At 40.0% G+C, this 72089-nt stretch overlaps 1 protein-coding gene across 1 annotated transcript; it reads left to right on the top strand.

Annotated features, from left to right (window-relative positions):
- Positions 1-22385: 22385 nt before the first annotated feature.
- Positions 22386-57154, top strand: LOC5564185. The gene is made up of 7 exons (XM_001648473.2): positions 22386-23157; positions 34236-34881; positions 43625-44868; positions 55432-55592; positions 55918-56423; positions 56705-56801; positions 56863-57154. Exons 1-7 carry the CDS (start codon positions 22405-22407, stop codon positions 57053-57055), a joined length of 3600 nt encoding a protein of 1199 aa, XP_001648523.2. The 5' UTR covers positions 22386-22404; the 3' UTR covers positions 57056-57154.
- The last annotated feature ends 14935 nt before the right edge of the window (positions 57155-72089 follow it).

Genomic DNA, 72089 nt, shown 5'->3' with positions numbered 1-72089 from the left:
CTTTCTGGCGTTACGTCCCTACTGGGACAGAGCCTGCTTCTCAGCTTAGTGTTCTTATAAGCACTTCCACAGTTATTAACTGAGAGCTTACTATGCCAATGACCATTTTTGCATGCGTATATCGTGTGGCAGGTACGAATATACTCTATGCCCTGGAAAGTCGAGAAAATTTCCAACCCGAAAAGATCCTCGACCGGTGGGATTCGAACCCACGACCCTCAGCTTGGTCTTGCTGAATAGCTGCGCGTTTACCGCTACGGCTATATGGGCCCTTATTATGTGCCTTGTTAAAATGCCTTTTCATAGATGCTCAGAATTTTGCGTATGAGCTTTCAAAATTTATTTCATATATCTATTCAAAATAATACAGGTCGGACTCGATTATGCGGAGTATCGATTTTTTTTCACTTCGCATAATTGAATCCTTCAGATAATCGAATCACTAAGAAAAAAAAAAATGAAATCTTTGATAAAAGAACTTAAATATTATCTTTTTTCGTTATTTTATTTATATGATGCGGTAACGTAGCCAGAAATTTTTTCTAGAAACAGTAGGGGTCTCTACAAGAAAAAAACAAATTTTGATCAGCATACACAAAAACCACTTTTTAAATACGTTCTAAGCTGCAAAATCATTCATATTGTATATTTCAATACCAAATTATCTCAGATGAATGCATAAAAATTGAAAAACAAGAACTTCAAAAAACGAATTCCGCATAATCTAGTCTAAAATTTCGGATAATCGAGTCCGACCTGTATTAAGGCTTCAGAGCTGCAATAAAAAAAACATTAAATCAAGTTATAATTCCAAAACTTAATCAAAATTCTCGAAATATAAACATTGCGTCATATTTCGCCTTTTTCAAAGATTCAAAGGCATCGCAGTTGAAAACAACCACCAACAAGTGAGAAGTATACTGACATATCTCTGGTTTGTGTGCGATTGTCTCCTTATGGCTCAATTAGACTGCAAACTTTGGAAGAGTTTAAACAATTCCACTCCCAATCCCAATCCCAGTCTTCAATTTCCAAATGAACTTCACTGGTCTTCTAAAATATTTATAAGGAGGTGACCACACAGGCCTGCAGGCAGTCCTAACAGAGGTTTTGACAAATATATGCCTACCCTCTTCTCACAGGTCTCCATGATAGTCTTCAAAACGATCACTGAGTTTTCACAGTCATCTCAATAGCTATCTTGGAGTTTCCGAATATGTTTAAGACAGCGTTGCAGAAGTGTTTGACAATGTGGGTCCCCGAATAACTGTGTACAGCTGTATAAAGTTAGTTTCAGAAACGAGTACTGATCAATGACACGAACCATTGAGGCAGATGTCAACCAGAGTCTTGCCGGGAGTTCCACAGCAATGGATAGTCGATCTAAAACTGTGGGGCTGAATCTAGAACGTTGACTTCGTCGTACTTGCGATAATAGGCAAAAATAAAGAGGAGGTTAAGATGCCTAATGTGGAATCTATCGGAGTAGGCTAGTTTCATTGCCAGAGACTGAACCGTATAGATCGGGTGTAGCGTAGAGGCATAAGTAAGGAGGAACTTGAAATCACAATACAAACCATCTGACCAGAACCAGTATAGCACCAGCAAATGGTTTGCGGGGCACCTCAACTGAACTTGGAATCTGTCCGAGCAGCTTCGAAGGAGGTTAAGTCCACTGCCAAGGAAATCTTCGTTGTCTATATGTTGAGTCAGAGCGTTGGACTCTTTGAGCACCCTACCGGCGAGTATCGGATAAAGAAGAAATGCGTAGCGACAACATCGATTTGTGACACACTTCTTCGACGGAAATATTTTCGCTGGAGTAGGCTAGCTCGACCGTAGCAAACTAGGCCGAGTAGCACTGATCTCAACTAACCATCAAATTTGCGTCATCGAGGAGCCAGTGAACCGGAGGTCGCCTATAACCGGAATCGCGTGGAAGACCTGGGCGTCGGAGGGAGCTCAGGAGAGCTCAGGAGAACTCGGAAAGCAGCAAGTTGTTGTAGAGTTACGAAGCTTAGTCAGCAAGCACAGAAGCGACCAGCAGAAGCTGTGCATGGCTGCAGCGTGATGCTGGCCCCAAGCGTAAAACGTGTAGTTGCAGAGCTACGAAGTAATAATTAGCAAGCATTTGGGCAGGGCTTGTAATAACGCATTATGCACAAAATACTGTGAAAAATCCTGGCGCGTTTGAGTCGTAGTGAACAGCATTTATAACGACTTGTTAGCTTCAACCAGCAATAGTGCTAGGCTGAGTATGACGAAATGCATGGGTACAGCCCTCTTCATATGTAGATGCTTGTTGTATGGAGTGTTTTAATAGTGCTTAAGCATGCTTCTCGTAATTGCCCCATCGTGCCAGCTTGATACAATCCAAGCCATTGAAGTTCTTTTTGTACCCTATTATAAAAATGTGGACATGCCAAAATTATAACAGAAGTCTTCATAAAGTCTACACAGAGTATTCCTCTGAGATATCCACAAAAGTTAAAACAAATATGTTTTCGGGAGTTGCCACGGAATGTGACTAAACTAGGATCTCCACAGAGATATGGAAAAGGTCTCCAAAGGAATCTTTATTGATGACTGAGTAATATCCCAAGTAACCACTTGAACATGGCTAATAAGTCTTTTAGCAGCATAATTTTAGCACTATATGCCTGATTAGGCGATATATAGGAATCCATGTGCATATTGGTTACCTATGGCAGTCAAGTCTACAGGACTCAAAATTTTCTAATATCTCAATATTGAGTTATGGAACTATAGAATAGGTAGGTTTTCATGGCTACCTCGACGGTCTATCGAATCGCAATTTTGTATTCTACAGCTCTTTATCTCCCTAGCTTAATACTTGCTTATGGGATATACGAAGCAATATGATGTCAGAAACCACAAGTGTCTCAAATTCGGACAACATCGAGGCACAGGAGCAGTAGGGAATGTTTTTAGTGGTTGAGCACACCTAACGTGAGTCCCACACCATGCCAACACACAACAGGCCAGGCTTTCTGTACCCTACTATGAATAAAAAAAAATTAAGAATAAATAAAAGCCCTGAAGGTGCCATGGGGTATCCAAAAAGCGACGACCCGATTACCAGTACCAGCAGCCAAAAAAACTCGTCGAGGCTGTTAAGGTCTAGCCCGCTGAAACTGACCCCCTTTAAAGACAAATTCAGTGGAGAGATGCGTCAGAGATGCATGGATTTCGGATACTGGGCAATAAACTGCAAAGGCCCGGACAGTTCCGAAGACTGCAGGAAATGTGGTGAAAAATGTCACGTTGGCAGGGACTGTCTGAAGACACTTTGGAGCATGCTGTATCAAGCGGAGTATGGTAATGCCCATACGACGGGTGGCTTCAAATGCCCCAAATATCAGAAGGCGAAGACAGGGCAGTAACGGTGATGAAGATAACGCAGGTGAACCTCGATCATTGCGACGCCACACAACAACTGTCGACAACAGAAACAAAGAGCGACGTTGCGATCATTGTAGAACCGTATCGGGTTCCTCCCGAGAACGGCAATCGGGTAGCAGACAGAGCAGAGACGACGGCAATCCAAGTAATGGGCCGGTTCCCCATCCAAAAAGTAATCAAACGCTCATACGAGGATTTCGTGATCGTCAAAATAAACGGAATATTCGTGTGTAATTGTTACGCCCCCCGAAGTGGACACTGGAGCAGTACACCCAGATGTTGGATGTGCTAACCGACAATCTGATCGGTTAAACGCCGATAATCATCGAAGGATACGTCATTGCTGGGGCCGTGGAGTGAGGTAGCAGACTAACCAACGCGAGAGGATACGGTTTGCTGGAAGCTTTAGTGAAGCTCGACTTTTTGTAGCCCGTCGCTGATCACCAATATGAACTGGAGAATTAGCAAAGAATACACCCACAGCGATCCAATACTGCGTTGGACAGAGAAGTTGTGCAGTACGGCAGAGAAGGCAGAAAAGTTGTGCCCCGACAAACTGAAGTTGATAATGGAAGGTCTCTTTCCTACGCACGCTCACACCCTACGCTGGCGTAGATGAAGAAAATGCCGGTATCCAAGTTTCTAACGCCGAGCTGATAACGGTTGCGAAAGGATAGAAGCTGAACAAAGCTACCGGTCCAGAAAGTATCCCACACGTAGATCTAAGGGCAGCAATCTTGACGTTCCCAGATATAGCAAGGACAGCGTTGCAGAAGTGTCTAGCGGGAAGCTGCTTCCCAGACAGATGGAAGGTGAAGAAGGCGGCCGACGTGAAATATTTCCATCCTGGACAATTGCCCGCTATCGCCTTGACCTGTTGCCAGGTCAAACTTTGGCCAACTTCTTTTATTTATTTGTAGAGGCTGCGTAGCTTTGAGCCTTTGGGTCTGCCTCTGCTGCGATGTCCTACTGGGTTTCAGTCTAAAGCTTGCTTGCAGATTTCATTTCCGTCCCTTCGTGGACGTTCCCGATTTTTTTTTTCTTTCCCGGCTTCTGGTGGCATCGGCGATGGAGCTCAACAAAAGCGATCCTGTTGGGCCAACAAGCGCAGCCGTTGAGTGTTCTCTGCTGATACACACCATGACTCACTGGCGTATAGCAACACAGATTTCACAATGTAGTTGGTTATTTGGATCTTCGTGCGTTGACCAATCTTAGTGTTTTTCCAGATATTTATTAAACTAGCAAAAGCAGCCCGCGCCTACTTGATCCGTGCACCTATGTCAATCTTGGTGCCACCGTCTGACTCTATCTGATCACCAAGTAATTTAAAGATTTGGACATTCTCCACTATTTGCACAGCAACCGTGAAGTTCGAAGCACTAGGTGTGTTCACATCCAGCAATTCGGTCGTTGATTTTTTAACCTGCTGCTAAGGAGCATTCGGCAAGATCATCTTGCTTACTCTGCTTGTCCGAGCGACGTTGTGTCAATAGAGCAACATCAACAGCCAATTCATAGTTATTTAGAAGTTCCATGGTAATGATCTGCCACAAAAACCTTCGGTTTGGATAAAGAACTATAGATAATTTCCGTCAGATCTAATCCCCAGTTTTTGTATTTTTCTTCGAAAGACAATCATTTTCAATGAATATTAACGCTTTTAGATTATGTTTATATGCATTCCTGATTTTCTTACAAATTTTTAAAAACACGGAAACTCACCACATTTTGAAAAGTAATTCAAGATGCGGCACAGTTTGTTTACCCCATTGGGTAATTTTGGATCCCACTCTTGCAGTGGGATACTTATTTACATTTGGTAACGCCAATTGGGCATTTCACGACGAAATTCTCTCTCTTTCGCTCTTCAACAAAACTTGAAAACAATGGTGCCAATATCTGTCAATTTTGACAGGTACTGGCACCTTTGTATTCAAATTTCCTAAAAAAGGGAAAGAGAGCGATTTTCTGATGACGTCACCGTGCAATGGGTAATGCATGTCCACGCTCAGACTGACTGAGATCCCGGTCAGCGCGCCCCGGACAGGAGCGCCAACGAAACTAACCTCAAATAACTTAGTTTGCAGATCTCAACTTAGAATTCTCACCGGCCGGATCTCAATTTCTCTAAATGCGGTGGAATAGTATGAAAACAAGCAGTTGTAGAGAATTAAGAATTGGTTTGTCCTCCCTTTTCACTTAATTATAGCACTGTTAATCGTTTTCCAGCGGGAAAATGTAATAATTCCCTCAAAAGATTCAAAATTCAAAAAACCTCCGAAAAACAAAACACTAATCCACCCAATAGTTACGGTACCGCTAGTTTCATTAGGAATGACTGTAGGTCATTTTTCTACTCATGCTGACAAATACCTGACCAAACTTTTGGCTGATGATTCGGAAGATTTGCGCCTTGAGGCAGCAGCAACCGCGCAAGGAAATTTTCATTTTGCGCGGATGTTGCTGTTCTGTTTGAGCAGCACACTTATTGTGTTGCTCGACAGCAACCGCAATGTAGAAGTCAGAAGAACCATGTAGCGTTTGATGGGTGCGGGAGAAGACGAATATAATCTGGCGACATCATAACCGAAGCTTTGGAGGCCGTGAAGGAAGTTTCCGCGTAGATTTCTGTGAGCCGAAAATATAAACAAAAATCATCTGGCATGCCAGCTGATCAAAAACTCACCCCAACGTGCTGCCAAAATCATAGGGTAAAAAGGGGTCTGCGTTTTCTTGGGGTGAAATAAATTGTAGGGGACCGAGGGGAGGACTAACGTGCCGCCAGTTTTTCATTGTTTTTTTCAATAGTTAGAGGCTTCAAAACACACTGGTTCCTTAGGAAAGCTTGTTCAGTAAAATGACAGGAAGCCTAAGGGCCAATAAAAAATGACGTAATGGTCTATTGCTCCAACCAAGATCTCATCGATTACGATGAGGAACAATAGCGGCAATGATATGCATCCTTGTCACATTTCAGCTACGACCCGTATAGGGATGTGCAAAACTCTACACGTGCCTCGTACTGTACTTCATTGAGGCCGATAGTTTTCTCAAGAACACCCTTGCGCCTAAGGACACCCAACATATTTTGCTCCAGGATGATGCGGAGAGTGACAATACGGTCCTCATATGAATTTCGGCACGGAATCCTGTCTGCTGCCGCCGTCGCGAAGAGTCTTTTCCTGTGTCCGGTTCGGGATTACTTTGCACAGAGCTTTGAGAACTATACAGGGGTTTCAATCAGTTCAAACACCCTTTAAAAATGTAAGAACATGAAGATACAAGATATTCTTTTCTAAGTCAATTTCTATTAAAGCAATGCTAACTGCGAACCTTTAAGGCATATTATCCGGGGGCATCGCACGCGGCACACATTTGGTCCATTGGTATCTCGTCCCAGATTGGAAATGAGCTTCTTAAATTGATTCTTGATGTTCGCTCTGCTTGTCCAGCATGTATGACCATAAATTAAAGTCCAGGGGAATAAGGTCCGGGGAGCAAATTCTCTCAACACAACCCTTGGACGATATTTGCCGTGTGGGCCGCTGCACCATCCTATTAAAAAGCGTAATAGTCCTTCCCGTAGAGGTCCCGAAATGCCGCGGCCACAACCTTCTCCAGAACCTCAGTCTTACAATACGCTGCTTTGATTTTCACGTTTTTCTCGAAAAACTCCAGTGGGAGCCTCCACGCCTAGATACGGCCCTCAAACAATCACCGACGAGGTGCTTTGAAACCGCGCGATATTTGTTAGGGACGGGAGGATGCTGGCGAACGTCGGCACCCACAGCCGATCATTTTGGATGTTGCTATACAAAGAGTTTCTCATCAGAAAACACGAACTCCTGACTTGCGTGCTGCAAAAGTATCAGTTTGGCTCTGTCCAGCCACTTTTTTCGTTGAAGCCTCCGTTGCTTCGTGAACCTTGCGTTTCTTGTACAACTTGTATCCCAGGCCCTACGACATGATGGTGTGAGCAGTCCCGATCGACACATCCACGTCAGTAGTGGTCTTCCGGATCGAGCGGTTCATTTTTCGGCGAACCCGCTTCCTCACCACCTTGATGGCTGCTTGCGTCCTCGCCAAACGCGGCTGCCCTGTACCGACGGATGGTGGTATAAATGAAATTCCGCTTTACCCCGTGGAATTTCAACCGCCGGAATATGCCACTGGTTCGCTCACCTCTCGCAAACAACTTTAAAACGACGTTCTCTTTCATCGTGCGCGGTAAACAAACAACAAATGACAGCAAGTCGACTTCATGCGCGTCGGTTAGCCTTTATATGAGGCTAAAGCTGACACCAATACCAATACACAGCTTGCACATGGTGCGCACCTACACTACGATGAAAAGTTGTATTCGGACTTATTGAACACCCTGTACACAATAACATGATACCTTGCCAATTATTTGAAACCGTTAGGTCTAGGCTTACCAGAAGAATATTTCAGAAAAGAGGACATTTTGCTTTACTCCTTTTGAAAAAGGAGGACATTTCAAAAAATTTCCATGCTTGAACAAAAATTGAGCTTGTGAAAAAAATTAGAAAAAAAAAACATTGGAAAACATTGATTATTTAATCACTTACCCGTGAAACAACATAAACTCATCAAAAAGAGTTTAAAAAAACGTATTTCTGAACGAAACACTTAAGTGGCGAACTTGTCTTTGGTAAAAAGTTACACAATAAACAAACAAACCTCATATTTCTACTTTCTTCGGTACATAACTTAATTAAAGGGCAATCTTATAATAAAGTTTTGTTTTGTGCTTGAAAATTTAACGATTTTTGATCGATGAGTGATTTAGTTAATGAGATCATTGTTTGATTTGGAAAAGGATCGCTTATATTGTTAAGAGCTTATTTTCGCTCCAGTCCGGTAGCTTTATTTATTACATTATAGTGTTTTGGAAAATATGCAAATATGTTGTGCCTCTAAGAAAAAGCTTTCCATAGGAAATAACTCAAAATAATGTTTCCCTCTTCCGAATTTTTGGTATCGAGTGCTAGTTTAGTTGACAACTTTGCTTAATGTATCCCAATAATTAGTTAATTGTAATATATTCGTGAGTTATGCAAAAATAACACTTATTAACAAACATCTGTCAACATTAATATTCGATTAATTTGAAAAAGGAGGACATTTTCAGCCCAAAGGAGGACGGGAGAGCACCTCATCAAAAAGGAGGACATGTCCTCCCAAAGGATACCATCTGGTAAGCCTAGTCAGGTCAGTCAGGCTTTGAAAAGACCTTCACTAAGATGTTTTGCATCCAGTCGGCCGGAAAGGAAGCGGTTTTCTAGTTATTGCAGAATAATTGATACAACAGTTGTGCAGATATCACGGGGTCAGCCTTGAGTATCTCGGCTGATATGCAATCGACTCCTGGGGCTCTATTTGACTTCACGCTTCGGATGACTGATTCTATCTCAAGCTCTGATGGAGCTTCGGTGTTGGTTGGTGGCATAGTTGACACTTTGAAATGCTCAAACCAGCGTTTCAGTTGGTCAGCTGGGTCGGTAATCAGCTGTTCAGACGTATCTGTTACGGGCAACGTCACGTTCATTAATGTCCGACTAAGGCGCCGTGAAATATCGTAGAGGAGGCGAATGTCGCCAGTTGCTGTAGCTTACTCGACTTCATAGAACCTGCGCACGCTCGTTTGTCCCTTCTGCATCAGCGTTTCACTTCCTATTTCGATAGCCTCTTCAATATCGAATTCACTGTATTGCAGCCGTCTCCACAAGAAAATGTAAGGGCTTTAGAAGTATCAACAGATGTCTCTATAGATAGTTTTCTCTGGAATTTTCGCAGAGTTCTATACAGCAATCTCCAGACGAAGATCTTCACATGCATACCGACCTCCTCAGGAATCTTTTAAAAGGTCTACTTAGAGAGCACCACAAGGGTCTTCACAAAAATCTCCACGATGGGAGTCTTCACTGCGGCAAACGAACAGGAGTCTTCACAGTTGTCTATGCAGAAATTTATTCTAGTCCAGAAGTCATAACATAAGGCACCACATCAATCTCTGCTAAAATCTCAATAGAAGTTTTCTTAGAGCTCAGAGAACTAACCAAAATCTGCAATTCATCTTCTTCTTGGAAAAACGTCCTCACTGGGACAGAGCTAGCTTCTTAGCTGAGTGTTCTTATGAGCACTTCCACAGTTATTAACTGAGAGCATAGTTTGTCAAAGTTGCCATTTTCGCATTCGTATATCTTGTGGCAAGTACGATGATACTCTATGCCCAGGGTAGTCAACAAAATTTCCAATATGAAAAGATCCAGGACCGGGAATCGAACCGAGACACTTTCAGCATGACTTTACTTTGTAGCCGCAGACTCTAAAAACTCGGCTAAGGAAGACCCAGTTCTAATTATATATTATAGCTATTTTAGTTTTATTATATTTAATGATGTCATTTTACGTCATATAATGCATTTTTGTTACACCTTCTGTTTTTCACGTGATAAACAAAATACATTAAAGCACCTACCTCACTGTTGTGCGCTAAGCCGAACAATGATTAAAGCATGAAAACTACCATGGGAAATTATTGTTTTCACTTTCGAGCGATTGTATTGTGGTGGATCTTACCTCCCTCCATGGACCTATTAGTGTAGCAACCAGCTGTTTGCTTGCTGCTGGAACCGTAGTAGCATTCGAATAGGTTGGCGTGCACAATGTAGGTATATGTGCTGTGTTTCTTTGAAGGTACGGACATTAAGGGCATAGTTGCTAGATTGCAGAAGATGGCCGTTTCAAGCACAAAGTAACATTTTCAACTTAATACATTTGATAGCTCCTAAGATTTCTGCAAGAGCAATGCCGAATCAACATGTAAAATCTGTACACAATGCACCATCACCTTAAAAACACCAGAGGCTTAGTCTTTTCGGTTCAATGCTATACGTTGCGTGGTTTGGTGGGTTCGTTCGTTGAGAGTGAAAGCCCTCTTGCGTTTTTGTTTCTTTATTTGCGCTTTGATATCATCTCAGAAAAGGTTTTGCACTCTTCAATTTAGCAGTAGCTAGATAAGTACAATAAAATTAAGCTAGGTTTGCGTGACTCACAGAATTGTCTTTGTTTCAAGCATTGTGAGTTTGTAAGATTTGCAATACAAAATCGTTTAATTTCCGTAGTGCAATATTATTATTTTACGTATAAGTTTAGTAATGCGGTTCAAAATTCGGAAAAATTTAAAAAAAAGGAAAATTGTTGTTTTTCATCCGGACGGTAATAACTACCTAATAGTGTTCGGTGAAATTTTCAGCTTATTCGGTGGTAATTTACAAGGGGCGGTGGTGATTTACAAGACGATGTAGGTTTATATGAAAAATACTATGGAGAAATTTTGAAATATGTTCCAATCATATGTAATGTAAGAACAAACTTATCAACTCATAGTGAAAATTATTCTCCAAAGCTCAATGAAGAAAATAATTAAAGCAACTTAATTTGATGGATGGGAGATGAGATATTCATGAATTCGTTTGCTATTATTAAGCTCCATATGGGTTTTGAGCTTTGTAAACATTCAAAACAAAACTAGCTCATAAAATAATTTGTTTTTTAGCAGTTTACATTGAAAAGGTTTGAAGAATGATTTTGCACAACTACATAATAATTTTTGCACAGTAATTTACATATTGAAATCACACTGCCCATAACTGCAAAACAGTCACATTCGACATTTTTGACAAATTGGATACCATGGAGAGTGATCAAATGATAAATACTTTCGATCAACTTAATGAAATCTGTGAGATTGTTCTAGAAAAAAAAACAAGTTGTTTTGTCACATTGGTAATTATAACCACATAATAGTCACATTGAGATTATAAATGAGCCTCTTAATGTAATAGCAATTAAACTTCTATCAGAATTATTTTCTGACAAATCACCTAGTATGCGATATGAGTTGTACAAAATATCAGCCTCAAATAAGCACTTTTGAGTTCCTGGTATCTTTCAGAAATTTTAGTTTCCTCCCATACTGCCATAAAATGCACGCTTGGTATTCCATTTACTCAATGCCTACGTTTATCGAATGATACAAATATGCAGTTATGGGCAGTACATTTCCCACCTTTTAATCACCATTGAAAAAGTTAAAAAAATTACTGAACACTATTTATATTGTAAAGGTGGAAAGGAGGATACGGAATGTTGAATATCCAAACTTTTTGTAATTTTGAACAGCCCGAATGTATAGCCATGTTAGACCCTATAAGCAGAAGCCGCCTTACTCCAAATACTGCATTATACAAATTGCATGCCTCAGGGCTGGTCGGCGAGAAATCTCATGTTTTCGTTTTGGGTGAAGAAGAATCATAAGCCACACAACGGGCCCCATTCAATTCAAACAGAGTTACAGCATAACCGCATCTCTCGGTCTGTGGAACGATATGAATGGAATCCGAACCATGAAATTGAATTACGTGTGTACATATATCGGTTGTTTGAAATACATTTTGCAAAACTGCCTCCTGACATCTACAGCAACATTCAGAGCAACGATGAGTAGGTGCTGCTGTATTCATTCATTCATTCGTTTTAATTCTTTCAAGTGTCTGTGAAGAATGAGTTTCCAGCGTCCACTAGTAACAATTAGAGGGCGACAGTTAAGACAATTGAAACAGTTAACGTGCGGCGGAAGACTTAAAGCAAATTGAGGGTTAGTGGAAGCAAACTGTGTACTAGGGTGCGACTTTTCGTTCATGGAAAGCTAGTAGAATATCACATTTGTCTAAAACTGCTACTAGCTTCGGTAGAAGATAGTTTACTTCAAATTTCATCATTTTACTTAAAAATTGAACTTACTTTGACCATAACTCAACCTATTCCAAATCTTTTAACATAATGTTGAAGTTTATTTGCTTGTTTTTAATCAATGTAAACGAAACATACAGATAGAAAATCTTTTTTATCTAGTTGTTTAACAAATTTGATGTTCTACAAGCTTTTTCATGAATTTAATTTGAAAAAGGGGACGCAACTCAAGCAAGAAGAAGGCTGAGAATGCCCAAGATCCATGTCAATAACAATTGATCGAACAATGGAACAATTGGCAACATACTGTGTTTCTCCTGCAAAGGCAAACACTCAGCCAATTTAATTCCGGGCGCAATTTGAATGTCTATTTTACTCTTTCTAATGAATCATAGTGTCTCGATGTCCTCTGCACACGCTGGCATCAGCGTTCAGCCTCACAATGGGATTCGTTCATGTCGGTGGACCAGTAGAATCAACCGCCTAACTGTGAATCAAGATAAGCACTCGATCAGCGGACGTGACACTAATTGCTTCAATTAACTGTACGTAACCTTTGGCAACTTCAAAGAACTGGCATTCTGGGAGACCGTGCGTTAGTGGGGGGGTCTGAGATGCTAAGAGCAGAAAGGGGCTGGATTTTAACAGTTTGTTTCAATAAATGGATTACAACAGCAGTCAGTACCGATCCAATGAGAACTGTAGAAATGGAATGAGGATTTTGAAATACTCAACAATACATAATTGTGTAACATTATAATAACACATTATTCAACAGATTTTTTCCTTAAGTTCCTCAAGGTTTTCTTATCTTACCTGAAAATTTCTTGAAGAAACTCTATGAAATTGCCCAAAAATGTGTCCAGAAGAATTCCACCGAAGCATGCTTCAGAAATTATTATAACATTTTTTTTCAGAAATTTTCTCTTCGTAATTATTGCATATAGGGGCCTTCCTTAGTCGAGTGGTTAGAGTCCGCGGTTACAAAGCAAAGCCATGCTGAAGGTGACTGAGTTCGATTCCCGGTCGGTCCAGGATCTTTTCGTAATGGAAATTACGACTTGACTTCCCTGGGCATAGAGTATCACCGTACCTGCCACACGATATACGAATGCGAAAATGGCAACTTTGGCAAAGAAAGCTCTCAGTTAATAACTGTGGAAGTGCTCATTAGAACAATAAGCTGAGTAGCAGGCTCTGTCCCAGTGAGGCCGTTAATGCCAAAAAGAAAAAGAAGAAGAAGAAGAATTATTGCATATAAATTCCAAGTTAAAAATATTAACTAGCCGTTCTTTAATAATTCGTTTAGAATTTTTTGGAATTACTGAGGATTTCTCCAAGAAATAGTATAAGAAATTCTATGGATATTACCAAAATTGTCTGCAAGATCACCAAGAAAGGATTCTTCCCACAAAATTTTTCAGTAAGTTCACCAACAATTGTTTCCAACTTCTCCTTTGAGGTTCTTATTAATGTTTCCCTTAAGATTCCTTCAACGAATCTTTCAAAATATCTCTGGAAATTATTCAGAAATGGAAAAAATCGCAGCAAAAAATTACCAGAATTTCTTACAAAAAAACGTTACATGCAATATTCTTAACGAATTTTTAGAAAAGTTGTCGGCAGATGCATCTGCTTTAGATTTCTCTAAAAATCGTTTTGATGTTGCTCCCCGTATTCTTTCAGAAATCTCTCAAAAATAATAAATACAAATTTCTTCAAAAATCAAACATTTCTATGGAGAATTCTTTCCAAGAAATCACCAAAGAACAGAGATCCAAGTTTTTTTCCTGTGATTTTTTTTTTCTTTGAACAGCACTAACTATTATTCTGGGAGGTTTTGGTATCTAACGTCTTATAAAATGTTTTGCATAAACTCCGAAGTTACATTATACTAACGAATTGGTGTAGAAACAAACTTGTTGAATTCCGAACAAACTTTTGGGGGTACTATTTTTAATTCTGGTGGTAGAACGATAGAAGTTCAACGCTAAACTATTGGTGTTTTGTTTTTAGAACATTTTCAAAGTTGTATTATGGTAATATTCGTAATGATTACTGAGGTTTTACAGAAATTATCCTTAAAACCAAGTTCTCCCAAACCTTATCCTTCTTCTTCTTCCTTCTGGCGCTACGTCCCCACCGGGACAGAGCCTGCTTCTCAGCTTAGTGTTCTTATGAGCACTTCCACAATTATTAACTGAGAGCTTACTATGCCAATGACCATTTTTCATGAGTATATCGTGTGGCAGGTACGAAGATACTCTATGCCCTGGGAAGTCGAAAAAATTTCCAACCCGAAAAGATCCTCGACCAGTGGGATTCGAACCCACGACCTTCAGCTTGGTCTTGCTGAATAGCTGCGCGTTTACCGCTACGGCTATCTGGGCCCTTAACCTTATCCTACTAACCCAATATCCTGGAGATGCAGAAGATTCTTCGGTCTTTAGTAACAATGGTTGTCTAACTAACATTCCTTCCCTTCCCCGATAACCGTAAGGACGTGGCCGGCGCCATTCAAAATTTTGAGCTCTCGATTTGTGCACATTGAGAATGGTAAGATTATCCCAAGCCCCAATCATAAAATCTCTGTGCCACTTGGCCTGCTTTGGTCAATCACGGAGTAACAACTACGAATTGTACGGTCATCGATGCTCATGCTCATGCTCATTTTTGCAGCATTTATTAACAAGATCTCAAAAATCTCTTCTAGTTTCAGAATCTGTGTCGTAGCCATAACTCACGTAAATATCAAAGGCTACAGAATTTTCATCGTAATCGGATATTCACTCTTTGGAACAATACATCAATGAGAGTCTGTTGTGAAGAAATGAAGCAATTTTGTGCAGCCATCTCTGAGTTAATGGCATTGTTGTTTATGGTACCAGGCTGGCTAGATAAAGATCTAGAAAACTTAAAAAAAAAACATATCGTAGTTTTCAGATATCTTCAGGAATACTGTAACGATTTGTATTTTTTTTTTTCAGATCAGCTCTTGTTTTTGGTAAATTGACATTAAACAAAATGGCCACCAAAGACATTTTATATGGAGAATGTCGTGTCCCCAAGGCACATTGGGATATTTTCAAAACTAGATCATCCATGATTAATATTGACGCAGATTACTAAACTAGAAGAGTTTTTTGAGGTCTTGTGAAAAAAATGGCGCAAAAATATCGAGAAACAAAAAGAGTTATCGCGATTTGAATATTTTTTAGCGGTAGAGGCGTTAGATGTGCAGTACATTTTCAGATTTGAAATAAAAGCATGAAACGAGCTCACCAATTGATCATTTATCCTTGACTGAGCATACTAACTGATAAAGAAATAATTCTGGAGATGCGAGAAAAAGTAACTTTTTCTTTTTCATGCAAAAAACGCTCTGATGACACAAAACGAAAAAAACGAATGCTTTGGACTTACGCGCTGCCCAGAAAAATGCGAAAACTGAAAAAGAAACAAACATTTTGGCGGTGAAAAACAAAACCACTTGATTAGCTACCGAGGTGCACTCACAGATTCAACGGATCAAACACTACTGTCAAGCTTTGTTTTTCACCCGCATTCGCACACTTCGTTTTTTTGCACTCGCACTACGCGAACCAGACACAATTGATACGGATTCCGTCGCTCACCCACAAAGGAGCATGCAACATATTAAACGGATCAAACACTACTCCCTGCTAGTACTTAGCAGTGCAATCAATTGGTGACGCCTTGACCACTGATTGTGACAATATTCGCATCTATAACAAATTTTGTATTAAATTTGCTAGAAAGTCATTTTCCAGAATATGTTTGGCTGAGTGGTATTGTAGACTTTTAAATTTTTAAGCGTTTCTGGTAAACGATTATATATTTTCAATATTCTTTTACATCTCATTTTGTTGGTTTTGACGGAAAATGTTCTTGAAAAATTCCATAAGTGATTTTCCCTTCTTTGAATCACAAGTTGCTATTCAGGACTCTTTCTTCTTATTCTTACCATTACGTCCATACTGGGACAGAGCCTGCTCCTCAGCTTTGTGTTCAATGAGCATTTCCTCAGTTATTAATCCCTCTACCGGCTTCATTTTTTAACGCTAAAACAATATTCAAATCTCGATAACTTTTTTGTTTCTCGATATTTTTGCACCATTTTTTCACAAGATCTCAAAAAACTCTTCTAGTTTAGGAATCCGTGTCGATATTAATCAATGGTGATCTAGCTTTGAAGATATTCCGATGTTCCTTGGGGGACCGACATTCTCCATATGAAATGTCTTTAACGGCCATTTTGTTTTTGATCAATTTATCAAAAAAATAAAATGTATACTATTCAATGCCAGGTAATAAGGAGCTACTCTGAAAAAATCATACAAATCGGTTCAGTATTCTTGGAAAAATCTGAAAATTACGATATGAGGTTTTAGAGTATTCATGATCTTTATTTGTCCAGCGTGGTACCAGTAACATAAATGCTTATTATTCAAAGACGGCTGCACCAAATTGCTTCATATTTTCACAACATACTCGCATTAATGTATCACTCCGAGGAGTGAATATTCGAATACGATAAAAATTGTGTAGCCTAAGAAATTAACGTGGGTTATGGTTAACGCGTCGGTCCACCAATGAATTTTAGAATATCTCCGGATCCAGACGACCAATGATCAATTTTGACACAGATTCTAAAACTAGAAGAGTTTTTTGAGAACTTGTAAAAAAATGGTGCAATAATATCGAGAAACTAAAAAGTTATCGTGGTTTCAATATTTTTTTGACGGTAAAAAATGAAGCTGCCGGTAGAGGGGTTAACTGAGAGCTATCTTTGCCAAAGTTGAATGCTGGTATTTCAGTGTGGATTATAAAAGAGACACGGACACCATCTTAAGTCATTTAGCTGCACAGATTGTAACTCAACAATAGACAACGGACAAGCATGCTCCAGTGGCACAGCCGAGAAATATTCCTGACGAAAAGTTTCATTGACTGAAGCGGGAATTGAACCCACAATCCCATGACACAATGCGCTTGAATGCCTGACGACACTAACCGCACGGCCACGAGGCCCATATTATTTGATTCCACTGTTGATTTTGGATGAATTGTACTGTATTGGATTGCAGGATTTCAGTGTGGACCTTGGGATTGTAGCATGGACCGCAGAATTCCAGTGTGAATCCTGGGTCTCCAGTGAGGATTCTGGTATTTCCTGTATCGTAGCATTGTAGTGTGGATGTATTTCAGTGTGGATCCTTTGATTCCAGTGCGGATGTTGCGATTGTAGTGTAGATCATGGGATTTAAGTGCGGATACTAGGATTGTAATGTGGATCGCTGAATTTCAGTGTAGAACCTGGTATTCTAATGTGGTTCCTAAAACTCTAGTTTGAGTCCTGGTATTTAAATGTGGATTCTTTGATTTCAATGTGGATCTTGTGATTGTAGAATTTCAGTGAAGAACCTGGAATTATAATGTGGATCGCAGTATTTCAATGTGGATTTTAGGATACCAATATGGATCCAAGAACTCCAGTGTGGATTGTGGTATTTCAGTGTGGATCCTCTGATTTCAGTGTGGCTCCAAGGATTCCAGTATGAATCCTGGTATTGCATTGTGTATTCTAGTTTTCCAGAGTGGACTCTGGGATTCCAGCGTCGATCGTATCGTTCATTAATGTTTTTTTTTAATTTGTGTGTAAGAAAAATATTCTCAACCAATGAGATCGAACCAACCATCCTGAAAAAAATTACGTAATTCATAACAATTTCATTACTTTACCTTCAATTCAAGTGTTCAAGTGTTAAATTCTGTACAATTTAAAGCTGACAGTGATTAATACGAAATAGAGCATTTTTAATCCCTTTTTAAACATTAATAAAACATGCTGCTATGTTAATTGTGCTTATTCTGCGCGGCGTGTTAGTTGAGACGAGTCGCTCTCACCGCGAGTGACGTGAGACGACTAATGTTAATGAAATGGGAGCGAGTCGACAATTGTCACCTCATTCGACTCGTGTCACCTCACACGCCGCGCAGAATAGGCACGAATATTTTCATCTTCTTTACAATTAATATGATATACAAAGATGCTTGTTTTACTTGGTTGGTAGTGAGATTTTAAGGGAGAGGAGATAAATCCATCAGTCTGTTGAAAACTGTTTTTTTTTTATCTACTCATATGTGTCCCGTGGTCTATAGAGTTTACAAAAAACATGGTACAAGTAAGCGTAGAAGGGCAGTTGATGTGGTAGTAGATGGACGGGGCAAGTGGAACATGTAAGTGATTCAGTAAATTTTTCAATAAAATATTCAATTCCAATTTTTTTTAAACTAGTGGATCATTCCCCTTTGTTTAAGCAGTACGAAACAGTCGATGGAAGTTTGTTCATTATGTCTTTGCAACGTAAATTACACGGACATCTAATATCAAAAAAGGACATATGAATTTATTTTGGAGATTCTAATTTGACTCATTCTAACTTAAGTTCATAGAGCTATTTGAAAAGCAAAGTGTATGCTAGAAAATCTGGGACAGATCCTTGTACCGATATAATTGCAAATCACTCATTTTGCTACGACCAATAAATGCAGCTAGTTGAGTGATATTGTTTTCATGATAAATTGCAAAGGTTTAAATTAAATAAAAAAAACCTCATATATACACACTAAACACACTACGGTAAATTTCACCGTAATCTCAACAGCTGAACAGTTCGGTGAAATAAAATACCGTATTTGGTCGGAATTTAACGGATTACGGTGATTTTTTACCGAATACTGTAAAAATTTACCGTAATCCGTTAATTTATTTCACCGAACTGTTCAGCTGTTGAGATTTCACAGGAATCCGTAAAATAAATTAAGTGTGTAGACATTTACCGACGTAAAAGATAGCGCACCCTGTTTTCGCTGATGTGCGCACGAATGGGAAGATATCTTTTCGAGATGTTGAAACCCTTAGAAGAAAGTCGTAAAAATCTACTGTAAATTGCAGTTACTCTACTCTGCGGGACAAGTGGGCATATGAAATTTAACTTGTTAATCTACCTCATAATACTTATCGTTGGCAATAATCGCAAATTTACCATATTTCATGTTGGAAACATATATTATTTGAAAATTGTATCTATCTAAAAGGAGTACAAAGTGGTAAATCTTTCTTGTTTTTAAGCTGCTTACGTGTTTTAATTACTGCAGTAATTGTGAAAATTGCGATATTGTTGTTATGCTTGTAAGAAAACCGATTTCACGGGGAATTATTTTTTAACCTTCCGGTCGTCGCGCGGTTGACCACCACAAGAAGCGCCGATGCTATATGATGAGCGGGGTTTTTCAACCTGTGTTGTACAAAATACAAAAGCGTGACTACTGAACTGCTGTTTAAGTTTAATTTAACAGGACATATTTTCCACTATATTCTTGTCAAATTTTCAATTTCTATGTTAAATACATCAAAATAATTTCAATACTATTAAAAACGTCTTTGGATTGTCACTTACTCCGGGTGCTTCAATAATATGTTTGAATAGGATTTTTTACGCTTGTTGGTAAGGTTTGGGATATTGGGCGTTCAAGCATATTAAATTTAATTTCGTAGGCTGTTGATGCATTCTACTTTTTATGAACCTCACAATAATTATGGTTGATTGGCATAGAAAACTCTCAAAAAATAACTACACGGGTAGAAATCAGAATCCAAAATCATGAATATGCACCCGGATATCATGATTCCAGTGTGTTTTTATCTTATGAAAATACACCATGATTTGGACTCACGATATCATGAGTCAGATTGTCGTAACGCGACACAAGTTGCAGCTGAGTGCTCGAAATCATGCATCGAATGCTCGAAAATCATGATTCGCGCATCCATCTCGGATCTATTTATATTGGGTGCCACGTACTTTATCACAGTACCAATCCATCGTGCTGAATGATAGGTGATCGATGCGAATGACTTGAAGCAAAGTGCACCACTTTGTGTTGTCGCTCTTGATGTTAGGTTTATGAAGAATCATGATTTGACTCCAGGAACCATGATTTGTCGTCCTGATATCATGGCTTAATCAATTTATGAATTTCATGACTTGTAAATCATGGTGTGGGAATCAGATTTTTATCCGTGTAAGCACTCAACGAACTCTAAGCTGGGAAGCAAGCTATGTTCCAGCAGAGGTGTAATATCAGACAGAAGAAGATGAACTTTATTGTATTCTAACCATGAAAGGAAACAGTGCTTGGTTCTATATACTTCCAAAGTACGAATAAGTGAACAGTAGAACTGCTGTTTTTAATTTTAAAATAACTCAAAAAGTAAATGACTTGTAACCGTTTGGCATTCATATTCGGCTTCAGGGGCCATGATTTAAGTTAGTAACGACATTTTCAATATTACCGAGCGTTGTTTACATAAGTGATCAATGTTACCCCATACCAGCTAAATAAAAAAATCGCCTAAAACATTTTTTTAAACATTCTTAAATCGTTCAAAAAACAACATAAAGTATATAGTCACGAGCTATAGGGGGCAGTACTTGTTTTAAAAATATAAAATTTGCAACATTTGCATTTTCAAACCAATTATTTAAGAAATATTCAAAAAAATGATCAATGTTACCCCGGATTACGGTAGTACGAAAACAAAATTTAAAAGACAATTTACACCGTCTTCAGCCAAAGGCTGCACAGACTGAACAATCACGAACATTAGGCAACGGACAACACAGAACACCCAGTAGTGCAGTGATGAATTTTTCGTTTCCACCAACTGGAGTGGGAATCGAACCCACGCTTCGTGGCACAATACGCCTAAACGGCTGACGCCGCTAACCGCACGGCCACGAAGCCCACAAATATACCGAATAATTCAATGACAAAATGATATCAAATAATGATATCAACTTGATGCTGAAAACAGAATATGTTTTAGACTTGCTTTCTTTTTGATGTTGGACTTTGCTCGGGTAGTACATTGAAATTATCTTCTCCTCACATTTTTAAGATGGAGCAATACCTTAAGATCATCGTATTTTGGTATTGCTAATCCCCTTACTTCGACATATTGGTTTGTTTTAAGATTGGAGAGCACTGTCGATATCAAATTTCTTTTGCAAAGAAATTTCTATGTCAAGATTATTAATGAAAGGTTAGAATCAATGGTGTATTTGATTGATCTAACTAGATTTGGACTATTAAATATGTTTCCAACTTATTTGCGATATAGTCTTTAGTAAGCGTAGTAGTAATCATTTATCTCCCCTTCTTCTAAAAGGTAAGTGCATTGCGGAAACCCTCATATCCCTTACACTGCGAATTGCAGTGCTTTACATATGTCTTACGGCAATTCAACTGATTTTTTGCTGTGCAGCAAGCATTGCAGCAAACTTTATTCGCCACACGAATTCCTCAGCTCACATTGGCTCACTCCTATTAGTCATCGATTACCGTATCAGCACATCAGTTGATTGATTTGCATACGAACCTACCCATAAACAGTTCGTCATCATACCCATACAAAGCATAATTCTCGCGAAGATCGCAACAACACAACGCTGGAATAGTGAACAAGTGTCTATCTTCAAACCGCGCGCCGCAACAAGTGCGTCGAAAATGTGATCACAAGAATCACCGAGCAAAAGGGAATCCGGACAAAAACATTCTTATGATGTCAAGAAATTCCAGTAACTCGAATCATCCGCCGAGAAGCGAAGTTATTCCAAGCAGCGAACAATACAGCCGTCTAAATAAATCTGCGGCGGCCCTACATCTGCTGTCCGCTACTTCCGCCAGTTCCGTTTCTCGCCGACCGTTCACAGCGGCAGCGACGACGACGTCATTGTTTGCTGCGACCGCGATCTGGCAGCAGTGAAACAGCGATAAGGGTATACGGTATTTTGAGTGATTCCGTCATATGGAATTATCCACTGGTAAACTGAACTCAATCGGCCCAAGAATTTTGACACATATCAAGCATAGTTTTTCGATCATAAAACCGTTTGTTCTTCGTACTTATTTAAAAGGGAATAACCTATATTACATTTATATGCTAGATAACAAAGCTTAACTTTGAATTTAAATAGTCAAATAAACGAGTTTTTGTTGAGTTTTGCATCAATTTCTGAAAAAGTGGACAGTAGATAAGAAGATTTCTTAATATTAAAACCTGTTTTGTTACCAGTGCTAGTGATTTAGTGCATCGTCACGCTTCATAACGAAATGAGAAAAATGCATATTGCATACCCTCACCCAGCGATGGAAGAAGGGGTCGGGCAATTATCATCGGCGTCGTTGTTGGCAGAGCGAAACAAATACAACAGCGCCCATGAGGATGAGGATGATGAAGGGGACAATGGTGCGGGCAAACGGAGGCGACGGTGGCAGCAAAGGCAGCAGCCTGGTTGTCTGTCTGATGGCATTGGCCACGGCAGTAGTGCAGTGCCACTTCTCGGGGGTGGTGATCGTGATGCAAACGATTCGTCGGCGACGAAAGTGCTTAACGAAGGCTGCCGCAGTGCTAATTTCTACGAGAATGTCTTCAACGAAGGCCTGATACATCAGCAGCAGTTATCCTTTGGGGGAAGTGGCTACGGGAAGCTCAGAAAGTGCGAAGAGAATATTTACGAAAATATTTGCGAAGACTGCGGTCGGTTGTACAGTGCGGAAAAATGTGCATTCTGTGCCGTCGAGGACGCAGAAGACGTTGATCGCACGAAGAAATCCAGCAAATACAGTGCCAAGTTCCAGGAATTTCTCGGGAATTTCCGGATCAGGCCGGTCAGGTTAGGTGGCGGGGTGACGGGATCAACGATCCAGGGCAAACGGAAACTGTGCAAAAGTGACATTGTGCACAACGTGGACGGCTTCGAGGATGTGTTTCGAACGAATAAATCATTCGACCTTGGCGAAATCTGTCGTATGCGAAATGACGCCCGCTCGCAGGTGAGCGTTGATGAGGAGACTGCAGATGAGGTAAGCGTGATTCATTATTGCTACAGGAATTCGATTGGTTGATGTGATGTACCTACACGGGTTGAGGGAAGGAAACTACTTTGCATATTCTGTGTTCGAGGATACTTGATTTGCAGTTGAACACTTAAACACTGAATAATTAATGCTGATCAAACTGACTAATAGAATTTGTTTCAATGATAATCCTGATACTGATAATGGTATTTATCTAATCTAATCATTTTATTTGGCAAAAATAAAGTCTTATTTATGATTTATGATAATGATATCATAGTAATTACCGACAATTTGCAAAATTGAACAATTTCGTAAGTTGTGCTGGTTAGTGGAATACTTGTTTTTAAAAAAAAACCAGTATTAGTGTTACACCATTTGATTCCACTAGAGTTTATATCTTTTTGCAGATAAGCGTATTTGGACTGTAAGGCCTGTCTTCAGTGTCGTGAACTCGAGTCGGGTCTAGTACACGACATCGAAGATGCCCTTACAGTTGAGGTCGAAATACGCGTAGCTGTCAAAGGATACACAATTCAGTGGGAATAAATGGTGTACCACAAAAAAATTTTTCATTAACTTAATTTTCTGAATATTTTGCATTCAATCGTAAGAAGCGAAGACGGCGCTAAACAAAGTTGAACTTTTATAGAAAAATGATACGGACTTTGTTTGAGTTAAACTGAAAATACTGAAAAAAGGAAATGCCTAATAACTTTGAAATAAACTTCAGTTTGACGATGCGTTGCGATGTTTCAGATATAATACATGAATGTTAGAAACAGTAATATGACCTCCCTATCTCAACAAACTTCTTCTAGAGTATATTTTTTTACAAGCATTGGAACATCTTTCTTCATAAATCTCTTCAAATTTCTCCAGTAAATTTCACAAAGTTCCTTATACTTCCCATATTTGCATAAAAATCCCAATTTTATATAAAATCCCATTGACCATGAGACGGTTATGCGAATATGGGCAGTACAGTTCTTCCTCCACAAATTTATAAATAATTTCTCCTTGAAATATTACGCAAAAGTCTTTCGAGTCACCATTAGGAATTAATTCAAAGTACCAGGATACCCTCATGAGATTACGCTAAAAATTACTCCCGATATTCATCGAAGTATATCTTCTCAAAATAATCAGATATTAATCCAGCAAACCCATCGAGACTCATTTCAGGAAATTCATTAGAAATTCTTCGAAGGGTCGTTCCGGGGATGACTCGTAGAATTTCTTCAATAATTCTTCAGGAAATTCCACCAGGTATTATCGTTAGAACTGTTCCATAAACTTCTTTAGGAATTTCCACAGATTTTTTTAATATTATTTCAAACACGTCTTAGGATTTCTCTTGAAATTACTCCAAGATTTCCTCCAGTAGTTTATGCATTTTTTAGCTCCTGCTTTATACTTACTTACTTACTTACATTTGCTGGCTCTACGTCCTTCAAGACATGACCTGCGCAATAATATTACGCCAACTAACTCGGTACATGGCTGCTAACCTCCAATTTCTCGATCACCCTACACTTCCAAGATCCTGCTTCACTTGGTCAAACCACCTAGCTCGTTGCGCTCCCCTTAGTCTTGTGTCAGCCGGATTTGAGGTGAACACCATTTTTGCGGGATTGTTGTCCGGTATTCTCACAACGTGTCCCGCCCATCGTACCCTTCCCGCTTTGGCGACTTACTGGGATCACCGTAGAGTTGACAGAACAGAACTAACCGATCGCGGAACTTTTTCACTTCACTCGACCGACGCGCGACATGTTTGATCCTGCCCTCGTCACTCGCTCCCGCAGAAGCAAGCGTCAAGGTCGGAAGATCAAACAGAACTCCGCCGAAGATCGTCCTAAGCACACGCTGTTCAAAAACTCCTAGCGCTTGCAGGTCCTCTTTGAGCATTGTCCACGTCTCATGCCCATAGAGGACTACCAGCGTCTTGTACATGGTACACTTAGTACGAAAGTAGTCCGTAGTAAGCACGACTTCCGGCAATGATACGTCTTAGACTTCCTCTGCTGCAGTTGTTATCCGACGTTATCAATGATCCGAGGTAGACAAATTCGTCCACCACCTCGAACTCATCCTCGTCGATCATCACGCGTTTGCTAATGCGAGCTCTATCGCGCTCGGTTCCTCTAGCTCGGTTCCTTCTAGCAGATATTTCTTCGATGTATTTACCTTCAGTTCAACCCGATCTGCTTCACGTTTTAGCCTGGTATACTGTTCAGCAACCACCTGTAACGTTCTTCCGACAATGTCCACGACGTCAGCAAAGCAGATGAACTGGCTGGATTTATTGAAGATCGTGCCCCGCATGTTGAAGCCCGCCCGTTTCATAACACCTTCTAGCGCAATATTGAACAGGAGGCAGGAAAGACCATCGCCTTGTCGAAGTCCTTTGCGTGTTTCAAACAGGTCCGATAATGTACCAGATATCTTCACACAGCACTGTACACTATCCATCGTTGCTTTGATCAGCCTAGTCAGTTTCCGGGAAAACCATTTTCGTCCATAATCTTCCATAGCCCTTCACGGCCGATGGTATCATAGGCCGCTTTAAAATCGATGAATAGGTGGTGCGTAGGGACTTGATATTCGCGACACTTGTGGAGGATCCGCCGCAATATAAATATTTGGTCTGTCGTTGATCGCCCGTCCACAAAACCGGCTTGATAACTTCCCACAAATCTGCTTGCCAGTGATGATAGACGGCGGAAGATGATCTGGGAAAGCACTTTATAGGCTGCGTTAAGAATGGTGATCGCTCGATAGTTCTCACATTCTAACTTGTCACCCTTTTTGTATATTGGGTATATTATTCCCTCCTTCCACTCCTCCGGTAGCTGTTCTGTATCCCAGATCCTGGCTATCAATCGGTGCAGACAATTGGCCAACCTGTCCGGGTCCATTTTAATAAGTTCCGCTCCAATGCCATCCTTTCCAGCTGCTTTGTTGTTCTTAAGCTGTTTGATGCTTAACTTCACCTATTGTGGGAGTTGGCACGTCTCCCTCATCCACCGTACTGATAAAGCCATTCTTCCTGCTGTTTTGATCTTCCTCCTCTGGTGTTCTTCGTAGTGCTGTTTCCACCTTTCAATCACCTCACGTTCGTCCCTCAACATACCTTCATCCTTATCCCGGCACATTTCATGACCTGCGCCACAATGTTACGCCAACTAACTCGGTCCATGGCTGCTAACCTTCAATTCCTCGATCGCCCCACACTTCCAAGCTCCTGCTCCACTTGGTCAAACCACCTAGCTCGTTGCGCTCCCTTCGTCTTGTACCGGCCGGATTTGAGTTGAACACCATTTTTGCGGGATTGTTGTCCGGCATTCTCACAACGTATCCCGCCCTGGGAGGGAGGCACCGATACTACACACGAAATTGCATACAATTGTTTTCCAAATTGCAAGAAAACTCCAGTTTGCCAACGGCAATCAAGGCAGGCTTAGTGAAAATCGCTAGTTTTCATTTGTTGTGTACCTTCGATCTTTCTGGACAAACATTGAAAAAGGGCCACAGTTTTCTATGCGTTTAATTTTCAGTTTCAATGAAAACAGTTAAAAGGAGCCTCATTCCATTACGTTACATTCAATAGGAATAAACGGTGCTCTCGTGACGTTACTTTTGAATGTGCATGAATTGATTCTAATTCGATTTTTTCTAATTTGATAAAATGCAAAAATATGCTTAGGCTAATTACGCGCTTTTATCATGTTTGTCCATTGTTTAAGATCCGGGCTCACAGTGACAGTTCGTGACAGCAAAATCTCGGCTCACTGTGACGTAGAGAAATTTTGTATTGGTTTCTCCCTCCCAGGTCCCGCCCATCGTACCTTTCCAGCTTTTACGACTTTCGTGATACTGGGTTCACCGTAGAGTTGCGCAAGCTCGTGGTTCATTCTTCTTCTCCATACGCCGTTCTCACATACTCCGCCTAAGCACACGTTGTTCAAAAACTCCTAGCGCTTGCAGGTCCTCTTCGAGCATTGTCCACGTCTCATGCTCGTAGAGGACTACCGGTCTTATCAGCGTCTTGTACATGGTACACTTAGTACGGAAGTAGTCCGTAGTAAGCACGACTTCCGGCAATAATACGTCTTAGAATTTCTCTGCTGCAGTTGTTATCCGACGTTATCAATGATCCGAGGTAGACAAATTCGTCCACCACCTCGAACTCATCCTCGTCGATCATCACGCGTTTGCTAATGCGAGCTCTATCGCGCTCGGTTCCTCTAGCCAGCAGATATTTCTTCGATGTATTTACCTTCAATTCAACCCGATCTGCTTCACGTTTTAGCCTGGTATACTGTTCAGCAACCACCTGTAACGTTCTTCCGACAATGTCCACGTCGTCAGCAAAGCAGATGAACTGGCTGGATTCATTGAAGATCGTGCCCCGCATGTTCAAGCCCGCCCGTTTCATAACACCTTCTAGCGCAATATTGAACAGGAGGCAAGAAAGACCATCGCCTTGTCGAAGACCTTTGCGTGTTTCAAACGGGTCCGATAATGCACCCGATATCTTCATACAGCACTGTACACTATCCATCGTTGCTTTGATCAGTCTAGTCAGTTTCCCGGAAAAACCATTTTCGTCCATAATCTTCCATAGCTCTTCGCGGTCGATGGTATCATACGCCGCTTTGAAATCGATGAATAGGTGGTGCGTGGGGACTTGATATTCGCGATACTTTTGGAGGATCTGCCGCAACATAAAGATTTGGTCTGTCGTCGATTGCCCGTCCACAAAACCGGCTTGATATCTTCTCACAAATCTGCTTGCCAGTGGCGATAGACGGCGGAAGATGATCTTGGAAAACACTTTATAGGCTGCGTTAAGAATGGTGATCGCTCGATAGTTCTCATATTCTAACTTGTCACCCTTTTTTTATATTGGGTATATTATTCCCTCCTTCCACTTCTCCGGTAGCTGTTCTGTATCCCAGATCCTGGCTATCAATCGGTGCAGACAAATGGCCAACCTGTCCGGGCCCATTTTAATACTTTCCAGCTGCTTTGTTGTTCTTAAGCTGTTTGATGTTAAACTTCACCTATTGTGGGAGTTGGCACGTCTCCCTCATCCACCGTGCTAATGAAGCCATTCCTCCTGCTGTCTTGATCTTCCTCCTCTGCACCGTTTAGGTGTTCCTCGTAGTGCTGTTTCCACCTTTCAATAACCTCACGTTATCCCGGCACATTTTGGCTCGCGGCACAAAACCTTTGCGGGATGCACTGAGTGTCTGATAGAACTTACGTGTTTCTTGTGAACGATACAGCTGTCCATCTCTTCGCACTCGTACTCTTCCAAGCGGCGCTTTTTACACCACTGTTTCAAGGCTTTGCGCGTAATCAGTTGCGACTTCGGGTAGCTTGAGTCGTTCCATATTGTACCGTGGCGGACGTCGGTACCGAATGTTGTTCACAACGGAGAGTTGTTGGCGCACTTTAATCGTCACTAGGTAGTGGTCCGAATCGGTGTTTGCGCTGCGATCCTCAACTTGCATATTCTGTTGTCGATTGGCCACTACTCAATCACGCGCCTCTGCATTTCGCCTATCACGATAAAAGCTGTTGCCGCAGCTCTGGTAGATGGTATAACCATCCCTATACGTATGTACCGTCGACCCTTTCCAGCAAAGCTCCTGCAGCGCTACGATGTCGAACTTGTGGACCCTCAATAATTCGGAAAGAATGCGGGTACTTCCCAAGAAATTGAGAGATTTACAGTTCCATGATCCGAGTTTCCAATCTTTAGTCCGTTTTCGATGCCTGGGTCTATGCCAATTGTTCCGGTACGAATTTACATTGTATGCTTCCTGTACTGATGATTTTTAATGCTGGGTTGTAAGGCCTGCTCCAACCTCCTGTCTCGCCGGAGGATTATCGTGCACAGCTCTGTTTAGAGTCCCACGCTGGCACTAGGACGATGATCAGCCGCTTCTAACATGGAGAACTGACGTCTCGCCGGAGGACCATCGTGCACAGCACTGTTTAGAGTCCCACGCTGGCACTAGGACGATGATCAGCCGCTCCTAACATGGAGAACAGACACTGTTTTGAGCCGCCCCTAACATGGAGAACAGACGCTCTGATAAGCTACACCATCAGAAGAGAGGAGCCCCTCTTCTCTGTCAGCATACGACCAAGGTCCCACCAGGGTTGGTTACCCGATCTTCCCTACGGTTACTCGTACCCCAGGCGGCACCACGGGGAGGTAGGGATAGGAGTTACTGGACAAGAGGCTAAGGACCACAAATGGGGTCTATTTTATACCTGCAGGCACGCGAAGTACCAATGGTACGCATTGTCCAGTCATTTACCCCCTGCTTTATACTAATTCAATCTCAGGATCCCTTCAAATATTTCTGTAATGGCTCCTTTGAGATTTTTCTAGTAACCCGTTCAAGATTTATCTCGCAAAACACAGAAATGATGCTTACGCGTATTATTCAAGAAATTTAATCAAGAATTCTACAATTCGTTCCTCAAGGATTTGTTTTCTCTCTAATTCTTGAAAAAGATTTCTGAAAAAATTCAGCTTTGTGTCCAATTGTATACCTAGAAACATTTCGCATTACTACTTAAAGAATTCTCCAGGAAATTCCTTTAAGATTTAATTCTAATATTCCCGCATAATTGTCTCCATGAATTCCTCCTCAGATTTGTCTGTAAGTTTCTATGCACATTTCTTTAAAAATTATTTTAAGTAACTTATCATTTTTGAAAAAAATCCTCTGACATTTTCCGTCGGATTAGATGCTTCAGAAACATTTTTTCAAAAATTCTTCCAGGACCTCCTCAAGGAATCCATGAATTTTGGTCAATAACCTAACAAAGAAAAAGAAGCACTAAAGCCATGAAAAGGGCAATGCAACACGCATGAGCATAAAGAGAGCCTTTTACTCATTACCACAGCGTGTAAAGAATAAAATAATGTCCTGAAGATTCAGGTTTCTGAAATCAGTTTCATTTAATAAGTGTTTACCAAGTAATTGGAATCGCGATTGCCCGAATACTGAGCAGTTACATATTAGGTGATACTAAATTCTATGATCGGATTCACAATTATCACACACAAATGAGTCAGCACGCTGCATATTTGCAATGTGATAGTTTAGTCGGTAGTGGTCAGTCAAGGCTTTGACAAAAAAAAAGAATTCTGCTTTGACAGATTGAATTACCTACCTTGATACCTAAGCTACAGCGTAGCATCACGCCATTGCCGGGCGTATTGTAGAGCTCCATCTTCGTCGGTCTTGGGCAGAATTTCTCCAGTTGCCCCGAACTTTTGGGGTCGCCAGGTCCTCTTCCACTGACTGCGTACAGCCAGCGTATTCGTGGTCTTCCAAGAAACCGCCGACCTCTACCTGGTTCCCTGCTGAATATTATTTTGGCAATCCTTTCTTCCAACATTCGTACTAAGTGACCAGCCCACTGAAATCTTCCGTATTTTACACGCTTGATAATATTCGCATCACTTGATACAACTCGTGATTCATGCGTCTACGCCACACACCATTTTCGAGATTCCCACCGAGTATTGTCCGCAGCAATCTACGTTCGAAAACACCGAGCGCTTTCCGGTCTGACTCTTTCAACGTCCACGCTTCGTGCCCCTAGAGAGCCAAGGGAAGAATGAATGTTTTATACATGGCGAATTTTGTTTCCGTTTGCAAGCTGCGGGACCTAAGCTGGTTACGTAGTCCGTAAAAGGCCCTATTCGCAGCTGCAATACGTCTTTTCATTTCGTGGGAAGCGTCGTTGTCACATGTCACAAGTGGTCCAAGGTAAACGAATTCTTCAACAACTTCAAACATATCCCCATCAAACACTACCTCAACACCTACACCACCATATCTGACTCTATCTCTACCTGCAACCATGTACTTCGTTTTGGTAGAATTAATGGTCAGACCTATCCTCGCTGTCTCCCTCTTCAGAGGCACAAAGGCCTCTTCCACTGACCTGCGATCGATTCCAATTAGGTCTATATCGTCCGCAAAGCCAAGGAGCATGTGCGATCTTGTGATAATAGTGTCATTTATCTGCACGCCAGATCTCCTAATACACCTATGAGTGCAATGTTGAACAGTAAATTCGAAAGTGCGTCTCCCGGCGTCAATCCGTCTAACGTCACAAACGAGGTTGACACCTCGTCTGCGATCCGAACACTTGATTTCAAACCATCCAGCGTAGCACGTATCAGCCTTATTAGTTTCGCCGGAAAACCATGTTCAAACATTATCTGCCAAAGCTCATTTCATTTCACTGAGTCGTTTGCCGCCTTGAAATCAATAAACAGATGGTAAGTCTACAAGTTATACTCCCGGAATTTATCTAGGATCATTCGTTAGCTAAACATCTGGTCCATTGTCGAACGGCCCCACGAAAACCTGAACCAAAAACCAGAAATTTTGTACGCCGAATTCAGCAGGGTAATTCCTCTGTAATTGGCACACTCCAGTCTGTGACCTTTCTTGTAGATTAGGCGTATGAGATCATCCATGGCCACCGGCTTGCCAATTCTTCGTCCTCCCATACCTTCAGAAGTACTCGGTGGATCGACTGTTAAAGCTGCTCACTTCCGTGATTGAAAGGCTCGACCGGAATCTCGTCCTTCCCAGCAGCCTTACAGTTTTTCAGCTCGCTGATTTAACCTCTCCTATGGTCAGTGGGTCTACAGCTTGATCGTCATCATCTATGTTCATCCTGTTCCTCGCTACATTTCCATTTTCACCGTTCAACAATTGCTGAAAGTGCTCCTTCCACCTGGCAGCCACCGCCGTTTTATCGGTCAGCAAATTCCCTTCTCGATCATTGCACAAAGCGGGCACTGGTACGGTTGCATAGAATCTCCGCATATCATTCCGGTTCATGCTTTCTTGAGCGTCAGTTACCACACTTTCTTCGTGCTGCCTTTTCTTTCCGCTTTCTGTTCTGTCGGGTACCGACCACAAGCGTCTTCGTCGTTGACCGGTGCCAATCACTTCCCGCGCCGCTGTCACAGCTTCGTGGATAGGGTCCCACAGGCTGTCGACGTCTCCAGCAACGTTGATTCTTCCCAACTGCTTGTCTAGTTGCTGACGGTACTGCGCAGCTACCCCATCAGTCGACAAGCGTTGTATATTGAAGCGCAGCGTTCTGTTTGTTGTGGAACTCGTGACGCTGGATAACCGCGCCCGAATTCTAGCTACAACGAGATAATGATCCGAGTCGATATGAGGGCCTCGGAAGGTCCTGACATCAATGACATCTGAGAAATGTCGCCCATGAACCAGCACGTGGTCTATTTGGGAGCAGGCATCTCGGTTGTCGCCAGGTGTGTTTGCGGATATTCTTTCGTGTGAAGTAGGTACTGCTGATTGCCATCCCTCTAGTAGCAGCGAAGGTTACTTGCCGCAGGCCATTATCATTGGTAACGGAATGAAGGCTTTCCGTTCCAATGACGGGTCGGAAGAAATCTTCTTTCCCGATCTGCGCATTTGCGTCGCCGATGACTATCTTGACGTCTTATTTTGGGCACTTTCCGTAGACCTTATCCAGGCTCTCATAGAACTCATCCTTCATGTCATGAAGAACTTGCCCTTCATTCTCAACACACATATTCGGTCGCTTAGCGGTTTGCACCGAATGATTCGCTTCATCTGCTTCCCAATCACTATGAAGCCAACTCCACGTTCCGCTCTGTCGCCACCATTGTAGTAGATGTCGTACTTGAATGAAGTGGGTCCACCGCTCGGAATTCACGTTCTCCGGTTTTCGGCCAGCGTATTTCCTGGATAGCTGCCACGTTCACGCTGACATTCCGCAGTTCACGAGCCAAGAGCCCAACACGCGCGGGTTCATTCAAAGTTTTCACGTTCCAAGATTCAATTTTCCAATCGTTGTCTTTTATTCGTTGCCGGGTCTGTTGCCGTGAAATCAACCCGTTTGCTCTACTTTTGACTTTCTTGGTTGGTGAAGAGTATTCGATAGGCCACCTAACCAGGGTTGTGCTACCTACATCATGCTAGAGGGGCTGCCTTCTCGGTGCTGACACGATACAGCAATGTCGGTTTATTCTTTACATGATGACCACGGTCATAGCCATCACAACCATCCACCTTTATCAGGGCTTTGGACCTGTAGCTCTGGTTCTCAATAGTTTCATGTTCTTTCGGACATGCTACTATGGTGAGCCGTCATGCGCTAGCGGTGTTATCTCTGTTATTTTTGTGAGTAATTTATCCATGTTTTTCAAAAAAAAAAAAATCGATTGGCTTCGTTTTAAACGCAAGGCTTTTAAACAAAAAAGTTTATAACATTAAGCAAAAGTCCATGAGGAGCTTATTCTTGACAAATTATACGCAGTTAAAATAATATTGGCCAACATTGAATCATTCCTTTCAAGCACTAGAATAAAAACCAATTATGTTGAAAATTACGACTGTTTCATCCATGAAAACTTTATAAGCCTACTTCATGGAGAAAATCCCTCGAAAAATCCTTTATTTTGTTAAGTGTATAATCATTTTCGGAAAAAAAAACATATCGTCAAAAAGATATGCATTTCAAATATTCGATTACGAAGGACAGCAAATCAACACCGACATAAAACTAGTGATCTAGTTAAATTGTGCGATGCGAACTAACCCAGCCTTAAATTTCATTATGAAAATAGTGATTTGAATGACCATTTTTCTGAAAAAAAAAAAAATTACTTTAGTGACTTTTTGTTGGAAATAGTGACTTTATAGTGATTAGGTTGAAAAAATGACCAAGTCACTATGACTTTTTAGTGATTAGGTTGACAAAAATGACCAAGTCACTAAAAAGTGACTTTCTACCAGCCCTGCAGTTACAGAGAACATATTGCTTACTGACCTAAGATTAATTTTCTGCCTCACCGTGTTCTGTTACACACAATCCCATTTAATTTTGTAACCCACCCTTGATCAAGCATCACATCAACCAAACCGAACAAGTGATCGAGTTTTCCATGCCATTCGTAATAACCGACATGTTATTTAATAATCCATATATTCCTACTATTTTCACGCCAAACACGACAACAACAACGAAAAAAGCGAAAAGCCGACCGCGCATTGCACAAAAGCGAAGATCGGCTTACGTTGGCCGCCCCAGCAGCTAAGCACCACATTACCCAGTCATCGACCAGTGCATTAACGGCAGCAGCAGCAGCAGACACCACTTCAGCAGCAGCGCAGGAGAAAGCCTCATTGGGGTCCGCTCCGCTGAAAGTGAGACGAAGTGTCAGTGAGAATTTGATCGATTTTTCCGACTCGCGAAAAGGTGAAACCGTTTACGAGAATTTGAGCCGTTGCTCGTGGTTGAGTGTCGTTGATCGGAGGCAACTCGTGCGGGAGCTCGCCGGTCTCGAAGGCGCCAGCGATGTGTTTCCCGTGAATGAGTGGATGATGTCACTGTTGACCGGGGCTGAAGATTATGACGACGACATTGTGACTTATCATGTGAAAAGCATTCCGTCCGCCACATTTAATGACATTGGCGTTAATTATGGGAACGGTGGGAAATACAGTGGGAAAGGTGATTGTACTGGTGATATAAGCTATAAGGTGAAAGAGTTTCGTCAAAATGTCATAAATAATCAAAAGCGAAGAAAATTGGAAGGATATCCGCGAAGGAGCTTTGATCCTGTAGTGATAAGTTTTTGCGGTTCGGAGTTCGAAAGCAGTAGTGAAACGAGTAAAGGTAAACGCGATAACCAAAAATGAAATAATGCAGCTTGGAAATGGAATGTTGCCACTGTTCTGTGCCATTGACATATTGGGTAAATAGAATGAACTTGATATGTAGAAAAAAAAACTAACGATATAGGGTGAAGAATTACTTGCACACTAGGGTGCGGCTTATTTTTCAAAAGTTCTCAAAACCAAAAATTCGTGTGCTCTACTGAATTCAAATTACATTAAAAGAGAAACCTCAAAATCTGAGCCAAAAATATTAACATTTAGAGGTGGCGCAAGCGTCTTGAAGTTGAATTTTCAGGTTATAAAAAATGACGCTCAGTGAAGTACACATAACTTTGTTATTTTTCAACCGATTTTAAAACTTTTAGCATTAATACATTCAAAATTGAATTTGTGAAAGCTTTGTTGAACACCAAATTTGTCTAAAATCAAAACAAGTTTTAATTAAAAGTAATTAATTCCAAATTTTCTCTCATTTTACTAAAAAATTTCAACTTTGTTTGACCATAACTTCATGATTACTCAACCAATTCCAAATCTTTTTACATGCTTTTGAAGCTCATTCAATTGTTTTCAAACCTTTCATACATCACATTTCACTAAAACAATGTCTTGACCAAGTTATTCAGCGAAAACTGCACAAAAACGTGATTTTTTTTACGAAAAATGCCAGTTTTTCAAATTTTTGCCAGTTAAATATTATCTCTAAAGCTGAAACTGGTTTTTCTCGTTTGTTAAACCTATGGGAAGGACTTTGCAACAATTTTTAAATAATTGTTCAACAAAATTATGTTTGCATATGTTAAAAAATATATGCACTGTTCAACTCGTAATTAAGGCAAGATGCTTTATATATTTAAGTTTTATAGAAAAAATGCAATTTCCGGCAAAAAAAAAACTTAAATAATCCAAAGAAATTTGATTTTTTCATTAAAAAACCATATTTTTGGGTAGTTTTTGTTGAATACCCAAGTCAAAATTATTTTTTAGAAAAATGTGTTCTATGAACAGTTTAAAATCAACTAAATTTGCTTCAAAAACATGTAAAAAGATTCGGAATCGATTGAGTTTTAATGAAGTTATGGTCGAACAAAAATGTTTTTTTAGTAAAATAAGAAAAAATTTGGATAAAAGTATTTTTAACTAAGAAAAGTTTTGATTTTAGACAAATTCGATGTTCTACAAAGTTTTCATAAATTTAATTTGAAAGATAATGCTGCTAAAAGTTTCAAAATCGGTTGAAAAATACCAAAGTTATGTTTACTTCACTGAACGTTATTTTTTATAAATTGAAAATTCACCTTCAAGACGCCTGCACCACCTCTAAATGTCAATATTTTTGGCTCAGATTTTGAGGTTTCTCTTTTATTGTGATTTAAATTCAGTAGAGCACACGTATTTTAGGGTTTGAGAACTTTTGAAAAATAAGCCGCACCCTATTGCACACCTCCATGGTGTACTTTGGCACGGGGGGTTCTTCTCGACTGAATTGTGTGAAACTTTGCCAAAAATAAAAAGCTCTTCAATATGACCTATATTGTGGTCAAATAAGAGATCAGTAGTTCAAAAAACGTCTGCCGAGAATAATCAAGGTGCTAAGAATGGGATTCGGCACCCTAGTGTCTGTTCATAATCAACGTGGTCATTTGAGGTGAGCCAGGGATGCTGCTCTCTAAGGTGCAACAAGTTTTTTTTTTAAGGAAATTATCGTGCTGTGTTTCTCAGTGCTACTTTTATACCTTTTTTCGGTGTTTAAAGTGGGCAAAAGTTTCTTTTCAAGATTTCTAGCTCAATTTAAAACTTATTTTACAAACGTTATTGCTATTCGAATGCTACTCAAGTAAAGGACTTTTTCTTCAAATATCAAAGAAATTTCTTAAGATTTGGAAAAGTTATAACGATTTGTATTTTTCCGACGTGAAAGTTGTAAGTCATTACATGGAATAAAACGAAAAAAAAAATTCGATTCATGATTTGAATGAAATTTTGTCTTAAAATAGGTGATTATGTTTACTATCAACCGTCCATACATTGCAAGATGGGAACTTTTAAGGAAAAAATGTTTTTTCTGATAAAAACTTTACTTTGTTCCAATTGATTTTTGGCGTGTCATTTTAAAACAAAACTAAACAAGTGAATATATAATGTTTGGTGCTGAAGAACCGGTATTCAAAAATCACATAGGGCATTATATTCATTTGATAATGCACAGAAACATGCATTTTAAATGAAAGTAAAATGAATAATTAAATTTTATTTTCCTTAAAAACCACAAATTTAAAATGTCAGCCAGACGAGTGGATATGAATAAATGGAAGGATTCCTTGGATTTTAGTAGGAACGGTTGATTGATTCTTCATTTATTCATTTGGGATTTCGATTAGAATGCTAGAGTAACGATAGGCGTCTTAGGATAGTGGAGAATATGTTTGGGATTTTGGAAGAAATCTGGGTTTTCAATATTAATCATGGAATTTGTTTTATTGTAATTACTGTTGAAACTAACAGGAATTTGAAAAGATACTGGGTTTTCAACGATATATCTAGGATAACGATAAGAGATTTTTGGCTTATATTCTTCTTCTTCTTCTTCTTGGCATTAACGTCCTCACTAGGACAGAGCCTGCTTCTCAGCTTAGTATTCAATGAGCACATCCGCCACAGTTATTAACTGAGAGCTGTCTTAGCCAAAGTTGCCATTTTCGCATTCGTATCTCGTGTGGCAGGTACGATGATACTTTATGCCCAGGTAAGTCAAGGTAGTTTCCATTCCTAAAAGATCCTGGACTGACCAGGAATCGAACCCAGACACCTTCAGCATAGTGACCAATGTAGCCGCGGACTCTAACCACTTGGCTAAGCAAGGCGTTGGAAACATTTGGTATCTAAACAGAAGATTTAGGAACTCAATACGAATTTTGGGAACTCTGTTGAACTGCAGGGGAAGTTAAGGTTTTTTTTATAGAATCTAGAAGGTAGATTGAATTTCTTGGATTTTGGCAGAGATTCTAGGATTTTTAAAAATATTCTGGTATTCGGGTAGTCGGTAGAAACTCGGGTTCGGTTTATGATAGGTGTTCTAAGGTCCCGACATAAATCAAATAGTAATGCCGATTGGAATTGTTAAAATACAATTGGACTTCAAGAATTTTTTTCATAGATTTTCATTTTTGTGATTTGTATTCTTGGAATTCAGTGGGAATCTTAGATTGGAATTATCTGATAAGTTGATATTGCATTAGAGAACCATAGTTGAAATGATACTTTTTTTGTTTCTGTTCGGAATGAACCTCTGCGACCAATTTTCTTTAATCTTTTGTGTTCTTTGTTTAGTACTTTTAGTTTCCATTCTTTACCATTTTGCATATAGCCTCTTAAGAAAAATATACTGCTATTTATACCTTTTGCAGAAAACAGTTTGTCACCATCAAACTCTCAAAAACGACCTAATTCAGGTTTGGCCACTAAGATAGTTAAATAATAATGATTTTGACCACGCATCGATACTGTAGCGTTTCAAACTATTGGTCGTTTTTTGTAACTTTGTTTTATCGCATTAGACATTTAGATTCCTTTAAACAATTAGCTTATTTTAGAATAAGCTACTTGTTTAATACGCCCCAGGCCCAGATTTGGGGGGGGATTTCCAAGGGGGCAATTGCAATTGAAAGCTGAAATATCAAAATTTTGGGATAATTGAAATGCTTATAATGTTTTTCTATGCGCAAACATGGCGAACTGCTAGTTATTCAGAAATGATCACCAAAAAACATGACATGTTTCACAGGGATGGAAAATATTCGCAATTTATTGACTTTTGAACTTTCAACTCTTGATTTGTGCACATTGAAAATGGTTTGCTAATCCCAAGCCCCATTCATTAAAACTTCCATTAAAATTAAATTCGATTGTTTTGGTCAATCACGGAGTGCAACCACGAATCGGTCATCCATTCTCATACTCATGAAAGATATTCGCAATATTCAATTGTCAAAGTCACGTGGTGTTCATTACATTGAACAGCACTGTTACTGATTGTAAAAATTATTATCTATTTTATTTCTGGGGAACATTGCTTTGCTCTCAGTTGTGATATTTTAACCGCTAAAACGATCAAAATGATAACAAGCTAAGTTATCAAAATCTGCGACATCATAGCATCAAAATTAATTTCCAGAATAATCTAAAGCTTTACACGGGTATCATATCATGTAGTTAAAATTTTGTTTACTTTATTCCAAAACTGTACGATTAATAATTCTGTACTTCAACAAACATTGATCCAAAGCGGCGAGACCACTGTACTTAAGGCCGCACGGGAAGTCATCATAATCACCATATCCATTTGAAGAAGCAAATCCCAAGAACCACTCCATATATCGGTGCAAAAAATGTATCACTATGATTCTATATATGTAGTGCACAACCCAATAAATTTTCAGCTTCATCGGTTCACTAAAACTCGAGATTTGCTTCCATAAAGTGTTGATGATAATTGTTAGAGTGAGACAAAAATAGGGAAAATAACACGGTCTCCCGTGTCACCTGAGGCGATTGAAATTGTTGCACTGTATTTATTCCTGTCATACTTCCGGAAGATACTTATTCCGCGATTGACCGAAGTCAGTGAAAATGCACAAAGAATCAACTAGAAGTTTGGCTGGGATTGGCCATAATCTTTTTCAGTGTGCACAATTCAGTGCCTCTATTTATACAGGGTCAATAACGGCGCCGGTCACGTCCTTGCAGTCAGGTGGGATTGGGGGATGGAATGTTAGTGTGTAACCGTTGCTATTTAGAGAACGTGTTTGCCTCTGCATCTCCACAAAGGTTACTGGGAGGGATGTTTGTTAAAGGGGAAGATCGTTGGGTCACAGGATTCACTTTGATAAGCGATTAGACCATGATAAAGAATTATTAGTAAGATATAAACATGCTTATATGTAAACTTAATATTTTCATTTGACATGAACAATTTCTATGTAGAAGAAAAATATGCCGACACTTGAGGTGACGAACCATTCAAAGTTTGTTGAACAAATACCTAAATGTAACACTCCCACAGCTGTCAGGACGAAAGCATGTGTTATTATATTTTACTTATTTGAAAGAAACAAAAAACTCGATTGGCTGGAACATCATAGAACACTCTTATTCTTATGCCGACATTTACAGTGGCGAACCATTCATAGTTTGTTGAACAATCATATTTACGTTTCACCGTTGTAACGATTAAATGTGCAGTCATACATATTTTATAGATTAGAAATAGTAGCATGAAACGAGCTCACCAATTGATCCGTCATCCTTGTCTGAGCAGCAACAATCCACTTTCAGCTTCACTTTGCTCGGTTATATAAAAGCATTCAGAGAAAATAGGCGCGCGACCCGAGAGGGAAAACAACTGACGACTGCTCGGGCTTTATTGACGCACTGCCCAGGAGCAAGCGTCAAGGTCGAAGGATCAAAAAAAACTAATCGAACGCGGCACTTTTTCACTTTACTCGACCGACGCGCGACATGTTTGATCCTACCCTCATCGCCCGCCCCCGCAGGAGCAAGCGTCAAGGTCGAAAGATCAAACACTACTCTGAAACTTTCCCAGGGTGACATCAGCAAAAAAAATTGAGAAATTCTTGAAGGGATTTTTGCAGAATTTATTGGAGAAATTTATTGGAATGTTTGTTTGGAAAATTCCTGTAATAATTTCTGGATAGCTTCAAGAAATTGTCCTTAGGAAATTCTTTGAAGGTCATGGAAGAAGCTGAAGACATTCTCCAAGGATTATAATGGGGAAATCTTCTCAGGCATTCGTGGAGTATTTAATGAATAAAATCTTCAAGAAAAGGTTAGAAGAATTATTGGAACCCAGTTTAGGAAAAAAAATGACTACTCTGTACAAATTGTTGTACGAATATTCAAAAAAATCCTGATAAAACCACTGAAGTAATTCAAGGACAATCTTAATAAATTATAGTAGGAAACTTATGAAGAGAGTATCTTAAGATTACCCTGTAAGAACTTTTAGAGAAATTATCGGAGAAATCGCTGTAAATACGTCAGGAACAATAAAGAAATTTATTGAATTATTCCTAAAAAAAATGTCAAGGGGAATTACTGAAGAAATTCTTGGTGTGACTATTTGACGATTTTATTGATAAACTCCAGAAATTATCTATAGCAGGATTTCTTAAGAAATAACTTGGAGGATTTTTTTTTTATTTCCGTACGGGTTTGGGCCGAAAGGTCTCAGATTTTCATGAAACTTTTTCCACAGGCAGGGCTTATCGATATATGAATAAAACAAAATTTAGAAAAATTCAGGGTCGCCTTTTTTCCCGGAAAACTCAGTTGGATTTGTTTTCGTTTTCCCCTGACACTACTTACTTTGAAAAATCATAACTCAAGAACGAAGCATCATAGAAACAAAGTTTTTTTTATGAAAATAAAAGCAAATTTTCTTAGGAATAAAAAAAAATATTACCTGGAAAAAAGCTTTCCACAAAATTTTCTACCGTTAAGAAAATTCGTAAAGAAAAGCCGGAAAAACTCTTCTTTCGTGTTTTGAAGGCCTCGAGACCAAAGGGGCTATCGCTGTTCTCATTTTTTCTTGAAAGTTCAGAAAGTTTTACGTATACTGTCAAATTTTCAGCAATGTATGTTTTTTAGTTTTTGAGATATATTTTTTTAAAAATAAAATATCAGTCATTTTTTATCGGCACACACTGTAGGTCTCAGCGCATTAGATTTGTAATGTTTAAAAAAAATCATAACTTTTGAACAGCTCAACCGATTTCCAATCTTTTTTATGGAATGAAAGATTAATGTCTCAACTATTCAGAAAAAATAGAAAACTTTGAAAAAAAAAAATATTTCACATTAAAATATATGAAAATTTCTAAAAAAAACTAGAAATTTTTATATTTTTTCACGTTTAAACATATTTTTATCAGATTTTTCAATTTTGTCTGAATAGTTGAAATTTTAAGCTTTCATTCCATACAAAAAGATTGGAAATCGGTTAAGCTGTTCAAAAGTTATAATTTTTTTAAACATTACAAATCTAATGCGCTGAGACCTACAGTGTGTGCCGATAAAAAATGACTGATATTTTATTTTAAAAAAAATATATCTCAAAAACTAAATAACATACATTGCTGAAAATTTGACAGTATACGTAAAATTTTCTGAACTTTCAAGAAAAAATAAGAACAGCGATAGCCCCTTTGGTCTCGAGGCCTTCAAAACACGAAAAAAACGAAAACTATTGAGTTTTTTCATGTAAAAAACACAATTTTTGTGAAACTTTATATTTTTCCTGAAAAGTCAAAATCTTTAGCCTTCATTCCGTCCAAAAAGATTGAAAATCGGTCGAACGGTTCAAAAGTTATAATTTTTTTTAAATATAAATTTTGCTAAATCGCGATTTTTCTGGTCACCCTATTTCGGAAATGGTCACCCGAATCAAAAAATCCAAAAATACGTGTATCCTTATTTCGGATAAGGAAAATGATCAAGTTTGGAGTCTTATATCTCGGTTTTTAGTTGTCCGATTGACCTGAAATTTTCACCGCAGCTTGAAAGTAACCTCAAATTTGCTAGGCTAGAAATTAATAGTTTTTCATTAACGAACTTTTAAGTTATCGCAAATCTCAAATCTTGATAAAAATGACAAAATTTTAAAGTAAAAATAATTTGTAAATAAAAATATTTAGAGCAATATATCCTTCTGCAAAAATGTACAATTTGATGAGACACACAAGTTTGCAGAACATCATTTTTCGGTAAAACTTATTGTTTTCAAAATATTTTCAAAAATAAATTTTGCATATTTTTGCAAATTGAGAGATGTTCAATAATTTAAAAGATTGTGTTTCAAACGCAGTGATATTTTAATTGAGTAAAATCTATGTTATATCTAGGCTGTGGTGAAAATTTCAGATCAATCGGACCACTAAAAGCTGAGATTCAGATCTCCAAACTTGACCATTTTGTATGGAAAAACGGCCAATGCGTACTTTATTCTGTCCAGTACTGTATATGCTTTACGTAAAGCTTTCGATTTTGTTCGAAATACAATTATTTAAATAACAAAAACCATTGATTTATGTTGGATTCAACATTGAAACATATTTTTTTACACATAGACTTAAAATGGTGTTCGTTATGTTTATTTGTCAACTCAAAATACATGTAGATTTGAGAACACAAATCATATAAATTATGTAGTCAGTTCTTGTTAGTTTTTGGGAAGAAAATCATGGTTTTTGAGTCAAGCAAAAACAAGAATGGGTTAGAAAGAATGGGTCACTCTCCAATATGTAGGTACAGAAATAACATGTTCAAAATTTTTCAAACATTCGGTTAACTTGATAGACTGAGATCCAATCATTTTTGTTAATTAAGGTTTGTCCTGCCACTTTAAGGGTTGAAACAAAGTTTTGTTGACATTTAACACAATCCATTTTAAAAGACAAAAGAGAGGTCTTATTGTCTAAAGTTTAGACTCTAAACAATGAATACACCTGAAACGTATATAACGTAAATATATTCAGTTATGATGGTAACGTGTCAGCTGCTTGTAGAACTACATGAGCTGAAAACCACTGAAATGTAATATCTAGTATCATAAAACGTATCAATGGCACATATCAGGAGCAACTTCGATTTCTAAGGGTGTACCTTATTTCCTTTTAAATTCTATGAATGTCTTATTTTCGTACATATTGAACGTGATCCTACAGATGATGTTCGATCCGATGGAACGTTAACTCCGTACAGTCAAGAGCTCGGGGACAAATCGGAATTCGTAGCTGGTTTGCTGAACATTTTCGAAGCGGTGCTAAATCGGGAGAAGGAAGACACAGCTCAAAACAACGCAGCTGATTCAAATGGTCATGCAAATGACGTGATAAGTCCATATTGGACACAGGTAAACGAGCTAGATAGCGACTGTAACTCGCGGTTATCGCACAACAAACAACTCGAACGCTGCTCCAAACCGAGCGCAAAGCACATAGCGGTGCAAAAACATTTACTCGCAGTTAGTTTGTGTCGTGTAGTGATAACATACGAACGTCAATTCAGAGCATTCTTACTCGTAGTCACGCTTGAAGAGGCAGTTCGTAACCGAAAGTTTGCTTTAAACAGGCGGAAGACGTATCTTAGCATAATGACCCACGAGTGCCACAGTTCAACGAGTGCCTTGCGCGAGTCCGTAGAAATTGATAGGTATTTTCAATTTCTGGAAAACAATCGCGATATGATCAATTTACTGGCGATACATCGTCGTCGAAGGCGCAAAGGTGAGCTCATTAGCCCGGAGGTTCAGAGCAACTCGTCGAACGAAATCAGCTGTAGCAGTTCCACAAGCGGGGTTGTCTCAGATTGTGGAACTTCACAGGACGAGAACATCTACCAGCAAATCTGGACCTGCAAAACCGAAGGCACCGAACCTGTTTATGAATCTCCCCAGGAAAACATCTACGAATCCATCCGGATAGAACCCGCTCAAGATGAGAACGAGTGGGAAGTGGTGGATGACTTTGCCTTCTCCAAATCCGCTCGGCGAACGTTGAGTCAGCAGCCCCCTCCAGTCCCGAACCGCAACATCCGTCATCCATTGGACAGATACAAAAACGTTTGCATTCTGTACAATCCAATCGAACCAAAGACTAATAGGATATTTTACAATTATCGTCGTGATTACATTTTCGACTACCGCAAAACCTCAGATGACTCAGATGATTCTAGTGCGTCATCGTGCATCGATGACGACGAAGAGCTCGATTTCAGTGAAAGTTGTGCGGATTCAGAGGATTACGGTGACGGGGAAGTGGTAGAAGAAGAACCCAACAATAGTGGCAAAAGAATCTCGCAGTCACGTGAAATTCCTGAGAAGCACAGCTGCTACTCGGTACCGGACTGCGTTCAGTATTGGAAGTTTATGCTTCTGAACGTCAACTACAACGATGACGAGGAGGACGTGGTGAGTGGGAAAATATTTCGAAATTGAAACGCACTGATAACACTAATCACCGCACTTCGTTTATACCTATGTACTAACATGCACGTTGCGTTTACAACACTTTGGAAAGTTCCGTAACGGTTTTGACTATCAATAAATTTATGTTTATTTTTTAACACCCTTATGTGGGACAACGCAAATCCTTGCTTACACCAATCTTTCATTACTAACGTTATTTATGGACGTTCCCTTCACGAGTACAAACGTGATCGGGGAGTGCCCTTCACTGGAAATATTTACGTTAGGTCGCCTCGCAGTTGCAGCTGAGCGTATGGTTAGTGCTATAGTTAAACGATGCAAACGTTTTTGATTTGATCAACTGTCCTGTATATGGCTTAACGTTCCCACTATAACTTGACCTGCAACTTTAGCCTGATACTAAGAGTATTTTCTGTCGTGCATGGATGAACCATGCCTGCTATTGCATGAATCTGCTAATTGTGTCACAATTTTAAGATGGAACAGGTCGTTATAAAAATGTACACGCTTCATATTGAATATTTGCTTATTTTTAATGATTTTCTGTTCTGTTCTACCTATTTGATTCTATAACAATCTTTTAGTTTCTATTCTGTTTCATTTTAATAATTTGTTCTTTCCTATTTGATTCTATTAAAATATTTTCTATCTATTTTACGTGTCTATTCGATTCTGTTCAATTCGTTTCGATTATTTTTATTCTATGTTCAATTTTTATTCTACTTCAATATCCTATTATTACCTGCTAAATTTCACTATATTCAGTTATATTACATACATTATATTCCACCGATTATGTAACATTACATTTAATTCCACGTTTTTTGTTCCAATCTACCCTAATCTGTAAATCTATTCGGATCTATTTCACATTATTCGATTTTTTCGGCTTTGCTTGATAAAATTCGATTCTACTCGTTTTAAATCGATTTCATCTTGGAACTACGGCCCACTGGGACAGAGCCAGTTTTTCAGCTTAGTGTTCTTATGAGCACTTCCACAGTTATTAACTGAGAGCTTTCTTTGCCTAAATTTCCATATTCGCATTCGTATCTCGTGTGGCAGGTACGATGATACTCTATGCCCAGGGAAGTCAAGGATATTTCCATTACGAAAAGATCCTGGACCAACCGGGAATCGAACCAAGACTCCTCCTCTATTTTATTTGCTCTTATTCAATTCTATTCAAATCTATTTGACTGTACTGCATTAATTTTAATTATTTTCGAATCTATAGAATTTCTTCTTTTCAACTCTAGTCGATTCTTTACGATTTCTTACTTTGATACCTACCTTGATGGCTACAGCGTAGCGTCACGCAATTGCCCGGCGTATTGTAGAGCTCCATCTTCGTCGGTCTTGGGCAAAACTTCTCCAGTTGCCCCGAACATTTAGGGTCGCCAGATCCTCTTCCACTGCGTAGAGCCAGCGTATTCGTGGTCTTCCCCGAAGCCGCCGACCTCTACCTGGTTCCCTGCTGAATATTATTTTCGCAATTCTTACTTCCGAAATTCGCATTAAGTGACCAGCCCACTGAAGTCTGCCGTATTTTACACGCTTGATAATATTCGCATCTTTGTACACTTGATACAACTCGTGATTCATGCGTCTGCGCCACACACCATTTTCGAGTTTCCCACCGAGTATTGTCCGCAGCACTTTACGCTCCAAAACACCGAGAGCTTTCCGGTCTGACTCTTTCAACGTCCACGCTTCGTGCCCGTAGAGAGCCACCGGAAGAATCAATGTTTTATACAGGGTGAGTATTGTTTCCGCTTGCAAGCTGTGGGACCTAAGCTGGTTACGTAGTCCGTAAAAGGCCCTATTCGCAGCCGCAACACGTCTTTTCACTTCGCGGGAAACGTCGTTGTCACATGTCACAAGTGTTCCAAGGTAAACAAATTCTTCAACAACTTCAAACATATCCCCATCAAGCACTACCTCAGCACCTACACCACCATGCCTGACTCTATCTCCACCTACAACCATGTACTTCGTTTTGATAGAATTGATGGTCAGGCTATCCTCGCTGTCTCCCTCTTCAGAGGCACAAAGGCCTCTTCCACTGACCTGTGATCCATTCCAATAAGGTCTATATTGTCCGCAAAGCCAAGGAGTATGTGCAACCTTGTGATAATAGTGCCATTTCTCTGCACGCCAGTTCCCCTAGAAGCACCCTCGAGTACAATGTTGAACAGCAAACTCGAAAATTCGTCTCCCGGCTTCAATTCGTCTAACGTTACAAACTAGGTTGACACATCGTCTGCAATCCAAACACTTGATTTTGAATCATCCAGCATAGCACGTATCAGCCTAATTAGTTTCGCCGGAAAACCATTTTCAGACATTACTTTCCAAAGCTCTTTTTTTCACTGAATCATACGCCGCCTTGAAATCAATAAACAGATGGTGAGTTTGCAAGTTATACTCCCGGAATTTATCTAGGTTCATTCGCAAGCTAAACATCTGGTCCGTTGTCGAATGGCCCTCACATAAACCAGCTTCGTATTCGCCGACGAAGGACTCCTCGAGCGGTCTCAGTCTGTTAAACAAGATACGCGACAGAATTTTGTACGCCGAATTCAGCAGGGTAATTCCTCTGTAATTGGCACACTTCAGTCTGTGCCCTTTCTTGTAGATAGGGTGGATGAGGCCATTCGTCCTCCCATACCTTCAGAAATACTCGGTGGATCGACTGGTAAAGCTGCTCGCTTCCGTGCTTGAGAAGCTCGACCGGGATCTCGTCCTTCCCAGCAGCCTTACAGTTCTTCAGCTCGCTGATAGCCGCTGTTCATCCTGTTCCTCGCTACATTTCCATTTTCACCGTTCAAAAATTTTATCGGTCAGCAAATTCCCTTCTCGATCATTGCACATGACGGGCCCAGGTACGGTATTGTGCAACGTGCACCATTGACAGTTGCATAGAATCTCCGCATATCATTTCGGTTCATGCTTTCTTGAGCGTCATCTACCACATTTTCTTCGTGCATCCTTTTCTTTCGGCGGTGGATTCGCTTTTCTTCGGCTCTCGCTGCCCTGTACCGTTCTCTGTTCTGTCGGGTACCGGCCACAAGCATACGGCTTCTTGCGACATTCTTCATCTCTGTCACCCTTTGGCACTCTTCATCGAACCAGTCGTTTCGTCTTCGTTGTTGACCAGTGCCGATCACTTCCCGCGCCGTTGTTGTCACAGCTTCATGGATAGGGTCGCACAGGCTGTCGACGTCTCCAGCAACGTTGATTCTTCCCAACTGCTCGTCTAGTTGCTGACGGTACTGCGCAGCTACCCATCAGTCGACAAGCGTTGTATATTGAAGCGCAGCGTTCTGTTTGTTGTGGAACTCGTGACGCTCGGGAGGTCCTGACATCAATGGCATCTGAGAAATGTCGCCCATCAACTAGCACATGGTCTATTTGGGAGCAGGCATCGCCACTCGGGTGTCGCCAGGTGTGTTTGCGGATTTTCTTTCGTGCGAAGTAGGTACTGCTGATTGCCATCCCTCTAGCAGCAGTGAAGGTTACTAGCCGCAGGCCATTATCATTGGTAACGGAATGAAGGCTTTCCGTTCCAATGACGGGTCGGAAGAAATCTTCTTTCCCGATCTGCGCATTTGCGTCGCCGATGACTATCTTGACGTCTTATTTTGGGCACTCTCTGTAGACCTTATCCAGGCTCTCATAGAACTCATCCTTCATGTCATCGGGCTTATCGTTCGTTGGCGCATATATGCTGATCAGGCTATTGTTGAAGAACTTGCCCTTCATTCTCAACACACAGATTCGGTCGCTTACCGGTTTCCACCAAATGATTCGCTTCATCTGCTTTCCAATCACTATGAAGTCAACTCCACGTTCTGCTCTATCGCCACCGCTGTAGTAGATGTGATACTTGAATGAAGTGTTGGCGATGGGGTCCACCGCTCGGAATTCGCGTTCTCCGGTTCTCAGCCAGCGTATTTCCTGGATAGCTGCCACGTTCACGCCGACATTCCGCAGTTCACGAGTTAGGAGCAAAACACGCGCGGGTTCATTCAAAGTTCTCACGTTCCAAGATCCAACTTTCCAATCGTTGTCCTTTATTCGTTGCCGGGTCTGTTGCCGTAAAATCAATCCGTTTGCTTTACTTTTGCCTTTCTTGGTTGGTGAAAAGTCTTCGATAGGCCACCTAACCAGGATTGCGCTACCTACATCGTGCTAGAGGTGCTGCCTCCTCGGTGGGTGCTGACACGATACAACATTGTTCGCTTGTTCTTTACATGATGACCACGGTCATAGCCATCACAACCATCCACCTATCAGGGCCTTGGACCTGTAGCTCTGGTTCTCAATAGTTTCAAGTTCTTTCAGACATGCTACTATCACAGACAAACAGACGTAACAGCTATAACAATTATCAATTCAAAACATAGTCATGTGAACATTAACGCCCAATGCTAAAAATACTTCATTTGGCCAACCACGAGCTAAGTGGTGGTAGTGAGCAAACGTCAATCTTGAATAAAAATGATGCGAGCGCCACGAGTAGCTCGTCGGCCAACTACCAAATATTAGAATTGGGCGCTATTCTGCTGTGCGATGAGAATAATTAGAGTGTTACGTCTGTTTGTCTGTGCTACTATGGTGAGCCGTCATGCGCTAGCGGTGATTTAATTCAAATTAAATTTTGTAACAGCCTTGATTCTTTATAAGGGTTTATCTGCATTGATCAATTTATATTCATTGTTTCTCTCTTCGCAATATTGTAGAAAACTGTAGGATGATGTAGAATAAAGAATCACTACATTTTGTCATGAACAAGAAATATTCTTAGCTTTATTCACGGGACTTTCAGCCCGCTGCTGGCTCATCTCCGGTAAAGAAACAGAAAAATTCTGGAAGTACCTCAAGGGTACAACAAGATACAGAGTATAAGGTTTACCACTTAAATAAAAACTACTTAAATACTACTGTAAAGTGTTAGTGTTGTGTCCGATTTCAGTTTTTGCCTGAAATTACCAACTCATTATGCGTTTTCGTAGCCACTGGTCATGTTTTTCAATGAAAGTATGGATTTGTTCGAACAGAGTTTGAGCTGCAACTAGTAATAATTTGGGGTGGGACTTACGAACGACTATAGTTTACTCGCATTGAATCAATTCTTTTAAATTCTAATCAAATGTTCGACTATTTGTTGATACACGATTATTTTTAAATTGTATTGACGCATTTCGCGCCAACTCGAACAGGTGTTGGCAGCACCCTCTCTGAATTCAATTAAACTTTCTGGATGTGTAGACCTTGACTAACTATGCCACTTTATTTACTTAGTTTTTCCGAAAATTATCTGGATTACCTTTGGAAAGCTCCAAACTGTCGCACCCGATTTTTTTTTTCGGAATAATGTGATTAAAAAATGGCAACTCTTATAAAAAAGTGTGGTATGGATAACTCGAAGGTATTTGTCTAGGTTTATAAAAATAATACAAAAAAATATCTCATTTGAGGCTTTTTCGATTTGAAAAAAATGCCCATTTTTTATTTCGATGATGTTATGTCTCAACACAGGTAATAATGTACCGTAATTTCGGGTGAAATTGATCATTTTTCACGGGTTTTCTTGTCTGTTTTCTATAATGTTAAGAATGCCAAACAACTAAATGCAGGAAAACAAGTACGAAGGTGAGCCTCATCGACTTATGTACCGAAATTTTCTAACAAATGTCATTTTAGTGTTAACAAATACCGTAATTTCGGGTGAAATTGATCATTTTTCACGGTTCTTCTAGTCTGTTTTCTATAATGTTAACAATGCCAAACAACTAAATGCAGGAAAACAAGTACGAAGGTGAGCCTCATCGACTTTATACCGAAATTTTCTAACAAATGCCATTGTAGTGTTAACAAATACCTCTATTTAAAATAAAAAATCAGAGGATCTCATTTCGGGGTGAAATTGATCACTTGTCAATGCCATTATTGTTAGTTTCCAAAACAACTCTACCTAATAAATTTGAGCCTCATGAATCCGAATATGCTTGTCAAATTCTTAACAATGCAATATTCGTATAATTAACGAGTAGTTAAATTTCAAGAATTACGCGGAAAACGCCTAAATGTATGCAATTTTTTAAGGAATTCAATGATATCTAACAGAAATTCAATTATTTCAACCATATTAGCTAATTGGTACGAGTTTTGGTGATGAAATCTGGTTTGGGGATATATCTCAAGCAGCCTCACAAACTTTCAGGTTTATACCATGTTCAAATCCTTGCTTATAGATAGAAGTTCATAGGTGTTTGTCAATACTGCACTGTGCATGATTTTGAAATTTTAAGTTATTTTCATAGTAATAAACATTCTTTAACGTAAAAAATTTCCCAACACACAATTCGACAATAGTTACGACAATCAACGTTCATTTACTGCAGCTTACATTTATATTTGTGCTCCATTATGAATAAATAAAATCGTGTGATACGATAATCAATTTCACCCTTCTGATCAATTACACCCGATTTTACGGTACCGTAAAATCGGGTGTAATTGATCAGAAGGGCCGCTTCTGCAAACTTTTTGAAAATGTTATTGTGTATTTCTTTCACTACTGGACTGCGAAGTGTGGCCGATTTGATGCAATTGCGCACTTTTATTAGCGTTACCGCACTTGTTGAAAACTTCTGCGATAGTCCAGTAAATTGATCAGTTTTACGTGCATGTGATGTTCAAAAGTTGTAAAGAAAGTGATTATACCCGGGAAAATAGGAATTCCAAAATTATATCTCGAAACGAATAAATTTTGATCTCATATCTCAATCTGATATTGAAAAGATGTTCGAATCTTTAGAAGAACTCAACGTGGTGGTTCAACATCTGATAATATGTTCATTAGATCAAAATTAATTCTTTGATATGAAACAAAACACAAAATGGCAGGACTGAACATTGAGACGTCGGAGCTACCTCTAAAAGCAACAAGTATTCTCAGACAGTGAAAAACATGATGCTTTTATTTCCTTCATCCTCCAGGTGTGAGATATAGCTGAATGGTCAGCGTCTCAGTGTAAGAATCTAAAGGTCGAGAGTTTTTGATACCGATTGTCGACATTTTGTTCTTTTTTTATTCTTGGTCATCTATCCGATCATATTTTGATATTGATTTGTAGGTCAATCAACAAACTTTCCAGATATTGTATTGATCTTATAATATCTTAACAAGATATGGTTCAATACGTCTCCATACTAATTTTCGATGTTATTTTTGATCTTTCATCTCGTAACTCCAACAAACCAATAACTGATCATGATCGGCAGTAATTAGTTTAGAACAAAAATATATGATCTTGTTCAGCTTTCTCCACCTGCTCGGATTGGCATGCGAAATCAACAATCTACACGAATCTGCCTCGTTAGGGAAGCTTGAAATCTGTTTTGCCCAACGTGCATTATTTGTCTAATTATCTAGGGTCATTCGGGTTTGAAAAACCTTAAACAATAACATTTCCGGTATAATTTGACACAATTCTCATGCCGCTTCTGTGCGCGAAAAACAATTGTATCGGTCTAATAGCTCTTGGGGAAGTTTGAACACCCCTAGGAACATTTTCTACCGTACAAAACTATGGAATATGAACATGAGATACGTGAATGAATTTTGGAAATCGGTTGAACCGTTGCTGATATATGGCTGACAGACATTTAAGGCAAAACTGATATTTGATCCCAGGGCTCAGTGATAAACAAAGTGGGATCTAAAATTTTGAATTACGTTCAATAGCTTCAAAGATGTCTATTTGAAAAGGGAAGAAAATTCATGGATTTTATTCAAATCTCAAATCCTTAACCACGGGAGATGCTCCCATAAGCATATCAAGTGAAAGAAATTTATTTGAAATGTGTGACCCAAATTTGTTTGAAATCTGTGATAGTCGGTTACATGCTTTTGCGGTTTAATAGTCACTTTCTATGGAATGACTCACAAAATAAAATATTAGCTCTTTAACCAAAAGCATTTTCTAAGATCTTATATTTTCATAATATTGTAGTATAATAGTTGAACGATTCACAGAAAACCGATTACGATTTTATCAATAAATAAAAAATATATAGCATAAACACAATGTCCACTTTATTAAATGAACAGTACTTATAAAAGCCTTCAAATCAGCATGATGCCTTTTTACATTAACACTATACTGCCGTGAATCGCAAGTTAGTCCCATCTGCATTTTCGTCAAAATTTAGTTGAGCTCAGTTTTCAGCATATCTTCTAATGCTCTTTCAGCAGCACTAATGAGATTATATTATTTGTTCGGAAAAATTAGGAAAAAACAGCAAGTCAAATCGCATAATGAAAAGTAACCGCATATCAGTCCCACTACAGACTTTCGCACCATGGAACACAAAAATTTAACTTGTTTTGATGATCTTTATATTTTTCTTGGAAAGATATCGTAGTGAAAAGTAAGTTGTGAAAGTTTCATAAGAATTGGAACATGTTCCAATCCTCAGGAAATTTTTGAATATTCGTATGAAAAACGAGTTTGAAAACTTCACAGCCCATTTTCTCAATACCTACTTTTTACAGATGGGAATGACTTACGATTCATGGCAGTATACTTACTCTAGTTATCTTTAATTTTGTTTAGTTGTTAAATTATCTATATAAATAACAATGGCATGAGTACCGTAGATTCGGGTGAAATTGATCAGTAGGGTGAAATTGATCACTGTATCACTCGATTTCATTTCTTCCTAATGGAGCACAAATATCAATGTAACCTGCAGTGAATGAACTTTGTTTGTCGTAAGTATGTCCAAATTGTGTGTTGTGAAGATTTTTGCGTTCCAAAATGTTCATTTCTATAAAAATAATGAAAAATTTCAAAATCATGTACGGTGCAGTGTTGACAAACATCAATAAACTTCTAGTTCTAGACAAGGATTTGGACATGGTATAATCCTGAAAGTTTGTGAGGATACTTTTAGATATGTCCCCAAACTAGATTTCATAACCAAAACTCGTACCAATTCGATGATTTGGTTGAAACAATTGAATTTCTGTTATATATCAGGAAATTCCTTAGAAAATTGCATACATTTAGGCGTTTTCTGCGTTACTCTTGAAATTTAAACATTCATTATTTCTAAAAATATTGCATTGTTAGGAATTTGGCAAGCATATTCGGATTCAGGGAGCACAAATTTATTATGTAAAGTTGTTTTGAAAACTAACAATAATGGCATTGATAAGTGATCAATTTCACCCCGAAATGAGATCTCCCGATTTTTTATTTCAGACATATTTTTTAGCACTAAAATTACATTTGTAAGAAAATTTCGGTACTTGAGTCAATGAGGCTCACCTTCATACTTGTTTTCCTGCATTCAGTTGTTTGGCATTATCAACATTATAGATATCAGACAAGAAAAACCGTGAAAAGTGATTAATTTCACCCGAAATTACGGTACAGGACAACCGATTTGCACAATTCTTTCACTATTGTATTATTGAAGGGTTCCGACGTGTTCGTGAAACGTAAAAGTTTAGGGAAGTTTTCGGAAAATTTGGTCAAACGGGAGAGTACTAATATGTCATTTTGTATGAAAGGTTCCACGGTAGACACAACAAGGTAGGCTATTCCCACTTGTAAACAACGATTTTCCATCAAAACATGTGTCGTCATTCCTATCATCAAGCATGAGGCCTTGAGGATAGAAAGGGAAGCAGGTCTTGCTTTCTTTGCTTTCTTTTGCACTCGTTCGAGTTTGCGATAGGAATGACGTCACTGCCAAATGTCATTTTTCGGAGTACAATACCTTGCTTCTTTTTACCGTGGAGAGCTTCCATGACATTTTTCAACAGCCTTCTTAATGGCAAGACGAAGTTTGTCGGGACAGCTAGTATAATATAAGGTCAAATGAATCACAATAGGCAAATTTAATGTGCCACCAGCATAGAGGTCACTAGGTAAGAAGGAGAGAAATGTCATTGAAAATGTTTGTTTACGTCCAAAATTCAATTTTTCGACCCAAAAATTAGCTCATAATCAATTAATTATTTAACTATTTTCCATTGGCATAATCATTTTGACCCTTCATTCTTGCGATACGCATGATTTCACAACAAATTTAGCCACAAACAAAGAATCCGGAAGTTTATAACCTATGTACCCAAACACCAATTTTCCAATTTTATTCCCCAAATCGTACATGAGCACTGACCGGATCTGTACATTTTGGAAGGAAAAAAAGTTTATCATGTTTTTCAATGATCTCTGATCGTGTACAACATAACTATTTCGAGAAAAAGTGTAATATGTGTGCTACTTCCTATGCTGCACACGGTGCGTACTCAACCCAACCTCTTTTAAGACGGTTCTCCTACTAGCCACCAGATGTCGAAGTGATCGTTCAGCTTTGAAAATATTAGCCTATACTAACAGCAATTTTGAGAGAGTTCGTAGGGCTTGCCTTAAAACACTCTTAAGAGATATGTATGGTTTAAATATAATATATGATCAAAAACATAAAGACTCATCTCAAACTATTCACCTTTCGTTACAGATTATGACCGAAAAGACGCTCGCCGTCATCTCACAAAATATCGATAAAACCGTTTTTCCAACTGTACCTCAACAGTCTAGTCCAACAACCATCCAAAAGCCACCTCAGCCGCTTTCGCCTGGCGTTCCACACAGTCCCACGTTTTCGGGTCCAGCGGCAAAGTTAGTAGCACAATTTCATATTTATGCAATATATTCACAGATAAACAGACATAATAGCTAGAACAATTATCAATTTGAAACATAGTACCGCGGAAATTAACACCCAATGCTAAAAAATACTGATTTTGGCCATCCTGATACTGATGTGGCGCAAATGTCAAACTCGAACAAAAGTGATACGAAGGCTACGAGTGAGTAGTTTGCCAGCTACGAAGTACTAGAATTTAGCTACTAGATTTTGCTGTACAATGAAATGAGCTCAATTGTTATGTCTGTTTGTGCTATATTCTGCCAGAACAACTAAATCTTCTGTACTTATTTCCAGCAAACCACAAATTCCCGTCTCGGACAGTTGCGTCGGAACGTACACTTCGAAGAGTGCAGAAAACCTTCCCGATGTCGTCGCACCACAGGAGAAGGAGAAATCGCCCAATCCTAAGCGGGAGCGGATGCGAGATAAGCTGATGAATGCCCTTCCGTCGATGAATTCCTCGCGACACCCAAATGATGGACTTGTCTTTGGGGTCGAACTTAGCCTGGTTGAGCAGGACGATAAGTTTAAGGTGCCACGCTTCGTGGTAGAGTGTGTAGAGATTTTGAAGGAACAGGAAAATATCGAAACCAGTGGGTTGTACCGGGCGTCAGGCAACAAGAATTCCATCGAAAACATCAAGAAGAAGTTGAACGAGAAACGATCACCGAAGAAGTACGAATTCCTCAAGAAACAGGACGTGCACTCGCTGACTGGATCGTTGAAGTTGTTCTTCCGGGAGCTCAAATCTCCACTAATTGCAAAGGATGTGTACGAGTCATGTGTTCAGCAAACCAAAGGTTGTGTATCAATAGTTACGGTGCTCCCCAAACAGTGATTATCAGAAAAAAAAATCAATCAAGTCTGTCCTCATCAATCGTGAATTTGTGGCCTTAGTCACCTAAAGGGCGTACTTTTATAACAGGCCCTACATTATTTTTCAAAATTTGTTCACACATTCAAATTGACTATTGGAGAGCACATCAAATCTGTGGAGTTTTTTTTTTCATAATAACGATCTGGAAAGCCCTATGATAAGTTTATCCATTGGTTCGTCTATTCAACTTTTCTACTCTTTCAGATGAAGTCAAAACCATTGAACAAATAAAATTAAGTATAGCAAAGATGGAGCTTATCAATAGGAATACACTGCATTACCTCATTCGTCACTTAAAATGGTAAGTCGTGTCTGCTTGCCTTATACATCTTCATCAATTAATCCCCATTTCATATTAATAGTGTACATCAGCACAGTGACGTGAACATGATGAACTCATCCAATCTGGCCATCGTCTGGGGCGCCTGCCTGTTCGCTTCCACGCTGGGTCTGATGGAGAGCTACGAGAATAATGACTTAGGAAAAATTAATACGCTTGTGAAGCAGCTAATTGATCATTACGATAAAATATTTTATGATGACAAATCGGACTAGTTAATGGCAAAAGACAATATTGTCTTGATCATACGTATTACGGATCAAGACTGCACTGTTGGTAATTGATTATTGTTATGAAAAAAAGACAAGCAATATAATTAGCTCATTTGTACCGCTCCATGAAATGTGAAGATATCACTTCCACTCGAAACTAAAGTTACAAATCGAACACAATTCTTCAGAAATTCCTTCGAAAATTCCGTTGGGTATCCCTTAATATATCTTTCACAAGTTTTATTTGGTTCATAACGTCTTCCATGATATTCTTTCATAATTTATTCTACCATGAAGAGTAAAAAACAGTTCTTAAGCTGATTTCCAAACTACATCATTTTTCACACATTTCCCAAGAATTTTGTTCTAATATTTTTCTATAAATTAATGGATCATTGAATTCCAAGAAAATAACAATTCATTCATGAGATTCTCCATAATTTCTAGAGATGTTTTAAATTTTCTTAGAAGACTTAAAGGTATAATCCTTGAAAAATGTAATATCAAGTAATATCAATTCTTCTTCTTGGCAAGTGTAAGTGAAGCTTCATAGAATGCCGGGATGAATTCTACGTAGTTTTTTGCAAGGTTCCCAAAGACGTAATAATCAACAAATAACGAAGACTTGTGTGTTTGTGGTTATTGAGATATCCTTTATATATGCATGGACATTTTGGGTGTGAGTCTCGTCGGCTACATAATCTTTTAGCATAATATTACCATAATTACATTAAATGTTAGCATGCCCTTATCTCTTCTCTCCGGTCCAACCAAGTGGCTTTGATGCCCTAAAAAGCTTTAACTTTGTGCCACCTTCGCTAATGCACTATGGGCGGTTTCTATATAAACTGGCGGCCAAAAATATTTTTTCCATCTCATGTCGTATTTATGAGTTTTGTTATACAAATTCGATGTTTTATTTTCAAAAACAGGTTTTCGAGACTAACTTTTGAATAGGGCCTTAAGCGAAATAATAAATTTTGTTACTGATGATGTATATAAGCCATTTATACGATTAACGTTGTGCAAACCATTGTAAACGTTAGAACCTACATAGAAATGATGATATACATGATTTAGCGATATTCAGTTATTTTATGAATTATTTTAAGCTGTTTTTAATAGAAAATGGTTAAAAATATTGTAAAAAATCAAAAAGTCCTAAATTGAAAAAGTGCAAATTTGTGCAGCTAAATTCATCACGATCCTTTGATTTACATCTCAAAGTATCCTTGGAAATAGATTTTAGCCTGGGACAACTTGCGATAAAAAAGTATGGGATGTGTAAAGTTTCGGCGCAGTAAATGGCTGGGCATGGCGTATCATTGGTACCTCGCGTACCTGCAGGAATAAAATAGACCCCTTTGTGCGGTCCTTAGCCTCTTGCCCAGCAACTCCTATCCCTACCTCCTCGTGGTACTGGCCGGGGTACGAGTAACCTTGGGGAAGATCGGGTAACCAACCCCCGGTGGGAACTTTGGTCGTATGCTGACAGGGAAGGGGGGGTTTGCTTTTGCAAACCTGGAGCGTCTGTACTCCACGTTAGGAGCGGCTCACAACAGCGTCTGTTCCCCATGTCAGGGGCGGCTGATCATCGTCCGAGTGCCAGAAAAGGACTCTAAGCTAAACTGCGCACTATGGCTCTCCGAACATTTAGGGGGAATGGTCCTCCGGAAATCTAGGGGGTTGGTGTCAGGCCCTGCAAGCCAGCCGTAAAAACACATCAGCACAGGAACGTCAACGAGAGAATACGGACCGGAACAATCGGCAAAGACCACCGCGACGAAAATGGACTAGCGATTGGAAACTCGGTACGTGGAACTGCAAATCTCTCAACTTCATTGGAAGTACTCGCATACTCTCCGATGTACTGAAGACCCGCGGTTTCGACATCGTAGCGCTGCAGGAGGTGTGCTGGACAGGAGCATTGGTGCGAACGTTTAGAGGTAATCATACCATCTACCAGAGCTGCGGCAACACACGCGAGCTGGGAACAGCTTTTATAGTGGTGCGTGATCGGGTGGTGGCCGATCAATGAACGAATGTGCAAGTTAAGAATCAAAGGCCGATTCTTTAACTTCAGCATAATCAACGTGCATAGCCCACACTCCGGAAGCACTGATGATGACAAGGACGCATTTTACGCGCAGCTCGAACGCGAGTACGACCGCTGCCCAAGCCACGACGTCAAGATCATCATAGGAGATTTGAACGCTCAGGTTGGCCAGGAGGAGGAGTTCAGACCGACGATTGGAAAGTTCAGCGCCCACCGGCTGACGAACGAGAACGGCCTACGACTGATAGATTTTGCCGCCTCCAAGAACATGGCCATTCGTAGCACCTATTTCCAGCACAGCCTCCCGTATCGGTACACCTGGAGATCACCTCAGCAGACAGAATCGCAAATCGACCACGTTTTGATCGATGGACGGCACTTCTCCGACATAACCGACGTCAGAACCTATCGTGGCGCCAACATTGACTCCGACCACTACCTGGTGATGGTGAAACTGCGCCCAAAACTATCCGTCATCAACAATGTACGGTACCGACGCCCGCCCCGGTACAATCTCGAGCGGCTGAAACAACCGGATGTCGCCAATGCGTACGCGCAGCATCTTGAGGCAGCGTTGCCGGATGAGGGCGAGCTCGATAGGGCCCCTCTTGAGGACTGCTGGAGGACAGTCAAAGCAGCCATTAACGACGCTGCCGAAAGCGTTGTCGGATATGTGGAACGGAGCTCAAGAAACGATTGGTTCGACGAGGAGTGCCAGGAGGTTTTAGAGGAGAAGAATGCAGCGCGGGCTGCAATGCTGCAGCATGGTACGCGGCAAAACGTGGAACGATACAGACTGAAGCGGAAACTGCAAACCCGCCTATTCCGGGACAAAAAGCGCCGCCTGGAAGAGGTGGAATGCCAAGAGATGGAGTTGCTGTACCGTTCTCAAGAAACGCGGAAGTTCTATCAGAAGCTCAACACATCCCGCAAAGGCTTCGTGCCGCGAGCTGAGATGTGCCGGGATAAGGATGGGAGCATCTTGACGGACGGACGCGAGGTGATCGAAAGGTGGAAGCAGCACTACGATGAACACCTGAATGGCGCAGAGAACACAGGCACAGAAGGTCAGGACAGCGAAGGCGATGGCTACGTCAGCACAGCGGACAGCGGAAATCAACCAGCTCCCACGATGGGGGAAGTTAAGGATGCCATTCAACAGCTCAAGAACAACAAAGCCGCTGGCAAGGATGGTATCGGAGCCGAACTCATCAAGATGGGCCCGGACAGGTTGGCCGCTTGTCTGCATCGGCTGATAGTCAGAATCTGGGAAACGGAACAGCTACCGGAGGAGTGGAAGCAAGGCGTTATATGCCCTATCTACAAAAAGGGCGACAAACTGGAGTGTGAAAATTATCGTGCAATCACCATCCTAAACGCCGCCTATAAAGTGCTATCCCAGATTCTCTTCCGTCGTCTATCACCTATAGCAAACGAGTTCGTGGGAAGTTATCAAGCAGGTTTCATCGACGGCCGCTCGACAACGGACCAGATCTTTTCCGTGCGGCAAATCCTCCAGAAATGCCGTGAGTACCAGGTCCCTACGCACCATTTGTTCATCGATTTCAAGGCGGCATACGATAGTATCGACCGCATAGAGCTATGGAAAATCATGGACGAGAACAGCTTTCCCGGGAAGCTCACAAGATTGATCAGAGCAACGATGGACGGTGTGCAAAACTGCGTGAAGATCTCGGGCGAACACTCCAGTTCGTTCGAGTCTCGGCGGGGACTACGACAGGGCGACGGACTTTCGTGCCTGTTATTCAATATTGCCCTTGAAGGTGTCATGCGGAGAGCCGGACTTAACAGTCGAGGCACGATTTTCACGAGATCCGGACAATTTGTTTGCTTCGCGGACGACATGGATATTATTGGGAGAAAATTTGAAACGGTGGCAGATTTGTTCACCCGCCTGAAACGCGAAGCAACAAGAGTCGGGCTAATGGTGAATGCGTCGAAAACAAAGTACATGCTGGTTGGCGGAACTGAGCGCGACAGGACCCGCCTAGGAAGCAGTGTTACGATAGACGGGGATACCTTCGAGGTGGTGGACGAGTTCGTCTACCTCGGATCCTTGTTGACGGCTGACAACAATGTTAGTCGGGAAATACGAAGGCGCATCATCAGCGGGAGTCGTGCCTACTATGGGCTCCAGAAGAAACTGCGGTCAAGAAAGATTCACCCCCGCACCAAATGCACGATGTACAAAACGCTCATAAGACCGGTAGTCCTCTATGGGCATGAGGCGTGGACTATGCTCGAGGAGGACTTGCAAGCTCTTGGGGTTTTCGAACGCCGAGTGCTAAGGACGATCTTCGGCGGCGTGCAGGAGAACGGCGTGTGGCGGCGAAGGATGAACCACGAGCTCGTACAACTCTACGGCGAACCCAGTATCGTGAAGGTAGCTAAAGCTGGAAGGATACGCTGGGCAGGGCATGTTGCAAGAATGCCGGACAACAACCCTGTAAAGATGGTGTTCGCCACGAATCCGGTCGGAACAAGAAGGCGTGGGGCGCAGCGAGCTAGGTGGATTGACCAGGTACACCAGGACCTGGAGAGCGTGGGTCACAGTCGAGGATGGAGAGAAGCGGCCATGAACCGAGGGAATTGGCGAAATATTGTTGGCGAGGCTTTATCAAGATAATTGATGTAAAGCCAAATAAGTAAGTAAGTAATGTGTAAAGTTTCGATATAAAATCAAATATATTTTTTCAGTGCACTCCCCGCATTTTTCCGACCTAAAGTACGAATTTTAAATTCATTTTATTTTTCTAAGATAGCTTTTTGAATAAACTTTCGGACAGTGTATAAAAATCTGTTTAAAATATTACGATAATGTAGTATATTGTATTCAATGTGTACCTTGTGTTTGCACAGAATTCTTCATTTTTCTCAAAAACTCTAACTTTGACATACTGTATCTATTTAAATATAAAAGATCTTGTCCTGATATTCCAGGAATATCTTAATAGAATTGTTTACTATGAAATGATGTACAAGAAAAACCTATCAGAACAAGTCATTTTTTTCGATTATTGGCCACCTGATCGCCCATAATGCTATCGCTGCACATGTTTGTGGGACGAAGTTTTTGCGCGAGCGGTTCAGCTTGTGTCGTTAAGTGTAACAATCTCGTTTTTCCTGTTTTTCCTACGTACAGTCACCCTACAGTTATGGATAGCACACAGATATGGATCAGAGTTGGATTAAAACTGGGGTATCTCATCAAATAGAGTTGCAATTATGCATAACATATTTTACCTACGTGAACCATAAATCCGTACAGCATCGCGATCAATTATAACATGCTCTGGCAATTTTTTTCCGTCCGTAGGAAATAAAATGTCAACCGTATTCCTAGAAGCGTTGATTCATAACTGTGGGGCATTCAAAACCATACCACAGTTATGAATCAAAGATAAGACGATTCCGAAACAAACGCTAAAAAGTATGCTTTCACTAGCACACCATTCGTTTACCTCGCAGGTAATTTGCTGTTATAGTGCTTTGATCCATAATATGAGTCGATTTGATCCATAATAGGGATCCTCCTCTCTCACTGATCCACATCTGTGGGGTGGACATCGTTTGGAATTTCTATCGAAATTGACACTTTTTCGTAAATAACCGAGAATTTTGAGGTGTATTCTTAAAAACAACTAGATGATGCAGTGTCAGGGAGGTAATTTTGTTTTGTCAAGCGTCACCATGTTTTTAATCATATATTGTTCTGAAAAATTACCCTTAGTTGATCCATAACTGTGGGGTGACTGTAATCTCGTTATTTCTGTGGTTCGAAAGTAAATCAAAAAGTGTTATTGAATTTGATCTAAAATTTTTTGGGGAACAAAGTTTTTTGAGCGTGTACAACTAATATCTTGAATGCTCCTACAATATTGCGTTCTATTTTTCAGCGAAACTTGCGTACAACTTTTGCTTGCGACTTATCTAGACAAATTCAGTTAGACTTCAAAAAATTTCCACTCTGGTGGAATGTTAGTAAAACAAGTGCAAACCCCTAGATAAAACTTTGCCATAGTTTTCTGCAGAAACCACTTGGTGTTTATTTTTGACGTAGAAGTACGTCTTTCTTCTCTATACAGGAGTGAAATTGGAATTTGAAAACCAAGAGCGTTACGCTGGCATGAAATATTTTAAACGTTTATAACTTCTCGCTGGATTAACGAAATTTCTTGATTAGCACCTCAATCGAAAGATAAGACATCAAAGCTTCATGTCGTTTACTTACTGAATCCCACATACCTGTCCAAATAGTTTAATAACTGTTTTAAAATAGAACGTTGATTTCAAGCAAATCTATAAATAAGGGTGGCTAGAGAAAATTTGACGTCATTTGCTTTTCACTCTCCGATTGGCTCGCATCACAGCAGGCGACAGATCGGCTTGCTCTGACCGGGCGTGCTTCTCAGGCACAGACATCGATAGCGAAGAACGCCCCCGTTTGTCTTGCTTCGCTCAAATCAAACTGTCGAGCGAGCAAGAGAAGATGCCGTCCGAAGCTAAAGCCATCACCGCTGCCGCCGCCTAGAAGAAGAAGAAGAGGAAGTAGTCCACAGGTGAATTTGCGGTCGAACTGTGAACACGGTCGGGCGAATCATTCTCGCTTTGTGGTTCACCGCTTGTTTGCGTTCACCCAGCCATCGTCATCGCCGCCGCAAATTTCATCGGCCGAGGAGCTGTTGACCCGCGCTTCAAAATTTCGACTCGTGATGAAATCATCATTGGTGGTCAAGAAGCAATCCCGTTAGAAGCAAATACCAGAAGCCCCCTGAGTTTTGCTGGTCCGAGCAGTGTTATTTATCCGTAACAACATCGAAGCTAACAAAGCCATCGGTTCTTTTCAGAGCCATCAAATTTGTGGAAAAGAGTTAAAAGAGAAATATTTCCGACTTTATTTATAACTTCTAATATTCCTAAATCAATTTCACGGCTTCATACAAAATTTCATTTGTCATGAATAATTTATGACTCAACCATTTTAGATTGTACTCGCGGACGCTGCTGCAGTGCCGTCGGGGTGAGTGCTCAACATTTCACAACGATTGTAAAATAGAGTGGCTTTTCCAACAGCGCCTTTTATGTTCCATGTTTTATGGGAACACTTTGATTAGGAAAATTATCCCATGTAACAAAATTGTGACATATTAAGAATGCTTTTGATAAGACAGTCTCATTGAACAATTGTAATAATTTTGGCACCCATGGATCAGAAATTTACCTTCATAATAAAGAAAACTATTGATTATCAATAGCTCGTATTGAATATTTAGGGAATGCCAATCATTCCAACAATTCATGTTCGACCAATTTCTCACGTATTAGCATTCTCCACAATTTTCAAGTAATTCCAAGCCCAACACATTATTGGCACATACCCATTTCCCAGATTGGTCGATCAGAAAGCGAAGAGCACAAAAGGGAGGAGAATCATCTGCTATTCCAAGGTTATAAAACATGCTGCCTTCGTTGGATTCAGTTTCATTCCATTTCCGCTTTCGAGCTGGTAAGAGCTCTTGCTTAGCGAGAAGTACCTCGCTGCTAGAAGCCTGCTGAGCTGTTAATCCAGAATCTGGTTTGTGAAATCGCTCAAGATTTCAAAATTGAGCTACGTTTCCAACTAAATCCCTGTGATCCGCTACCCTGTTGCTGTTGTGCACCCATGAAATATTTAGCTGGTTTGTCGAATAAACTGAGAACTTATTCACATCCTCTTATTCTTCTTCTTCTTTTTCTTCTTCTTGGCATTACGTCCTCACTGGGACAGAACCTGCTTCTCGGCTTAGTGTTCTTATGACACTTCCACAGTCATTAACTGAGAGCTTTCTTTGCCAAAGTTTCCATTTTTGCATTCGTATATCGTGTGGCAGGTACGATTATACTCTATGCCCAGGGAAGTCAAGAAAATTTCCATTACGAAAAGATCCTGAACCGACCGGGAATCGAACCCAGACACCTTCAGCATGGCTTTGCTTTGTAGCCGCGGACTTTAACCACTCGGCTAAGGAAGGCCCCAACTTATTCACATGCATTTGAAACTTTTTCAATTTTCCATACAAAATGACCATCTTTGGTAAGTTAGATCTCAGTTATTTATGGAAATATTTTCGAATGAAACTTTCACAGAACATCAGATGTAACTTGAGTTTTAATATATATTTTTGAATAATTTTTCCAATCACAAGTTTATAAGTAATAACGGTTTGACTAAACTGTAATTTTCGATGAAAATTTCAAAACTTTTTATCTTAAAATCTGATAGCCTTACACAAAAACTGTCTTCAGCAAACTTATTCATCTCGTCAAAATCTACAACTTTGCTGAAGATACCATGAAGCTATTCCTTCAATATGTTTAGTTATGTTAATTATAAAAAATCGTCAAAAAATTCACTTTAGTCAACGTGTGATTGGAAAAATCACTCAATAATATATGTTAAAATTTAAGTTATGTCTGATATTCTGTGAAAATTTCATTCAAATCGGTCCATAAATAACTGAGATATAGTCTATCAAAGTTGGTAATTTTGCATGAAAAATCAAAAGAGTTGCAGTTTTTTCTCAGCGAAGAATCACGCCATCAACGAAAATAGCGCGAAAGCAATAACCAATCGCGTGCGAGTAGCGAACGGAGTGACGAAACAACCAAGCGAGAACCCCACCACTCGCCATCGGTGAACGGAGCTCGAGCAAATAAAACCACTGGTTGTTCTGCTCTCAGCTCATTCACAAATCGAACGGCATAACGAACGGATCAAGCAGCGGAGCAGCAAAGAAGAGCGCGTGAAAGCCACAGCAGTGTGCGAGTAGCGAACGGAACCAGAGAGCAACGAAGCGAAAGCAACAACTGAAAAACATTCAGTGAACGGATTAGTAGTCAGCGCCAACCGGCGACCTGTTGGAAACTAACGCCAGCGAAATATACACCATCTGCCTCTCCTTACCATTCATATTCTTGTACTTGATGAATTCAATGAAATGGTTTGGTTTGGCGATGGAGCAAAGAGTTATTTAGGATGATTTTACTTGACAAAGAGTTGTTGATAAATATTCCAATCAAAAAGAGTTGTTTTGAAAAAGTTCACTTTTAGCAGAATTTTCCTCGGAAAATTTCTGCTTTACCAAAGAGTTGTTAATGAAATTCCTGCAGCACAGGGTCGAGTTTCTCCCCACGAATATTTCCAGCCAGGACCAGTCATGGAGGACAATCCATCCCGAGCATCACGGCCCCCGCTTCCAAAATTCTCGAGTACGGAAATTGGAAAATGTATTGAAACTGCGACAAATTTCAAATACTGTTCAATAAACTGTTTCTTGACCAATTGTAATGAGCAACTATTGTTCTGAATTGATTTTTCTACATGTTGTCTATTGCGTTAATCTTAGAAATAGGCTATATGAAATTGATCTTGGCAAGGGATGTACAAGATGAGCATTATGCTGTTATGGCATCCCGACGGCACTGCAGCAGCGTTCTCGGAACATGCTACGAGATGAATTAAGAGACTATAGCTAGTATGTGGTAAGCACATTAAGAAATATTACTTGCTATACTGTGTTTATCACGAGAAGTTCTTACTAGCTCGAAAGTGTAAATGAAATGAACCGAATCCTGTTGTTGTTACAGAGGGATTTTAATCCGAAGGTCATTCGTCCCTTAAATGAACCGAATCTGTCGAAGATAGTATGTTTTACATAATTTGAATTGCAGACGATGCTCCTCCCTTTCGTATTCTTCGCCTTCTTCTGATTGACCAATCTAGGATAAGATACATGAAGTTGATGTCTTGGTTAGGGATTTACATATCTTGGAAAAATCACATGCGCGTTCGTATGGACAGTAAAAATATCAACATTATTTTAACAGCTTACAATAAATTAAAATCGCGCATGTTTTGGTTTCGTGCAAATTTTAAATATTTCTGGTCAATGTTCAATGTGTTCTGATTTATATACTATGACATTTGCAATAGACTAACCTGTAGAAAAATTTCAGATCAATAGTTGCTCATTACAATTGATCAGGAAACCAGTTTATTGAACAGTATTTAATTTTAATACATTTTCCAATTCCCATACTCGTTTAGGATTTAGGAAGTGTTCCCCCATTATATGATAAATCAACGATGCTGTTAGAAATACCATACAATGCCGAGTAGTATGATGTTATTACGGTCCGACGGTGCTGCAGCGGTAAATTCTCAAATTCTTGTAATTATGTGGGGTAAATTATGCGAACCAAATTATAGTATACCGCGATATTTATATCATTATAGATAAATCAGTAAATATCATCCAATAAACCCGTTTATGAACGTATGTTGGCCCTGAAAAGGGCCGATTGAGCTTGGATGCTGTGACCACGAGTTTACCACGAGTCGAAATTTAGAAGCGCGGATCGGTCAGCCTAGAAATCTTGAGCGGTTTCACAAACCAGATGCTGGATTGGCAGCTTGAAGATTAACAGCTCAGCAGATTTCTAGCAGCGAGGTACTTCTCGCTGAGCAAGTTCGGAGGAGCTCTTACCAGCTCGAAAGCGGAATTGGAATGAAACTGAATCCGACGAAGGAAGCATGTTTTATAACCTCAGAATAGCAGATGATGCTCCTCCCTGTTGTGCTCTTCCCTTTCTGATCGACCAATCTGGGAAATGGGTATGTGCCAATAATGTGTTGGGCTTGGAATTACTTGAAAATTGCGGAGAATGCTAATACGTGAGAAATTGGTCGAACATGAATTGCTGGAAGGGTTAATATCAACTAAATATTCAATACGAGCTATTGATAATCAATAGTTTTCTTTATTATGAAGGTAAATTTCTGATCCATGGGTGCCAAAATTATTACAATTGTTCAATGAGAATGTCTTTTCAAAAGCATTCTAAATATGTCGCAATTTTGTTACATGTGATAATTTTCCTAATCAAAGTGTTCTTTTAAAATATGGAACATCAAAGACGCTGTTGGAAATGCCACTCTATTTTACAATTGTTGTGGAATGTTGAGCACTCACCCCGACGGCACTGCAGCAGCGTCCGCGATTACAGTCTGAAAATGTTTATTCATAAATTATTCATGACAAATGAAATTTTGTATGGAGCTGTGAAATTGATTTAGGAATTTTAGAAGTCATATATAAAGTCGGAAATATTTCTCTTTTAACTCTTTTCCACTAATTTGATGGCCCTGAAAAGGGCCGATGGCTTTGTTAGCTTTGATGCTCGTACAGATAAATAACACTGCGGGATGTTATCAGTTGATTGCCATGGTCAAACGGGGGATCCTCAACTCAAATGTATAATTTTGAGCAAGTTATTTGCTTATACGACGAACCGAAAGTTTCGTGGCGTGGATAGCACACAACAGTAACAGGTAGTGGATCACCGGGCTTAAGTCGAAATCTGATGATAGAGGCGATGACGATGGCTGGGTGAACGCAAACAAGCGGTGAAGCACAAAGCGAGAATGACTTGCCCGACCGTGTTCACAGTTCGACCGCAAATTTTTCTGTGGACTGCTTCCCCTTCTTCTTCTTCTAGGCGGCGGCAGCGGTGATGACTTTGGCTTCGGACGGCATCTTCTCTCGCTCGCTCGACAGTTTGATTTGAGCGAAGCAAGACAAACGGGGAGGTCCTTCGCTATCGATGTCTGTGCCTGAGAAGCACACCCGGTCAGAGCCAGACGATCTATTGCCTGCTGGGATGCGATCCAAGCGGAGAATGGAAAGCAAATGACGTCAAATTTTCTCTAGCTCCCCTATTTATAAATTTGCTTGAAATCAACGTTCTATTATAAAACAGTTATTAAACTATTTGGACAGGTATGTGGGATTCAGTAAGTAAACGACATGACCCTTTGATGTCTTGTCTTTCAATTGAGGTGCCATTCAAGGAATTTCGTTAAACCAGCAAACAGTTATAAGAGTTCAAAATATTTCATGCCAACGTAAGGCTCTTGGTTTTGAAATTCCAATTTCACTCCTGTATAGAGAATTTTTATTTTACTTTCAAACTGTGCGGCATAATCAAATGCAAACGCATTCAGTTCCCGATGGTTAGTGCCTGTGCTTTTACTGTTCATAAGTCGCAAGGTGGAACTTTCCCCGAGGTCGTGTACGACTATGACAAAAGCCAGGATCAGCAATTGGTATATGTTGGTTTGTCGGGGGTTACTTCATTGCAAGGACTATTTTTGACAAACTCTACTTTTTTCAAGTTCCATCACGCCAAAGGCAGCAATTCTCCCAAGAGGGTTGACTTAAGGAATGAGCTGCAGCGCTTAGGCAATCATCGATTAGTGACGCTTTGAGACGAACTGCGTGAAATACTAGATCATAGCGGCCAAGCCTGCATATTGATGAGTATCAATGTACAGAGCCTAAATGCTCATGCAATGGATATTGCTACAGACCAAAGCACTGGACCGATACTATCGATTCTCACTATCGAAGCACCCAAGCTATCAAACATCTAATCTACTGGAGGAGTTTGGCGAACTACAGCTGGAGCCAGAAACCGATCACCCAACCAAGCAACACAAGGAAGCAGCGACCAAACAAATTCAATCATCTGGCATTATTCCTGGAACACCAAACACTGGTTCTCGGAACCACAGAACGACAAATGGTTCTTTTCAGGACTACCAAAATGAGTCCAAAAAGAGTTAACTTCTGAAAACTTCATCCGATCAATAACAACACAAAACTAGTACACTTACAAATTCATACACATGACAAATCAAATTATTAATCATCGTAGTTCTACGTCAACCCCGCGGTAATGTAATAGACATTACCCACCCCAATTTTTTTCAAAGCTCCTGTATGAACGGTTTCACTATTTTTCGTAGAAACTAGCTGTCACCCGGCAATCTTCGTGATGCCTAGTGTGATGTTATTTTTCACTTAAAACGGAATGTATAGAAAACTGAAAATTTCAAAATTACCTCCATTTCAAAAAGAAATTACCTCCGTGAAAGCTAACCATACACAATGGGCACGGTACAAATCAAATAGGCCGTTCGGAAGTTTTGCGTTCACAACCGTTTTGCGTCCATTTTTGTATGTATGACGATTCAAATATGACGTCCATCGTTTTTCGGGATTTCTGAACCCCCCTCACCCCTCTATCATGCTTTTTCCAATACCTAATACATGCACTGTCACACTTTCATAAACTGCCAACTTGCCAAAACGTGTTTGCTGCCATCGAGTCCACCCCCTAGAGGTATCCCAGGATTGCGCTGCGTTGTACTTTCGGGAGGTTCACACTCACGGAACCAGTCTTGTCATCGAACACAAAAAAAAAAGAAAAGAAAAAAAGAATAAAAAAAACACCATAAATAAGGGGAAACGGGGGAGGAGACGTGTGAGATTTTACCTGCCATAAAATTTATTTTTAATTTTCATACGAAAAATCTGTAGCCGTCGCTGAAAAAGAACGTGATCGAATTTGTTTTGTCCTTGCAAACACGATTTTTGTACTATAGTGTCACCGGGAAAGTTTTACAATAAAATACTCGCTATGAAAGTGTCAGTTTGGTAATTAATCCTTCTAAAAGTGACAACAAAATTTTCATTTTCGTATTAATTAATCCAAACAAACAAACTTTAGTCGGGTAAGTTATATAGGGTAATATTGAAAGAAACAACTTTGCTGAAGACACCGAATGCATATTTTCTGATTTTCATGTACATTTGTAGAATTGTTCGTAAAACTCCCTTAAAAAACACTGATTTCATCATTACTTGATTGGATGATTTTGTACAATTTTCAATTGTTCTATTGTTATTTGTCGCATACCAATATACATATTCTTTAAGAAGGTATATTTTTATCTCTCATGCTTTACCAGTTAATGGAAGTTTTATATTAATTGTTGCATCTATTTGGCACTAAAAATCATAAGGTTACGCACCTTCCCGCAGTCTGAAACTTCCACATCCCATGGTCGCTGTGGACTGGACCATCAAAACTCATACATGTTGCCCTCTGAAAGGTGGAACGATTATTGCAATACGAACGCCTTTTCCGCTTTAGCATCACCTCACATCAAGGCGTAGATAGGCGCGAGGTGCATAAACGGGCCTTTTAATCGCAAAATCGTTTGTTCCCAAGAGGGTTGACTTAAGGAATGAGCTGCAGCGCTTAGGCAATCATCGATTAGTGACGCTTTGAGACGAACTGCGTGAAATACTAGATCATAGCGGCCAAGCCTGCATATTGATGAGTATCAATGTACAGAGCCTAAATGCTCATGCAATGGATATTGCTACAGACCAAAGCACTGGACCGATACTATCGATTCTCACTATCGAAGCACCCAAGCTATCAAACATCTAATCTACTGGAGGAGTTTGGCGAACTACAGCTGGAGCCAGAAACCGATCACCCAACCAAGCAACACAAGGAAGCAGCGACCAAACAAATTCAATCATCTGGCATTATTCCTGGAACACCAAACACTGGTTCTCGGAACCACAGAACGACAAATGGTTCTTTTCAGGACTACCAAAATGAGTCCAAAAAGAGTTAACTTCTGAAAACTTCATCCGATCAATAACAACACAAAACTAGTACACTTACAAATTCATACACATGACAAATCAAATTATTAATCATCGTAGTTCTACGTCAACCCCGCGGTAATGTAATAGACATTACCCACCCCAATTTTTTTCAAAGCTCCTGTATGAACGGTTTCACTATTTTTCGTAGAAACTAGCTGTCACCCGGCAATCTTCGTGATGCCTAGTGTGATGTTATTTTTCACTTAAAACGGAATGTATAGAAAACTGAAAATTTCAAAATTACCTCCATTTCAAAAAGAAATTACCTCCGTGAAAGCTAACCATACACAATGGGCACGGTACAAATCAAATAGGCCGTTCGGAAGTTTTGCGTTCACAACCGTTTTGCGTCCATTTTTGTATGTATGACGATTCAAATATGACGTCCATCGTT

The sequence above is a fragment of the Aedes aegypti genome, chromosome 1 (genome assembly GCF_002204515.2).
Source record: "Aedes aegypti strain LVP_AGWG chromosome 1, AaegL5.0 Primary Assembly, whole genome shotgun sequence".
NCBI classification, from domain to species: domain Eukaryota; kingdom Metazoa; phylum Arthropoda; class Insecta; order Diptera; family Culicidae; genus Aedes; species Aedes aegypti.
This window is presented reverse-complemented; position numbering and strand designations above follow the sequence as displayed.

Bases quoted from the DNA above. Each gene is read 5' to 3' on its own strand.
- LOC5564185 (XM_001648473.2), top strand. From the start codon at position 22,405: ATGAGAAAAATGCATATTGCATACCCTCACCCAGCGATGGAAGAAGGG. The intron at 55,593-55,917 runs GTTAGTAGCACA...ACTTATTTCCAG, and splicing joins TTTTCGGGTCCAGCGGCAAA to CAAACCACAAATTCCCGTCT. The intron at 56,424-56,704 runs GTTGTGTATCAA...CTACTCTTTCAG, and splicing joins ATGTGTTCAGCAAACCAAAG to ATGAAGTCAAAACCATTGAA.